Below are 70,991 nucleotides of genomic sequence, written 5' to 3'. Positions count from 1 at the left end.
GGGGGGTCAGAAGTGAGCTGGAAGGGAAGGAGATGAGGGTGGGGAAGGGACTAACATTTCTTAGACATCTCATTTTGTGCCAGGTACCAAGCTAAGAACTTCGACAGACCGTCTCGAGTACTGATCATCCGTATGGGGTGGTGACGACTATTCTCAGTTTAGAGGAGCAGGCCTGAGGCACAGACAGGCGGGGCGACCTGCCCAAAGTCACATAGGTGATGGGGTAGAGTGCAACTTCAAAATCTAGGTCTGCCTGACTCCCAGCCCGTTTTAGATCACACTGGCTCTTGGCAGAGATCTGGAAAACCCAGCACCGCTGATAAAGGGCCTCAATTCCTCTCCAGCTCTGCCTGGCACCATGCCCGAAGCCAGGCTCCTGCTGCAGGCATCTATCCCTTCTCCCAGAAGTTCAGGCTCCCATGAACAGAGGCAGCCCCCAGCCCCCAACCCCATTGTGCAGTCAGTGACAATGAGAGGCAGGCGTCCCCTTCTTACCCACCGTTTTCCTCCCCACCCCACGGGGTGCTGCCAGTTCGGCACAATAGTGCATTCTGTGTCCAAGAGCCTCCGCTGGCGGCCCCCCGGCTTGCGCAGCCCCTCCAGACAATGGCAGGGCCCAAAAGGCCTGATAGCCGGTGACAAATGTATGTGAATGACCAGCTCACAGGAAGTGGCCTTCAATAGTCCGATAGCTTCCTGTATCCTGACATTGTGAAGGCCCACTTCCTGTGCTGTCTCCGAAAATACAGCTCGGCAAGGCTGGGGGCGGGGGTAGCGGTAGAGCTTCTCTGTCTGCCCCCCCCCCGGGGGCCCGGGCAGGATTCAATTCTTCCCCCCCCAAGAAGGTCACCCATCTCACCTCATTTCTGATTCAAGGGTGAATTCTCTGCTGCCCTCTAACCAGTTCCTCCACCTCCTGGCCAAACCCCACCCAAGCCCAGGCAGAACAAAATGACCTATTTTTAAAGATTGCATGGCCTTCCTCAGTAACAGCCCCCCACCCCCCAATTCCAGGATCTCAGGCCTCTGCTGGTAAAGACTTTCCCGGGTCTCCTCACATTCCTCTGGTGCACACTGAACACAGTTCTACTCCAAACGATAACCTTCAATAGTCTTACAAATGCTCCTTCAGTCACCCCTTCAACCTTCTCTTCCCAGGGTGGATGGTCACGATTCCTTCGGCTTCCTCTGTGTCACAAAAAGCCCAGGGCAGCAAGAGAGCGGGGAGGCCTCCTCTCCCTCCAGGCTCCAGCTAGACTCGAGAAAAGCTTTTCCCTGGGCGTACCTCCCCACACACCTTGGCTCCCCACAGAGGTTGATCAGGGAGAGCAAGACAGAGGCAACTAGGAGTGAATGCACCTGGGCATCTTCTGCAGTCAGGCACTAGGCAAAGAGCTTTTCCCTCCATTACCTGCTGACACTGGTAGTAGAGCCTCATATTCAGGACAAGGAGAAGTTAAGCCATTGGCCCCGGGTCCCCCAGCTACTGAGAGCTGGAGCCATACTACCCCCAGCCTCGCTTGGCAGAGGGAGAGAGGTTGCGGTCTAAGGCAATGGGGAAGGTACCATTTACCCCCTCCTCTCACACACCCTCTGAGGACTTGCACCCCATATCCCCGACATTGGAAGTCCTCCCCCAGCTTCCTGGCACTGGTGAAGCAACGCTAGGGAGGGCAGGGGGCTGCACCACCCCGCCAGCAGCCTGCTTCTGAGTATTGTTTTCCACTGTCGATAAAGGAGGCACTGAATCAGCCTCAGGCCATTGTGGTTGCCTGCGGGGGGGCGGGGGGGGTGGAGGTAGGCAGGACAGGTCAAAGGGTGACAACCCATTCATTCCCCCCTGGCCACTGGAGACCTGAGAGCTACAGCTCAGCTGCTGAGGAGTCCCAGGCCCACAGTGTCCAGGAATGGGGAGAACTAAGAGGTCTCTGGGGATGGAAAGGAGGGGAGAAAGCCCTCACCAATTTTCCCACCCTCCACCCTCCCCTGTCCCAGGAGAAGAAAGGCCAAGGGCACAGTGAAATCAGGAGGGACAGCCAGCTTCCCTGGGGTAGAAAAGAACTCGGAAGCCAGAGACCTGGGCTTAAGTACCATTGCCTTCACCTGTGACTTCGAGGGTGGCTTAGCCTCTGAGTCTCAGATTCTACCTCCTTTCCCTGGAGATGACCCCTGCCCTGCAGGCAGCTTGGGAGGATTAAGTGAGATATGGTGAACCACCCAGCCCAACCACTATTCTCCTTCGCCTGCAGGAGCTCAGCGAGCAAGCCTGTTTCCTTCTTCTTGGCTGGGATTTGTCTGCCTCAGGTGCCTGAGATGAAAAAAGGTCTGCAGGAGAAACAGGGTGGCTGTCCGCTAGCTCTTTTCCAAGAAGCCGGGAACATCGCAATCCCGGGACTCATGGATTTAGCTGGGCAGGAGGTGGCTGGCAGCCTGTCCTGAAGCATCCATCACCCCTGCCCGCACTGCTGGCTCTGCCCAGGGCTGCAGAACCTGGAGGGACACACCGAGGGCTGGGGGAGGGCAGCGCACCATCAGAGGCCCCTAAAATATTCATTAGTCCACCTAATGGGGCTGCATGAAAAGTGACGCGGAGGTGGGCTCCAGGCCAAGGCAAGGTGCTGGCTTGTTATCTGTGGCCAATTCTGAATCCCAGCAAACATCTGAGTCACTTTCCCACCCTGCTCAGCTTTTATCAAAAAAACACACGAGCTCAAAGGAAAAAGTCTTTATGGGAATATCAGTGTGAACCTACCCAATCAGGCAGGTGGGTTTTTTCTGGAAAAAAATTATTTCTGGAAAAATAATAGAAGGGATACTCGGAGTCTCTGTGCCTTTCCACCACTCCCTACCTGAAAGGGTACTATTGTGAGTTGCAGAGCTCAGCTAAAACAAGGGCAGCTGAATGATCCCCGCAAAGCCAGCCCCCACTGCGAGAGCCTGGGGCCACGGCCCAGCCTGGAGCGGCTGCCTTGAGGCGGAAGGGCGTCCAGGCTCTGATAAGGCAGGGGAAGGACAGGACCCGTGCCTGGGGCCCGCTGACTGTTCCTTCACCCCAGAGACCACAGGGATAATCAGCTCACAGAGTCTTCCGGCCCCAGGCATTTAGTTCCTACCCTAAGGCTTCTTGGGGAGGGGAGTCGGGGGAAGCCAGCACCAGCTTCACCCAGGACCAGGGCAGCACCAGAGCCCAGCGGGGCCCCGCCTCAGGGGGCTGGGTACCCCCTGCCCAAGGCTCTCCCCGGTGGCAGAAGCAGCCTCTTCTGCACCGCTGCCCTACTCTCCTGTTACAGGCTCAATTGTGTCCCCTCAAAATTCCTATGTTAAAGCCATGACCCCCAGTACATCACACTGGGACTGTATTCGGAGATAAGGCCTTTAACGAGGTGATTAAATTAGATGAGGCCATTAGAGTGGGCCCTAATCCAACCTTTCTAAGAATAGGAGATTTGGACACAAAAGACCTCAGGGAGCTGTCACAGGCACAGAGGGACCACCGTGTGAAGAGTAGCAGTGGGCAGCTACCCCCAAGTCAAGGAGAGAGACCGCAGAGGGAGCCAACCCTGCTGGCCCCTGATCTCAGACTTGCGGCCCTAGGCCACCTGGCCTGTGGCTCTGTGTTGCAGCAACCCTCCCCTGGGCTGGGGGATCAGGAGGAGGGTTCTGGGGGGGCTTCCTCCTCATACACCACCAGCTGGGCTGCTGCAACAATAACCCCGGCAGGCCCCCTTCAGGTTGGCCCTAGCCCTCGGATGCCCAGCTTCTACAGCCCCCTCCAGAAACCTCCATCTGCCCGCAGGCCAATCAGTGAGCTGACCAAGGCAAGGCTGTGTGGGTGTCGGGGCCTCAGCTGGAGCCGGGGGAATGCCTCGAGATGCCAAGGGACTGGGGGAGTGGGGGAGGCAGGGAGCAGAGACGCATCCAATGGCAAAGCCGAAGGGCCTCAGGGCTGAGGATCAGGACGCCCCCGCCACAGCATCACTGTAGTCCTGTTTCCTCTCTACACTCCCTCTTACAGCCCGGAGAGAGAACAGGGTCTTGAGGCAAGAGTACCTGCATGGAATGGAAAAACTACCAATCAAAATAAATACCTTTTCGGGGCACCTGGGTGGCTCAGTCGTTAAGCGTCTGCCTTCGACTCAGGTCATGATCCCAGGGTCCTGGGATCGAGCCCCGCATTGGGCTCCCTGCTCGGCGGGAAGCCTGCTTCTCCCTCTCCCACTCCCCCTGCTTGTGTTCCTGCTCTGGCTCTCTCTGTCAAATAAATAAATAAAATCTTTAAAAAAAATAATAACTACCTTTTCCCAAGCGCTAACTATCAGTGAGTCTCTGTTCCAAACACCTTGCATGTTGTCCCTTAGTCTTCACAATAACCCTCCGAGGCAAGTCCCATATTAGCCCATCTGACACATGGGATTGAACCCAAGAAGCCAAGCAGCTTGGCAGAGGCCTCAGAGCTACACGGGGCAGTGCTGGGCTTTGAACCCAAACAGCCTAACTCCAGAGCTGAGTTTCTTGGAGGGGAAAGGGAGGGCTGGGATCTGAGCCCCTCGAGGCCCCAACACATGTCAGGGAGGTGACAGCCAGCCAAGGACAAGACTTTAGGGACCACAGTAGATAAAAAATCAATTGACCAAACTATAAACACAAAGAACTCCATCTGTGGGAAAGACTGTGACCTCCTACCCTCCCGCACGTGGGGAAAGCAGTCTGGAGAGCATCCGAGAGGCGGCGCTACCCCTAAAGGTTTATCTTTGGTCTGCATACAGGGAAAATGAAAGCGGGAAGGGGCAGGCGAAGCAGGCAGCAGCCTCCATCTGAGGCAAGTCCCGGGATCCGCCCACAGAGGGCCCGAGCTGGGCCCGAGCTGGGCCCTCTGACCAGTAGGCACTCAAAGGGTGCTTCCCTCATCAAGTCAATCAGTCTGCAGGCCAGCTGACCTCAGTCTGGTGTGATGACAATACATAAACTGGGAGGGGGAGGGGGCACGGGGTGGCTACAAGCCCAGCTCTGCCAAGAATTCCTGGTGTTATCTGGGGTGAGCCATTTCCCGCTTGGAGCCTCCGAGCCCCTTTGTTAGCATGAGGAGAACCAGCGCTTCTCTCCCTTCTGACTGAACTCCTTGGGGATGAGGGACAAAGAAAGGGGCTTCATGTGAATACGGGAAGGTTTACATCAGCTTTGAGGAGAAATGAGGAAACTAAAGTGCGCCTCACTGATCAGCCCTCCCGCCCTCCCAGGCCTAAGGGATAAATGCAGACAAAGCAGAGACACTCCAGAAACAGGGGCTCCCTCAGACTCCCAGGCCTCCCCAGGATTTCCATGTCCCCCGTGTTGGCCCATGGTTCTGCGGAGGCTGAGGGAGAGCCCCATCTGGGAAGGACATTAAGTGAGTCTCTGGGCTCCAACCCAGGGCCTTGCTGGTTCCTTGGAGAGTCCCCATCCACCCCGCTGAGCTGCTGCAGAGCTTTGATCACTACTACACGAAGGGTTTCCTGAATGCTTTCCTGAGGACATTGTTCCCCACTACAGAGTCATCAGGGTCAAATTCATCATGGGCTCTGCCTGGCCAGGTCCCACCCAGTGGGGAAACCTGCCCTCTGCCCAAGCCCCTCTTCCCCTGGGAAATTTAAGCGGGGGGGGGGGGAGTTCCTTCGGGTTTAGCTTATTACCTGCCTTGGGGAAGGCAAAGCCACAGCCAAACACTGCAGCCATGAGCTCAAGGCTGTGGGCAGCCCTGCTCCCTGTAGGGGCTCATCTCCACGCCCAGCCCCAGTACCTGCTCCATCCCCGAATCACACTCAGGGGCCTCTTCATTCACTCAGCATTTATTGGAAAGGACTCTGTGCCAGGCCCTCTGCAAGGGGCAGAGAGGTGCCTAAGCCATGGCCCCTGCCCTCGAGGAACTCACAGTCTGGGCGGGGGACAGACACACCCCCATTACAGTGCCTTGTAATAAATGCCACAGTAGCATGACCCCAGGGCTGGAGCAGCAGGAAGGCAATGGCAGCCCCTGCTTCGGAAAGCAGGTAGGGACCTACACGTGTCAACTCTTAGAGCGTAATAGGAGTTCGCCAAGGAGCCAAGGAGGCACGATGCATGGTGCCCCCGGAGGCATCAGGGTTTAAACAAGCACGATGTGTTCAGGAAGAGGCAGCGCCTGGCTTCCATCCCCGGGGATGACAGGAGGGAGACTGGGGCCAGAGGATGAAAGTAGCCATGGAGGTCTTCAAGCAGTGACCTCAACAAAGATGTACCGTAGAAGGGCGATGCGGCGGGAATAGGAAGAGGTTCCCAGGAGAGACCGAACGTTGAGGCAAGATGATGGAGCCCTGAAGTGGGGACGGGAGATGTGGGCCGGACAGAGGAGGGTGGCCACAGGCTGGTGAGCGAACCCCTGAGGGGGTGGGGAAGTCACAGACAGCCTGAGAAGCAGGACAGGGGGGATGGGCTCCAGGCCAAACACCATGCTGGGGGTTTTACAAACATCCCCTCAATCATCCCAACTCCGCGAGGGAGGTAGAACTAACCCCACTCCACAGAGAACGCTTGGAGAGGCAAAGGGACTTTTCCCAGTCACAAACTAGATGGCGGAGTTCTCAGCAAACCCATCATACGCTATGGGAGGGGCATCCAGATAATCTTCTTTATTCTGAAAAGCCGACATCCCAAAGACTGCTTTTTAGCAAATACTTTGAGAGACTGTGGACAGAAAAGGAATAAAAGAGCATTTATTTCAATTTCATTACCCAGACTGGCTGCCACCCCAATGCGCTAACAGTGAGGCTTCACTGGGCTAGAATCTAGCACCCGACATTTCCCAAGCACTCTCGGAGCTGGTTCTCCCTCTTTTTACGCCATCAGCAGGGAGCACACCCACATCCCTGGTTTGCAGGCAGAGAAGCCAAGGCCTAGAGAAGTGGAAGGTCATGTCCCAGGTCACCCAGTTTCCTTGCCCCCAAATCAACAGCTCTTTCCTCTACCTGTCCGGTTCCGTGACTCCTGGGCATTCTGCAACCCCTCGCTCCCCGCTTTCCATCTCTGACCCCGCAGACAGCACCAATGGAACTCCTACTTAGCGAGGTCTGGCCACCTGGGTTCTTATGCAACATGGTCCTTTCTGTAAAGTATTCCTAAGCAGCCCTCCACTGCCAGGCCTATGAGGGTCCCTGTCATCACTCTCCCGGCCAAGGCTCCTCCTGCCTCCGGATCTCCACTTCATCAGGATCACAAGCATACACGCCACTGTTGCTGGAAATGGAGGTTCTTCCTATAGCCAAATGAAAGCAGCTAACATCACTGAGCACCTACTGGTTGCCGGGGACTCTGCTAAAAACTTCACATAGGTTACCTTAGCCTTACTACATAAGCCAGCAAAAATGGGTATTCTTATCCCCATTTGACAGATGAGGATAGTGAGGCTCAGAAAAGCTAAGTTGACTTGCCCAAGGTCAGCTAGTCCTTGAGGCAGGAATCAGAACTCAAGTCTGTCAGACTGCAGAGCGCACTTTATTTTACCCTGCCGGCAAGGCCTGGCTCGCCACTCTACCAGTGCAGAGGCACCCCCATCAAAGTGGAAAAGGAAAAGGGAGGCAAGACAAGAGCTCTTCCATTTCTGCTGCCCAGCTCCCAGGCAGCTCCAGGGAGGCCCAGCCCAGAGCGTTTCACTCGGCCACCAGCCCCACCAGCCTGGAACCCTGGGAGGCCGACAAGAGTCAAAGGGCTCCCTGGCAGGCTTATTCTGGCGGCCTCCCAGCTGACTTGTGCTAACACAGCAACAGGCACAGGAAAGGCTCTAGAGAGAGTGGAAAAGCACCAGACACTGGGCGGCTGAGGGGGGAGAGAAGTGATTCCTACCCAGCTCAGACAGGATAACCCCGCTCTAAAGCCATCACCATCTCTAGGCCGGGAAAACACCCAAGGTGGGGGGGGGGGGCGGGGGGGCAGACACCAAGCAAAGAGCACCAAGCGCCTCCACTTACTAATGTGTTTCAGTGAAGCGTGACTGCTGGGCCAGCGCCTAAAAAGGGACACATGCCTCCAAGGTGAATCAGCAAGCATGGAAGAAAACCAGTGCCCTGGGGCATCCCAGCAAGCTCAGCCTGCCTTTGCCCACATCCACAGAAACCCTGCTACCCGAGCAGAGGCAAGAAAGCACACACCATGTCCACGCCCCCCCGAGGCAGCAGGTCCCAACCGGCCGTGGGAAAGAAAGACCCAGCTGCAGATATTAATAGACTTGCCAGAGGCAGAGAGTCAGTGAGGGCAAAGCCCTAGGAGATGAAATTATTTAAAAGGAGGCATAAAGTGAGACGGCTGGAAGAGAGCAACTTGGGTTTCCAAAGATGGGGCTCCTGTGGCTAGGCCCTGGGAGGAGGCACAGCCGCAGTGACAGCTTACCCTGAAAGATCTGCAAATCCAAACATGTCTCAGGCTGGGGGAAAACTCTGTTGCTGTTGTTTCTGTAGGTTTTCTGTCCCCCAGTGTTCTACTTAGACAGATATTAAACGACACACATGCACAACACCCAAAAGTGTTTCAAGAGAAACCACTCCTGGGCCCTAATATTTGCCACAAGTTGTTAGATTGCTAGAAAAAAAAAAAATGTATACCTATCAGACTTCACTGGAAGGACAGGGCAGTCTGGGATGTCACAAATCAGCGGCCAGTGGGTCAAATTAACCCCATGGGTATGTGAGCATGCTTAGAATAAAATAAAATAAAATAAAATGCCAACATTTAAAAATCAAGTTTCAAAAAAAATGCCCAAAAATCTAAATTTCCAGAGAGCACCTGGGTGGCTCAGTTGGTTGAGCATCTGTCTTTGGCTCGGGTCATGATCTCAGGGTCCTGGGTCAAGCCCTGCATCTTCCTGCTCTCACTCTCCGCCTTCCCCCCTGCTTGTGCTCACTTGCTCCCTCTTTGACAAATAAACAAACACAAAAAAATCTTTAAAAAAAAAAAATCTAAATTTCTAGCACCTTTTAGGGAAAAAACTGAAAAATGTGGCATCACTGGGCAAGCAGCACAAACTGGGGAAGGCCGCACGGCCACCGCCCCCATTAGGCAGGCCCCTCCTTCTAGTTCCTGGCCTGCTCACTGGAGTCACCCGACTGACCCCTGTGCACTCATGGCTTTGTCACTCCTCGTTAAGCCCAGGGAAGCGATGCCAGGCTTGGTCATGCTCAGGACGGCCACGGGGCGGCAGCACTGAGCTGTCCCTGAGGCCCGCCCACCTGCCAGTGACTGACCCAGCTGAGCTTGGAACATCCTTTCAGAACCAGAAATCTCATCCTTACCTCAGCAGCGGGCACTCATCCCCTCCACTCCCCATCAGATTTATTCCCTAAAAAGCAACAGCGGCTCATTTCAGCGCACCCCCTAGCCTCAGGGAAAGAGGAGGAGCCACTAGCCACTTCCGCTCTGCTCCTCTCTGGCCACCACCTTCCACATCTTCCCAGCTCCTCCCATTCCACAGGAGCATCTCTACCTGTTCAGGCATCCCACCTTCACCCACCTGTTAACACCATCAGGCCTCAGATCCTGAGATAAGAAAGCAGGACAGACAACCTCCCCCACTTTTAAAGACAGTGCATCCTTCATCATGCGCTCCTCACTTCCTTTTGCTCACTTAGGTTAAATGTCAGTGGACTTCATGAGACAATAGGTTCTCACGCCTCTTCCTGCCCCCCTGCTCTCACTGCCCTTCCGACAGCACCAGGAACATCTTAAGCGGCAGCATTTAGTATAAACTCCTGAAGCCATTTAGGAAAGACATTTAGACCCTTAAAACTGCTCATCCCATTTCATCCAAAATGCCATTTGCTGGTCCTGCCATTTACTCCACCCCAAATGCAGAAGTTATAAAGGACAGTCACTACAATATTTACACTAGTGAACAATCAAAAACAACCCAAGTGTCCAGCAACTGGGAAATTATTAAAAACAAACTATGCTTTATTCCCACTTGATGGGCAATTATGCAGCTATTAAAAACAACTAGGATTATGAAGACCATGTGATAAGACAGAAAATGATTATGATATGAAACACTAAAAAAAGGAATATAAAATTAAAGGGACAGTAATGATAAGATTATTAAAAAACGGGGCATCTGGGTGGTTCAGTTGGTTAAGCACCTGCCTTCGGCTCAGCTCATGGTCCCAGGGTCCTGGGATTGAGCCCTGCATCAAGTTCCCTGCTCAGCAGGGAGTCTGCTTCTCCCTCTCCCTCTCCCCTTCCCCCTTCTTATGCACTCTCCCGCTTGCGCTCTCAAATAATTAAATAAAAATCTAAAAAAAAAAAAAACTTAAAGAACTATGCCAAGAATTAGTGAAAGGTAGGGGCGCCTGGGTGGCTCAGTCGTTAAGCGTCTGCCTTCGGCTCAGGTCATGATCCCAGGGTCCTGGGATCGAGCCCCGCATGGGGCTCCCTGCTCAGCGGGAAGCCTGCTTCTCCCTCTCCCACTCCCCCTGCTTGTGTTCCCTCTCTCGCTGTGTCTCTCTCTGTCAAATAATTAAATAAGATCTTTAAAAAAAAAAAAAGAATTAGTGAAAGGTAATAAATGCTACCTTTTTAGTTGTACTGGAGCCCAGGGAGTGGGGGGCGACCATTTATCAATCTCTACCAAATGTTCTTTAATGTACATATATTACATTTATAGGGGAAAATGTATGCCTGTGTATAATTGAAAAATTTGATAGCAACTATTAAGCTCCCCGGTCTACACTGAATTCACACTTTGAAAGGTCCTATAAGCCTTTTCTCATCATGATAAAAAGGCTCCTCGGAACCTGCACCCCCAGGACTCAGTGCCTGGGCCCATGAGCCCTTGGTTAAAGGTCAATGTTATCCGACCCTGAAATGCCTGCATTTGCATAACTCCTAAGGAGACTCCAACACCATCTGGAAGATAGGATGAGATCAATATGATTCTCAGATGCCACTTTAATCGTTTTGTACCATACAGTGATGCGGGGTGGTGAAAAATGTGACTGTTTTCAAGCAAATTCACCTGTCCCAAGGTAAACAACCTGGGCTTCCAAGAACAGAAAAAGGCCTTCCTCCCCAGGGAGTCTCATTCCTGAGCTGACAGGACAGGATTTCCGGGAGAATGAGTACAAGAAGAGGGCAAACTAGTGAAGGGAGCCAGGTAGCTTTTTGAATTCTTCCCAGTGTACACTGGGACTAGGCATGTAGGCATCCCTAAGGCAGCACCCCAACCCCAGCCACTCCCACTTGAGGCCAAAGTGCCTCCCCAAAGAAACAGACAGCCATCATTCATTTCATGACACTCCTCCCCGCGGCGCGCCCAGAAGCGCAGAAGCCTGAGCAGTTTCGGCCACCATACAACACATGCAGCCTTCAGGCCAGAACCCTCAAGGGCCTTCCTCTTCCCTGGCCCCTCGGCGGCTCGAGTGTCCGCCTGGCAACGTGAGGGCAGCCGGTGTGTGAGGGGCTGGGTGGTACAGGAAGGGACAGAATGAGCGACACAGCAAATCCAATGTGGGTTCTGGAGCAGGGTAGACATGGTGCAGGGCCAGTCATGGCCCACACAAGGACCCATGGGGCTCTGTGTCCTTCGTTAATTCTTCTCTGGGCGGTTTCTGTTCAGGACAGCTTTAGGGGCAAATTCCAGCTTGTCCTTAAGGCTCACCACCTGGGTGTGGTCCTTGCCTAGCAGTTCATCCAGCTTTCGGTCCTCCCGGCGCTCAGAGATGCTCTTCTCCTCCTCCACAGGCTGGGGATCCTTCCCCCGGATGAACCATTCCAGGTGGTAACCCACAGCCCCGACCACGAAGGCCACAGGAAATGTGACATAGGGAGCATAGGTACGCACCACGGTCCAAAGCACAGGCCACATGACATCTGCAGAAGAGCACAAGGCAGCATTAGGGAGAAACCAGCATCCCCCTCCCCACCGAATGAGGACAACCCACCAAGGCTCTCCATTTACCAGGCAGCCTGGCAGAATTTACCAAGCACCCACCCCACGCAGAGTACCACAAGATGGTACCCTGCTTAGGCAACAGTTAGGGCCCTGAAACAATCTAGAAAATTTTGAAAGACATGACTGTTAGGGAAAAGGGGAAGGATCTCTATTTTATGTACTATACTCACTGACCATTATGCGACCATGTTTGGCAGTGTTCCCCGAAAGGGCAACCTCTGAGCCTACCTAACAAAGATTCAAGCCTGTGATTGGCCCCAGGCCCTCCCTCCACAGTTTACCAACATTTCAGGGATGGAAAAGAGCCCTTCCCTGCTCTATGCAATTTCTCCATGAACACAGCCAGCCACACTTTTCCCACTGTGTATAGTCCCACTGTGACTCTCCTGGTCCAAGATAATGAGAAATAGTTCCTTTACCTCACAAGAAGAATAAGGAGTCTATCTAAATGGCCAAAACCCTAATCCATTACTCAACCATTCTGGATTTTAGATAATGATTTTTTTCCTATTCTGAACTTGATCTTTCTAACAATGAGACATACCTATACTTTACAAAACTGCCGGCCAAACCTCTTTCAAAATACATTGTCTTCAACCAAACCCATACCCTCCTATTTGCATAATAAACTCCTAAAAATATCACCAACGCATTATTCATACTCTGAACGTGATAGGTCTTGAATTTTTCTGTAAAAACAAACAAAAAAACAAAAACAAAACAACACTGTACAAGCCCATGGCAGGGGGGAGAAAAGTGGAATGGCCCTGGAGCGTCCTGAAATGAAGTAAGATAACACCAAAAAAATACAGAAACACACAAATTGGTTCACTCTAATGGCTATTTAGTCTCATGACTATTATCATTAACAATTATCAAAGATTATTCCCGGGGCACCTGGGTGGCCCTTGTTTTCAGCTCAGGTCATGATCTCAAGGTTATGGGATCAAGCCCCAAGTCGGGCTCCACACTCAGTGTGGAGTCTGCTTGTCCCTCTCCCTCTATTCTTCCCCCCATTTGTTCTCTCTCTCTAATAAATAAAGTCTTTAAAAAAAAAATTACTCACATTATCATAATAATACCTACCATTTATTGAGCACTTATGTACCATTCCTTGGGCCAAGCACTTTATAAACAGTATCTCCTTTTATCCTCATGTCCACTCTATGAGGTAGATGGTATTATCAGAGGGTTAAGTAACTTGCCCCAAAGTCCCAACTAAAAGATCATTCATTTCATTTGCACCTCTGTAGGTGTTTCTCCATCTTGGCTATCTCTAGTCTAAAGTGTACAACTGAAATCTCACCAAGGATAAAATGATTCTTTCTTTGGTTCCAATTCTCTCTGGAGGAATCCCAGCACTCTGTGGACCCAAGACTATAAGGGGCCATTATCAGGGAAAAAACTGCAGCAGCTAGAAGGTTCCCCTCTGGGTCCTTTGTCTTTGCACCAGCCCCTATGCCAGACAAGTCACCCGCTGGTCATCACCTGATCTTCACAACGCCTCTATGAGGTAGGAATTATTAGCCCAGATTTGTGTCTAAGGCCACAAAGGCTCAGGGACATTATGTGAACTTGTCCAAGATCACTAGAAGTGACAGAACCACTGCTTCTGAATCCAGGCTTCTCCAAACGTCAACACTTGTGCTCTTTCTAGTGGCAAGAACACACTGCAGATAGGTGTGCTGTTTCTGTCCAAATCCTGGACTTGGGGAGCGCTTCCTGCCATTTTTTTCCACCAACTTGGCATGGCACTATCTGGAAGAGCATCCCTTTTGGCAAACTCTAAGATTACTCAGAGATTTGAGAAATGACAGGACTTAGACGTTGTTAAATCAAACAATCCTGAAGAACCTCAAGCCTAATACTTCTTTTTCTTTCCTACCTTTTATGCAAGCTCTCTATAAGTGAACACTTACCCTAAACAGCAATTCTCCATTCAGATCCCCAATTTGTTGTAAAAAATACCAAACACGAGTCCACAATTCATATCATCTCCCATATGCAGCAAAGGTCTCTCTCTCCGTTGTCCTGACCACATTCTAATCATTCCCAAATACGTCAGTTCATTTATTCAACACTTAGAACCACTTTCTCTGTGACAGACGTTGTGCTGGCGGCCCTACCCCACTTGTCTGCATTTCTCCAAAACACTTAAGCCCCAAGAGGGCAAGGACCACATCTGTGCGGCCCCCACTGTGTGCTACCCATCCCCCACCCTTCCTGCCCTGCCTGCCATAAAGTGCTCCCAAAAAGTTTGTTAAATGAATGAATGACAGCTCAAACAACGCACCAGTGTAAAACCACAGCAGTCGCCCACCCCCACGCCCTCATAAGGCGGCAGGAATACAGCGGGCTACTTTGCTGATCGGAAGAAGCTAAATGCTCCCTAACAATTCACCCCCAGAGTATCAAAACGAAGGCGGCAAAAGCGTCCCGCAAATACTGGAACGTCTTCCTTCCAGCCCCGCACAGAGGAAGCCTGAGCGTCCCGGTAAAGGTCAAGTGGGTTGCCAGGAAACCTGCCCTTGTGCGGACGCCCCCGGAAGCCCAACGAAACCCGAAGCCGCAGTCCGAGATTTTAAGAACTGTTAACAAGAGCAGAGGAGACCTGACAGGGTGGAAAGACTGGCCCTGACCGTCACTCGAGCCCGGCCCGGGGATGGGGGCGCAACTGAAGTCCGAGTCCCAAGTATCTAGCCTTCCTTCTCCCTCCTCTGGGCTCCCGGTGCCACCAAGCTCGTGGCCTCGGCAGCGTCCGTTCTCACCCACGTGCCTGAGGCCGAGAAGCCCTGGCCGCAGAGGTTCTGCTGGGCGCCCAGACACGGCCTCCGAGCCCTGGGAAGAGAGCTGTCAGGCCCAGCCAGGGCCGGAGCGGACACTCGCAATCACCCTTCCCTAACTCAGAGGTCACTGCCAGGAGCCGTCACCCGGACAACGGGAGGCCCCGGCGACCGCTCCGGGGAAGGGAGCTGCCCGCTGGGACCGCGTGCTCACCTGCGCCGCAGCCCGCACTCCACGGTCCTGCCTCCGCCCTCTGCCTGCCCGCCCGCCTGCCCGCGAGCGAGCCCTCTCCCTTGCTCGCTCGCCTGGAGCACCGACGTCGCCTCTCCCAGCTGCCCGCGGGGCCTGGCCCCGGGACCCCGCCCACCGGCGCCTGCTCTCTCGGAGCGCGCCGATTGGCTGAGCTCCAAAGGACCGGAGGAAGCTGAGAGTCCGCAGCGGAACCCGCTGCGCCGAGATGAGGACTGCGCCCCCTCGTGGCCTGGAGAGTTTCCCAGTGACGTCAGCACGTGCTTTCCGCGTGGAGAAAGTGGAAGGTCATCCATTCGTTTATTCAACTGATGTTTATTAGGCGTCTCTAAGACTTAGGTCTGGACACACAAAAACAAAAGACATGTTCCTTAACTTCAAGAAGATCTCCTTAGCAGGATATAGTCTAGAACTCTGAGACCTCTTCAAATCTGGGCTAGTTTTTAGCCATGTGACCTTGGGAACACTATTAATCTGCTGGAGCCTCTTTTCCCTCTTACGCATAAAGGTAATAACATCTATTTCAAAGGATGTTGTGAGGGTTTGATAAGATAATGCATGTTAAGTGCTGTGCCAGGTACATAACAACAGGGAAATAAATGGTACTATTCTCAGTATACAAAGAACTGAAATATAATGAAATCTAAGTCTTGCCTGACCCCTTGATACAAGTATTCACTCCCCTTGTGTCCCCACTATGCCCTGTACAGACATCTATTTTATCAGGTATAGTTGACCTCTGAACAACAGGGGTCTGAAACTGTGTGGGTCCACTTACACATGGATTTCTTTTTTCAATAAATGCAGAATGGTACTAGAAATATATTTTCTCTTTGTTATGATTTTCTTAATAATATTTTCTTTTCGCCTGCTTATTTTATTGTAGGAATACAGTACATAATACATATAACATACATAATATGTGTTAATCAGCTGTTTATGTTATCAGGAAGGCTTCTGGTCAACAGTAGGCTATTAGTAGTTAAGTTTGGGGGATGTCAAAGTTATACATGGATTTTCCACTGTTCGGGGGTGGGTGCCCCTAGTGCTGTCATTGTTCAGGGGTCAACTGTATAGAAAAATAACACCAAAGCTCAAGCTCTGGAATGCCCCCACTGGCCCTACCTTCTCACCTCTGTTCCACGAGTCTCAGCCACGCATATTTACTTTAGTAACACAGGCTAAACCCCTCATATTCCCCCATGCAGACCAAACTGTTTCAGACCTCTGTGCCTTCATTTATTATGCTTTTTCATCTACCTGAGTGCCCTTCCCACCTTTCTTTACCAAAGTAGCTCTGGCTCATTTTTCGAGCTTAAGGGACACCTCCAGAGGAAGCCTCCTAGACTGCATCATCACGTTAGATGCCCTTCCTCTATGATCTCAAAGAGGTCAGTGCTAAGCTCTCGCAGCGGAGATAGAGAGAAAAGAACAGTATAGAGAAATATGTGAGAAACCATTATTAGCAGCACTTGTTCCCTAGATGAATGTGTAGAGAAGAGAAGGGAACAGAATTGCCTAGAACAATTAGCATTAGAACATCGACATGTGCTAGACACTGGGGATACAAAAATGACTAGAACCCCCCCTGCCTTCAGGAGTTCTCGGACCAACCGCTGGGGAAGCAGAGGGCTCTACAAACTGTCCAGGGAGTGTGAGAAACGTGACAGCAGAAGCATGCATAGGTAGCGCAGAGGAGGAACCCAGGAAGAATCAGGGAGGGCTCACCAGAGGAACCTGCCCTTGAGCTGAGTCTCAAGTGATGGCTAGTAGTTCAGTCAGGCAGAACTGAGTGGGGCTTGAGAGCACAGACCTAGGAATCAAAAGTGGGTTCAAATCCTGGCCCTGCTGCCTGCTAATCTCAGAAAAGCTGTTTACATTCTTTGTTTAAGCAGATGCAATGAGAGTACCCATCCCCTAGGGTGGTTCTGAGTCCTATTCACCTAATGTGTATAAAACGCTTGGCACGGTACTTGGCGCCTCCTGAGTGCTCAGTAAATGGCCACTGGTATGTTTAGTATTCCCCAAATTGATTCCTCCTTCTGTAATGATCTATGTCCACTTATGGTTTTACTTATTCACTAAGCCAAAAACCTAACTGACATCTTCAAAATCTCATCTTTGCACTATTCCCCAAACCCAGCTTAGAGCACCTGAGTCTCCTGAATGTCTCTCAAGTTCTTCATCATCCTCATCTCTTACCTGGACTACCTAAGCAACTCCCTCAATGGTCTCACTGCCTTCTATTGCTCCCTCCAGTCCATTTCCATTCTTAGCCAAAGGGCCTTTCAAAAGTTTAAATAAAACCATGAAGTCTCCGGGGCACCTGGGTGGCTCAGTCAGTTAAGCATCTGCCTTCGGCTCAGGTCATGATCCCAGGGTCCTGGGATTGAGCCCTGCATTGGCCTCCTTGCTCAGTGGGGAGCCTGCGCCTCTCCTTCTCCCATTCCCCCTGCTTGTGCACACTTGCTCTCTCTTGCTCTCTCACTCTCTCTCAAATAAATAAAATCTTAAAAAAAAATGTGAAATCTCCAGCTTAAACCCCCTCTCTTCTGGAACACGGGTCCCTTCTGGCCACATCTCCTCTATGCCCTCTATACCTCTGTCCGAGCCTGTCACCACCCGCCAGTCTCTGCTCTTCCCATGATCCCACACACACAGACATACCCTACCATGCATTTGCCCAAGCTGGTCCCTCTGCCTGAAATGAATGTCCTCCCTCTCTTCCTCTGCTGCAAAACTCTAACTCATCCTGCAAGACCCAGTTCAAAAGGCCCCTCTTGCAGAAAGACTCAACTGACTGCAAGAGGCCTCCTCCTTTGGTATCCTCAGCCCCTCTGGGAGAAGCCTCCCTCTGTATGTGCCATTCTCTTTATGTGCCTGACTATGGCCACCTGGGAGCAATTGAAAAGCACAGGGACTGGATCTAATCCTTCACTTGTCCATGGAGCCCAGTACAACTGCCCAGCCCTCAACATCCAAAGACTCCCCACCACATCAGCTCCACATGGGGAGATTTAGATGTCAGTCTGTAGCAAGATGCCCACTACATTCATTCAGGGCTGCCCTGCTCCTCTGTGCCCACCCCTTATACCTCCTGGTCCTGGGAAATGTGGCCCAGTTTCTAGGAAAAGACATAGAGCCATAAAAACCTGTAGAGTATGGAAGGTTAAACTCAGACTCAGCCACTTCTCGGCTTTGTGATTTGGGGTAAGTTGTTTAGACCTCAGAGTGTTAGTTTTCTCACCTGTAAATGGTGGTAACAATATCGGCTTCAAGGATTGCTCTGAGTATCATCTAGTACAAGCCTTGCCCACGTCCCCCTTTTAGAGATGAAAAAAAACTCAGTCTCAGAGAAGTGACGTGACCCAGCTAAAGGCTCCGCAAGTCTAGGGGAAATAGACAAATGGGCATTTCCAGTGGAAACTTTTGGACGATCATCCAACCTAAGTGTTCTCAAACCTGGCTGTCCAACAAAATCACCTGGCACACTTGTTAAAAACTCATTTGGGGGCAGAGAGTCTATTCACAGTCTTGGACAGGGCCCAGGAATCTGTGTGGGATCAGCTCCAAGCTGACTCACTTTCGGGAATTTGGATCACATGGGGCTCCTCTCCACTTTCCAGTGGTCTCATATAAGTGTGTGTGTACGACCTCTTGCTTTTCAAGCAGTCTCGCACGCTGGCCTGTAAAATAGCTGTTCATGCCCCTCTCCTGTTCAAAACCCTTCCGTGGCTCTCCACGGCTCTGGGGACGCAGGCCCACCCACCTCAAGTTGACCCAAAAGCCCAGCATGGTCATGCCTCTGCACTCCCGATGCTCCCTCTCCTCCTGGCCTTTGCATAGCTGTTGTCAGAGCTTGGAACATTCTTCCCAGCACTGGCCCTCCTCCAGTGGCTCTTTCCAGCACTCACCCTTATTCTGTAACTGCTTGTTTACTTGTCTGTTTTTCCCATAAGACCGTTAGCACCATAAGAGTGGAAATTACACTCGTTCAGGGCTATCTCCCAGGTGCTGGCCAGTGCCAACACTGGTTCTTGATAAATGGCTGCTGAATAAATGAATGAGAATTGTCCAGTCCAGTGTGGCCCAGAAGGGCAGTCGAAGCCTTGGATGGCTCTTCTTCCTGCCTCAGGGTGACACATCAACCCCAAGCAATGGATGGGGTTGCCAGACCGGGTGGGGGCTGCCATCAAACCCTCTCTGGACTCTGAAAGCTGTAGAGTTAAAAGCTCCCGGTTTGGCATGACACAGACCTGGGTCCACCACTCCTAGCCCTGCCTGTGACTTTGGACAGGTCACTGAACCTCTCCTGAGCTTCAGCTTTCTCACCTGTCCTAAGGATGAGCTACATTCATGTAAAGCACTCCCCCTCCACCCCACCGCCTGACCCAGAGCAAACATCCCATAAACATTAGCCATCACTACCAGCGGCGTTGCTACTTAGCTTCCCAGGAAAGTTCCATTCTCCTCCTGGGCCGCCACCAAAGTGCCCACCCAGAGAAGGCATCAGAAAAGGTGACAACACTAAATTGAACAGCGTTTCTGCTGCTGATCAGGAAGGAGCGGAACAGAGATAACACGGGACCCTTAGAGGAAGGGAAACCAGTATCCATCCGCGTCTAAGAACAACAGCACTCCCTGTTTATTGAGCACAGGCCGGTGGGCCAGGCACTGGGCTCTGGCCTGCCCGGTTGCAGGAAAGCCTGGGAGCACTGGGGGGGGCAGAAAGACAAAAACGGACTGAACTAGGAGTGGTGAGGAAAACACCCTGCCCTCCTCACCGCCCCTGGGCCGCTCCAGGAGGGCTCAGGTCCTTCTGTGGCCACCAGGGGGCCGAATCCTCTTTGCCCCAGCTGGCCCAGGTTACCACACTCTCCCCAAACGGAGCGTGGCTCCTGGCCTCCCCTCCCCCCACTCCCCTACCCACCCCCCATTTCCCTGCCCCCCCCCCCCACACACACACACTCCCGGCTCCCATGCACGGGGCAGAGGTGGCTCCTGGAGAGAGCAGCGGGCTCGAGTGCAGTTCTGCCGTTTTATTTTTCCTGGGATACTCAAGGGGATGTGGGAACAGCCACAGGTGTGGTGAGGGGAAGCCCCATCTCCCCTCCCCATCAGCTGGGAAAGGGGAGAGGCCCAGGCGCCCTGGTCCTGGGTTGGTCCAGCCACTGCGGTCCCTGGGCCCGGTGGGCTGAGGGCTGAGTGTGGAGCCCCTGGGAGGGTGGGGCAGGCTCCTAGGTGGGGTTCGGGATTCTTCATAAAAAGCCACGAAGCTTGATCCCCACGAAGCCCAGCCCCGCGGGGTGGGGGGGGAGAGGGGGACGCAGAGCCCAGATGGGGGACCCGGCCCGGCCTGGCCCGTGGTGGGGGAAGTAATGGCAGAGATGGTGCCCCTGCGGAGGTGGTGAGGACGAAGCGTCGGACCAGGAGAGAAGGGGGTCCAGGTGGGGGCGCAGGGCGGAGAGGCACGGCCCCCAGCCCAGCCCGGGCTCCTTCGCGTGGGGTCAGGAAGGTAAAAAACCCACGAGAGTGTGACGGGCAGGAGGGGCCGGGGCGTGCGGTGCCGGCGGGGCGGGCGCACGGGGCGGCCCGCGTTCACAGTGACCTCGACGCTGGGTGTACAGTACGGGTAGAAAACCGCGGGCCCGGGCCCGGGCTGGGCGGGCCGGGCCGGTCACAGCCTGGTCTGGGCCTCGGGGATGTAGATCTCGATGCTGTCGGCGCTCTCGGTGGCCGAGCTGTGGCGGAAGGAGGCGGCGCGCTTAGCCGCCAGGAGCCGCTTGCGCGCTTCCTGCCGCTGCCGGTCCACCGAGTCCAGGGAGCGCTCCTTCACCGGCACGCCCCGGCCCCGCGAGGGCTTCTTTGGTATCGGCGGAGGGACCTTCTTCTCCTCCTGCCGGGAGAGGGGGCGGCGACTCAGTCTGGGGGCAGGGTCCCCCCCCCCGCCAGTCCCCCACTCGCGCCCCGCCGCCCCAGGGGACGAACACCGCGCGGCTCCCACGCGGGAGGGCGGCCAGAAGCCCCAGGTGTGCCGGGGACAAGGTCTTGTTAAAAATTACGAATCCGGGCGCCCCCTGGTGGCGCCGTTCGTGACAACTCGCATCCGAGTGATCGCTCCTCTGGGGTCGTGGGTGGGAAGTGGGCGATTTCCCCCCAGTCGGGAGGAATGCGCGGCCCCGACTCACGCGGGGCAATGGGGGTTCGCTACCAGGCCTCTGGGGCTCATCACAGACAACGTCTAGTGAGGCCCTCCAAGATCCCCTCCGTGCCTAGCTCCAAGCTAAGGGCAGCCCCTCTTCTGAAAGCTCTAGTTCCGCTCCCGCAGACTACAGCTGGTCCGAGGGGGCTGCAGCCACCTCAGGGTTCTGGCAGCTCAGGCAGTGATGGGCACAGGGCCAAGCAGATGGCAGTGACCAAGAGTGTGGTCGTATTGGAAGAAGATGATCACCCTCACCTGTCCAGGACTGCCTTTGCTGCCCATGAATGCCCTCAGCTCCCCTCCTCTCCCCACACAGGCCCTCTGTGGGGAAGGGCATTTTCCAGGGTCTGGCCTCTTGGCTTGAAGGGACTCTCCCCCTACCTTAGGCTCCAGGAGTTTCCAGCTGTTGGCCTTGAGTTGCTGTAGCTCCAGGAACTTGAGGGTCACATCCTCAATAGAGAGCTGCAGGAGGTCCCAAAAACCCGCCAGGTCCTGGAAGGTGGGCACGGGGAACGCAGTGGGGTCCTTCAGTGGAGGGAGACAGAGGAGAGGCGGCCAGTCAGGAAGATCTGCTCCCCAGCCAAGACCAGAGAAAGCCCCATCCACCCTCCCCGTCAGGAAGCTCAGCCCGGGACAGTGGGGTTGGGGGGTGGGAGGCAGGGAGACAAGAAAGAGCCCAGGCCTCTCCGTCCTGAGCACAAACACCTGGTCTCACCTCCAGGGATATACACCCTTGGTGGGCTCCAGCCCATGGGCACTCACCATGCTTTGCTGACACAGCCGGAAGAACTGCTGAACCTTCTGGGACAGGAGAAGTTGTGTGCTGCCCACGGCACTGCGGATCTTCTCCAGGACTGGGGAGCAGGAGGAGATTCAGGGGAGGGACGGATGCCTCTCCTTTCCCAGCCTCCAGGAAGTCTGCCCTGCACGACTCAACCTTGCCTTATCCTGCACTCTCTGTCAGTCTGTCCCCTCCAGGCCCTCCTCATCCCAATCTTCAAGTTCCTAACAAGCGGCTCCTATCCCACGGCACCAAGAAGACTGTATCCTCGGACACCAGTGTTCTTCGACAATCTCCATTTCTTAAGCACTTATCCTCCTGTGTCCTTCTTTCCTCCGATGTCATGGAACAGAGGGAAACCAGCCCCAGCCTGGCCCTTCAGGCTTACCCAGGCACTAGCTCAATGACCACCCATCGGCAGAACTTTGCCACTCATCAGTATATGACTCCTTGGCTCATCAAGGGTTACTGAAAATTTCATGTGCATGACTCTCGCCTTCCTAGTCACTATCCCATCAACTGAGGGATTCTGAGGTATGGCCACGTCTCCCCTCAGATGGACTTGCAGGGAAGGGCCATGGCCTCCCTCAGTCCAGGCCCATGTCTTCGGGTGGAATCTCCTTCACCCAGGCCTCAGACAGTGATCTGACCTTGGCACTGGCTCGCCCTCTGCCTTGAAGTGTGGTCCTACCCCCTGGATCAGACCTGGACTCCCACACCAGCCAGATGGGAACAGAGTCCCCCTGGCCCCCAAGTACTGGGTGACTTGGACTGGCCCCATCTCCTAAGAGGCCCGGCCCTTCCACCTGGTCACTTGCCCAGTCCCACCCGGGCCTCTGAAGCTGCTCCCCACTTCCTTCCAAGAGCTCCCAGCATACCCTGCGGCCAAGGGGGCCCCACAGATATCCAGGCCAAAGCAGCAAACCAGGAGGAGGCATACTCAAGCCCAAGCGGAGGGCGCTCGCGTTCCACTGCTTCCCGCCCAGCCCCAGCTGGGACCCCTCCGCGCACGCAGGGTCCTGCACTCACTCTCCTCCGGCAGCTCATAGTCCTCCGCCTCGCGCTCCATCTGCTGGCACCAGTGCTCCAGCTTCTCCACCTCTGCCCTCAGCATCTTGATGAACCACTCGCCGTCCCGTGGGCAAGGGGACGTGCGGCCTGAGTCGGGGAGGCTACGTGAGCCGCGCTCCATCCAGGAGTCACGGCGGCTGGACCCGGGGCCGGGGGTGGGGGCAGGGGCAGGGCCTGGCGACCCGTCGGTGGCCGGCGGCTCATACGGCAGTGGGTAGCCCTCGCGGTAGGCCCACTGGCCCTGCGTGTGGACCGTGCGGAAGACTGAGTAGGTGGGGGCCCGGGGCCCGGGCTGGGGCTCAGAAGCGTGCCTCTGGAAGGAGCGTCCGAACTGCAGGGCCTTGTCTTCTGTGGCCACAGTGGCCAGGCCGGCCAGGCCCTCCAGCTCCAGGTCGGCCTGCACACCCGCCGTCACACTGTTGGAGCGCTTGAACCTTGCCCGCCTGGCGAGAGAGGTGGCCGTCATCGCTGCCCCTTCCCAGTCTCATCCCCACCCTCACAACCCCCCCCCCACCCCAGGCCAAAAGGAAAAGGAATGAGAAAAGAAACCTACAATGGGTTGGACATTAACCCACGACCTTTAAATATACCTCTCCCTGCAGGTGGGTACAGAATTCCTGTTGCATTGCGTCTGGACAGGGGCGATATTCAAAATATCTAACAATCTGTACCCCAGGGGGGCAGAAAAGATGCTGGCCCGTATGGATCAGAATGGACATACCCAGAGTTCCAGAGCATGGCCTGCAGAAGCTGGACTGTGGGGCAGAGCAGAAGGGCAAGAGAGGGGCCAGGGTGGTGGCTCTTTCCCAGTGACTACTGAAGTATTTCAGCATTTTAACAAATAGTGTGTCTTTGCTGCTTTACACCAACTGCATGGGTTTGTCTTCAGCCCTTCAGAAATGAGTAAACTAAAGCCCAGAGAGGTGGGTGGTCACCGGGCTACAAAGTAGCTAGCCAGGATTTAGATCCAGGGCTGCTGGCTCCTCAGCCCAAGCACTTTCCACCACACCAGCGGCGGCTAGAACGTCAGAAAGAACTGCCTTGGAGTGGCCAGAGGGTGGGAGGAGCCTGCAGCTGAAAGGACTTCTCCTCTAGGGACCCCCACAGCCCAGCCCAGAGTCTGGCCAGACATGGTCAGCCAGTGCCAGTGAAGTTGAATTAAGTTGTTGGCAGGAATGACACAGGGCCTGGAAATTTCTGGTCTTTGAGTTAATATGCAAATCCTCTGCAAAACAGAAAGTCAACTGGCCTTGTTCTTCGTCACCGCTCCCCCCCCCCCGCCCCGCAGTTCAGAGTTCTTTGCTCTGCAGAAGTCTGTGGCCCCCGAAGTGCATGGAGCTGGGGTCAGACAATCCTTGAAGAAGTGGGAGTCAGGAGATGTGGGGGTGGTGGGGAGAGGTGAAAAAAAGTTTGACGTCTGGAAATTTCAGGACCATAAAAGAAAGACCCATGTGTCCTAAGCCACTTCCACCCCATTATGGTCTGAAGAGAGAGGGACTTGGGGGGCCAGCTCTTGGTGGACCCCTCCAGCTTCCCCAGAGTCTCCTCCAACCCCCACAACTTCAGCCTTCCTCTTGCTGCCCAGGCCTTCTCTCCCTGCCTGCCTTGCCTGCCTGCTTCCCTCCAGCTGGCGGGCTGCCTGCTGGGAGCCTGTTGCCATAGAAACCAGGCCCAGAAGGATGCTGCAGGACCCAGGAAAGAGAGATGCACTCATGTGCAGTCTCCAACAAGCCCTGTGTCCCCACCCCCACCCAGAGAGAGAGAGAGAAAGCGAAAACATATCCGCATTGCCTCCCACATGGCCTTCACCCCGGCATCCGCCCTGTCCTGCCCTGGTCAGGATTGTACCACCCTCTGCCTTGGTATCAGATCAGCCTCCTTTCAAGACACCTCCAGCTCCACTCAGCACAAAAGAAAAGCACTAGATGAGAAGTCAGATCTGAGTTCTAATGCTGGATTTGTTGCCATGTGCCTTTGGGAAGTCACTCACCCTCCATCTAGTGTGTGTGTGTGTGTGTGTGTGTGTGTGTGTGTGTGTAAAATATATTAATATGATACATATGGTTATATATAAATACACATGCACACATATATATGATATAAAATGACAGGAACGGACCAATAATCACCAAGGTACTTCCTCTCTCAAAAATTATACCTTGCATATTTTCAGATCAGGGGCCCAATATTCCCTCACCAATCCACTCAGATCTGGAGCAGTCTTCCTAGAGCTGACCTCTGCCCACTCATTCCCCTGCCCAAAACTCTTCCACAGCTCCCCACCGCCAACCAGAAAAAGTTCACGTTTTCTCTGCTGGCATTCACCCAATGCTAGCCTCGACTCTGGAAGCAGTCATCCTCTCCAACCTCATCCCCCCTGCACTCTTCTTGTTCCCCAAGTAGACGATTCTGGCCCTGACTCTAAGCCTTTGCATGTGCTAGTCCCCTTCCTAAAATGGCCTTCCTCCTCCTCCCTCCCTGTCCATTCCCGCCTCCAGTCATCTCTTCCTCTGTGAGCCTCCTGACTGCCCCCAAGACCATCCCCAGCACTGTACCTCCCTCAGTAGCCTTCTTGCATGTGGAAGCAGCCCACTGTTCCGTTAAATTGTTCTCTGTTTCAGGTGAGAGTATTGTGTGTCTAACTGAACTGTTTGGATGCATGTTGGCTCCACCGCAAATATTTTCACGCCTCTGAGCTCCAGTTCACCTTTGGCTCCTTCAGAGCTCCAGCAGTTGCAAACCACACAGGTAAAGGTGGGGCTTGCCCCAGGAAAGACATCATCGAAGGCTGCCTTCCCTGTCTGCTTCCCCGGTCCCCCCCCCAAAACATGGACCTGTCCTTCAGCACCACTGCGCATGCTGCCTTTCACCTAGCCTCTGAGGGGTCCTGAGAAGATCACATCCAGTCTGGGTGGAAACAGGCCACGTGGTCTGGAACAGAAGCATGGGTAAGTGCCTCAGGCTTCATGGTTCTCAAGTCACAAATTCAATGAGGTCTCTTCACCATGCCTGCCTCAAGGAAGACCAAAAAAGTTGAGGAGCTCATGGGTTGACTAGAAGCACAGTCTTCACCAACGTTCCCAGCTGGGGGCCAGAGACTGGCACAGTTCCAGCAGGAGTCGGTCAACCTTATGCAAGTGGTATTTAAAACCAACAGTGTTGGGGCGCCTGGGTGGCTCAGTCGTTAAGCGGCTGCCTTCGGCTCAGGTCATGATCCCAGGATCCTGGGATCGAGCCCGGCATCAGGCTCCCTGCTCTGTGGGAAGCCTGCTTCTCCCTCTCCCACTCCCCCTGCTTGTGTTCCCTCTCTCGCTGTGTCTCTCTCTGTCAAATAAATAAATAAAATCTTAAAAAAAAAAAAACAACCCAGTAGTGTGAGGCAAACCATATGAGACTCTTAACTAGAGAGAACAAACTGAGGGTTGCTGGAAGGGAGGTAGATGGGGACATGGGCTCAATGGGTGATGGGCATTACAGAGGGCACTTGATGTAATGAGCACTAGGTGTTGTATGTAAAAGATGAATCACTAAATTCTACTCCTGAGGGCACCTGGGTGGCTTAGTCAGTTAAGTGTCTGACTCTTGGTTTCGGCTCAGGTCATGATCTCAGGGCTGTGGGATCGAGCCCCACATCAGGCTCCGTGCTCAGTGCAGAGTCGGCTTCAGATTCTTTCTCCCTCCCCCTCTGCCCCTCCCCGCTCACGTGCTCTCTCTCTCTCTCAAATAAAAATCTAAAAAAAAATTCTCCTGAAACCCAAACTACACTGTATGTTAACTAACTTGAATTTAAATAAAAATTTGGAAGAATTAAAATAAGATAAAATAATAAAACCAGCAGTGAGCAACACCTGGCTGGCTCAGTCAGTGGAGTGTGCGGCTCTTGATCTTGGGGTCCTGGGTTCGAGCCCCATGTTGGGTATAGAGAGGACTTAAAAATAAAATCTTTTTGAAAAATCAAAATAGATAATAAAACCAGCAGTGTGGGATGTGATCACCCAAGAAAAGAGCAATGAAACAAAGATGCAAAGCCCTGGGGAACATGGACATTTCAGGGGCGGGTGGAGACAATATAGCCCCAGAGGCATCTAAGCCAGAGAGGAAGAGGAAGGAAACCAGAGCAAAGTCACCTAAAGGCAGAGCGGAGACAGAAGGGTCTCAAGAAGGAATGAGTAATCAACATGGAAAATGCAGCCAGTCGAGAATTAAAGGTGTCCACTCATTTGGCAAAATAGAAGCCACTGGGGACCAGGGCAAGAGTCAGTTTAGTGGAGTATGGGGGCTGACACAGACGGCAGGAGGTTGGCAGGAGGTCTAGAAAACTAGGCAAGACAATTCTTTCAAAGAGCTTGGTTGAGAAAGGAGGAAAAGAAAAGACAGTGTACCTTTAAGGGAGGGATATTTTGGTTATTTGTCCATTATATCTCAATAAAGCTGGGTTAGGAAGAGGAAGAGAGGGATGTTTTATTTAGGATGGTTCTCCCATGCCATATCTCGAGAGGAGAGAAACTGCAGGCTATGCAGAATAATGATCGAAGAGGTCCACGTCCTAGTTCCTAGAAGCTCTGAATAGGTTACCATCCATGGCAAAAGGGACTTTGCTGATAGGATTATGTTAAAGATGCTGAGAAAACGAGAAGAGTCTGGATTATCCAGGTGTGTCCAATTTAATCACCAAGGTCCTTGTAAGCAACAGAGGGAGAGAGGTAAGCCAGAATCAGAGATGGGACGACAGGATCAAGGCCGGAATGATGTAATGTGGGGACTCGACCTGCCACTGGGGCTCTGAAGACAGCAGGGGCCTACGAGCCAAGGACTGTGGATAACCTCTATAAACAGGAAAAAGGGACAAAACAGATTCTTCCCAGAGCTCCAGAAGGCATCAGTCCTGCCAACGCCTTGATTTTAACCCAGTGAAACACAGTTCAGACTTCCGACCCCTAGAAATGTAAGACAATAATAGTGCATTATATGATGCTGCTAAATTTGTGATCATTTATTACAGCAGCAATAGGAAACTAACACAACCTGTAAAGAGAAATCGATTAAAGATTGAGAGGAAAGAGGCGGTAGTCCAAGGACCAAACATAAGGAGTATAAATAAAGAATAACATCCTTTGAGCACTTAGTATGCGCTAGACTATTTTGCACAGAAACATGCTCAATCCTCAGAATCGGTCCTACGTTAAAGAGTGTTAGTATCATCCCTATTTACAGATGAGAAAACTGAGGTTTAAAGAAGAAGGTGGACTCTTACGATCAGACAGTTATCACTTTAACCCAGTCTGGCTGTGGAGGCCAGTGCTTACACCACTCCAGTCCACTCCACTGCCTCCCCAGGACGGAGGGAGAGGGGTGGCTGTAATTGCGGAGATATGCCTCAACCTCGGGCAGGACTGGTGGCAGAGGCGAGGGAAGGGAGGCAAGGAAGTTGGGGGTTGGTCCAGAAGTGGAGACAGTTCCCACCACATGACCACAATCATTACAGGGAAGTGAATAGGGAGGTGGTCTTCTGGAAATTTGGGGGCTGGGGGGGGGTCAGGGAAGAAGTGAGAATGAGCAGCTTTAGGGGAAGCAGCCCAGCAAAGGGTTAGCACATGCACCCTGGAGCCAGACTGCCTGGAGTCAAAACTCAGCTCTATGGCTTGTGCCTCAGTTTCCTTGTCTACCAGTGAAAATGATCACAGAATTCTCATGAGATAACATATGTAAAGAATTTAGACCAGCACCTGGCCTACCAATTGTAAATGTTAGCTATTATATGGAGAGGCAGGGAGGTTTGTAGCTCTCACTGAAAAGAAAGGAAGCTGGACAAATACAATAATGGGAATGTAGCACTGAGAACCCAGTGAGGGCATTGTAGTTATTAATCATTGTGATTGCTGCTGATCACTTCCATCTGTTCTCAAACAGCATTCAGAATAAAACCTCTTTTGTACTCCAAAGCACATTGTATTATAGTTAGTAATTTGCATTTGTCTCCCTTATAAATAGAGCCATTCCTCACATAAATGCAGGCTGAGTGGTTGGTGGGTTGGTTGGTGGGTGGGTCTGTTGGTGGGTTGGTTGGTGGATTGGTTGGTTGGAAGGAAGGATGGCACTATTCATCCCCCAATTTCCATTCTCCCTTTCTTCCTCAGTAATAGAATCCCACAATTTGAAGCTGGACACATGGCCACTTCGAGTAACAACTCTTTTACCAGTTTCTCTGGTAGAGCCATATGGGTTCTAGCTCACAGGATAAAAACAAAAGCGTATGTGCAACTTCCAGGAAATGTTCTTAAAAGGAAAACGTGCCATTTTTTGTTCCTTCCTCCTCCCTGCTGACCAGAATGCAGACACAATGGCTGGACTCTAGCAGCCATGTGGGAATACGAGATGGAAGCCAAGCGCTAAGGATGGAGAAGCAATAAGATAGAAGGAGCCTGGGTTCTGACACTGCATAGCACCTACCAGCTCTCAACTGAATCTCTGGACTTCTAAGCAAGAGAGAAATAAACTGTCATCTTGGGGGTTTTTCTGGAACTCACAGCCAAACCTAATCCTAACGATAACAGATGAATTTTCAGGGTAGTGAAGTCCAGAGCTTATGTCCCTATTTAGTTCTGGATTTGGCAGTATTTGCTGTGGTCTTCACAACAGCTGTAAACACAGGATAGAGACCGGCCTCAGTTGTGAATCATGACTCATTCATAACAATGCCTGTCAAAATATTTTCTCCCCAAGCTTTTAAACAAGGTTGAGGAGGCCTCCCCCCTCGAGCTCTTTGGGGTGACAATGATCACATTCCTGATGATTCTGGAAGTTGTTACTTGGTTATTTCAGGGTGACATTTCTACTGTGATTCTCTAAGGGATAACACAAAGGGCTCTAGGAAGAAACTGGTTTATCCCAAGAGACACAATGTCCAAGGAAGGCTCCACATCCAGGAGTTGTCAAGAGGCTTTATGAGGAGTATTTGGCAGCAGGCTGGCAGGGGTGGGAGGGGGCACTGGGCAGGGAGGGGCAAAGGGCAGTAGCATTTCAGCAAGACACAGGCATGGTACTAGCTCCCTCTCTGAGAAAGCATCTAAGGGCTTAAACATATAATCATTTGGGGGCCCTGAGTCTACCACCCCAGCCTGGGGGCTGTGACAGTGATGCCGAGGTAGGGCCAGGGTGGGAGATTTAGGAAGAGCCATAGGTCAGTCAGGAACCGTCCTTCAGTAGAAGACTGAGGAATGCAAGCAGTGTCCACACCCAGGGCTTGTGGTCAATCCGCAGTGCATTGCTTTCGCATGACTGCTCTGGGAGTACAAATTCATGAAGGAGCACCTGGGAGGCTCAGTCGGTTAAGCGTCTGCCTGAGGCTCAGGTCATGATCCCAGAGTCCTGGGATCAAGTCCTGCATCGGGACTTACATCATCACTCAGCAGGGAGCTTGCTTCTCCCTCTCCCTGCTGCCCCACCCCGCTTGTGCTCTCTCTCTCTCTCTCTCTGACAAATAAACAAACAAAAAAAATTCATGAGGATGGAAGCTTCTTTCCCAGGCCTCAGGGGGCTCTATTCTTTCAGTATATGCCATGCTCAAGGTCCCAAAGCCAGAAATTACCATGATGCTAAGGAAGGGGTGGTAGGGAGGGGGCGACCTTCCTACATAGAGTTCTCCAGCTGGCCCTGTTTGGGCTCAATTGGTTATAAGTAGGGTTGTTAGATAAAATACAGGACTCCCTCTTGAATTTGAATTTCAGATAAATAACAATTTTTTTAGCATATCTCATGCAATATTTGCAAACTACTTATACTAAAAATTTTTCATGGTTTATCTGATAACCAAATTTAACTGAGCATTCTGTTGTACTTTGTTCATTTATTTTGTTTGTTTTGGCTAAATCTCGAATTTAAGGTAAGGTCTTAGTAGGAAGGACCTAGAGGTAAAAGATACAAGGGGATCCCCATAGTTAGAGAGCATTTGAGGCAAAAATCACCTGGTTTCTATGTTCTTAAAGGGCCCCAGGAACACTCTTCTAATATTTAGCAAGGACATCTGATGCATTCTTTTATCCTGGCCCAGAGTATGCTGGGTCTGCATAGATAGGTGTTATAGGATGCCCTGTGACAGTGCTGGTAACTGATCCTTAAGTATGCTCCTTCCCACCACAGGGCCTTTGCACATGCTGTTCCTTCTGCCTAGAACACTCTTATCTCCGACTTCCACCTAGTTAATTCTTGTTCATCTTGTAAAATTGTGTTAATTGTTCATTGAGATCTCTGCCTAAATGTCACTTCCTCAGGGAAGTCACACCAAACCACTCTGACAAGGTCAGAGCCCCCTGTGGCACACTCTCGCTGTGCACAAACCTCTCCTTTGTGGCACCACCACAGCTATACTTGCCTGTCATTTATGCGCTTCTCAGATTAACATGGCAGTATGCCTCACAGGGCAAGGGCTGTCTGGTTCCACCTACCTGTGTATCCCCGGTGCCCAGCAAAGTACTTGACAAATAAGAGGGATCCAATCAATATCTGTGGGCAAATGAATCTTGGGTGGGGGTACAGTGGAGATGGAAGTAAAGAAGCACCAACAACCATCCCTGTGTATTTCCAAGCCAAGTCTCTGATGGTGGGCAACTGGAAAAAAACCCACTGACAACAGGTATAAGGAGCAATAAATCTGAATTCTTCACCCAACAGGTTGGCAGGGAACACACTGAAAGGCAGAAAAGGAGAGACCTTTCCTCCCTGGCAATTTCTAAAACGAATGTGCAGAGAGAGACAACAGATCCTGGGACCAGTGAGACAGGAGTAAGGACAAGAGAGTCCAAGAAAATGGAGCGGCAGCAGGTGGGGAGCTCCTGGACGTTTGCCTAGAGAGGCGGCTGGTAGTCATGGCTCGTTTTTATGTAGCATTTGGGGCATGGTGTGTGGTAAGTCAGACTTAAAGTGCCAGAGACATAAGGGACAGAAAGGACAGTGCAGGTGTATAACGAAGGATGCCTGCAGCAGACAGGCGAGGGAGCCTGGCCAGAGACACGCGCCAGATTTCTTCTCTCCCCACCTGTCACCCCCTTGGGTTCCCAGTGTGATCACCTGTCCCAGGCAAGTCAGTTCTTCAGACATTTATCCAACACCATCTCCCCCTCCCCAGCTCACCCCACCAAGACCTCACAAATACCTACACAAGAGCAAGGAAGACCTCACTCTGTGCCTATCCCCGCCCTTCTGTGACTTCACTCCAAAATGCTTCTCAGATTGGTCCACTTCTCTCTGTATCTGCTGCTATCAGCCTGGTCCAGACAACTGATCAATATAGTAGACTGAACTAACGTAAGAAGCTCCCACTCACACACACCCCCAAACACACAGAAATGCCGGTAAAATAAAGTCAAAAGGTGTTTCTGCTATCGTGCCACGCTTGAAAATAGGAAGAGAGATATCTTCAGGTACTAGAGACAAAAAGGAAAATCAAAACCTACGAAGTGAGAGGGAATCTAAGCCAAGTGAGCCACAGGAATATTGGGCCAGACATATGCTAGAGACTAGATGGTAGTACCCAGGGAGGATGAGAGGAGAAACCCCAAACCCATGCATCCTGGGGAGCTGGAAGGAGATCCTGTGCATAAAGCCAGCAGCCAAGAAGGGTCAATTTCACTCACAAACGTGGACTAGAAAACTCAGATCATGCTCCAGGAATGTGGCCAGGAAACAGGATGCGGAGAATAAGAACATTAAGGCTGCTCTGTGTGTGGGTGTGAGTTCCAATGAGTACCACCACTGAAATACAGCAACCTCAAGCTGAGACAGGCACTCTAAAACCGGTCCCAGGCTCAAGCAGTACTTTAGCACAAAAAACGCGGAGCCCATGAGGAAGGAGTGGGCAGCGACAAGTAATTGTGAACACATAAATTGTTAAAACATGTTTGTAAATCTAAACTATTAAACCATAAAAGATACCAAAACAACTGATTTAGTGAAGTTTTTTTAAAGAGGTATAATCAAATTACTAGACAAATACAACATGGGAGATGGAAGGAGGGAGTTAAGAAGGAAATTAAAGTGTTCCAAGGTTCTTGGTGTTTGCCTATGCAGGACAGAAATACTCACTAATTTTAGACTTTATTAGAAAAATATTAAATTAAGCATATTTGCTAAAAATCTGAGGACAATCACAACTAAAATGTAAACTTCCAAACCAGGAGAAGGACAAAGAGAAATAAAGTAAATGTGATCAGTTCAATAGAATGCAGAAAAGTAGGGGCAGAGGAAAACAAAGGAAAAGCCTGACAGGGCATTTGGCTGGCTCAGTCGGTGGAGCACCTGATTCTCGATCTCCGGGTTGTGAGTTGAAGCCCCGTGTTGGGCATAGAGATTACTTGAAGAAGAAAAAAAAAAAGGAAGAAAGAGCATATCAAATGGAAAATATTTAAAGAGATAATAAAAATAAGTCCAAATAAATCAGTAATGAAGATATATATAAATAGATTAAATATGTCTACTAAACTTTAGCTCCATATGGCTTACAAGCAACAGGTCTACAACACGAGGGTACAGGGAGGATGAAAACCAAAGAATGGAAAAAGATATTTTGGCAAGTTAACCAAAAGAAAGCAGCCATAATAGTAAAATCAAGCAAAATAGACTTGGAGGCAAAAACCCATAGTAAGGACGAAAGGGAGCCTATTTACGATAAAAGAACCAACCCACAAAGAAGATATAACAATCATAAACCTGAACACTTACGAAGAGTACTCTCAAACTAAAGAAAAATTAATAAAATTACCAAAGGAAATGACATATCCACAATCATGGTGAGACTTTTTTTTTTTTTAAGAGAGAATAAGAGCATTGTGGGGGAGGGGCAGAAAGGGAGAGAGAGAATCTTTTTTTTAATTTTTTATTGTTATGTTAATCACCATATATTACATCATTAGTTTTTGATGCAGTGTTCCATGATTCATTGTTTGTGCATAACACCCAGTGCTCCATGCAGAATGTGCCCTCTTTAATACCCATCACCAGGCTAACCCATCCCCCTACCCTCCTCCCCTCTAGAACCCTCAGTTTGTTTTTCAGAGTCCATCATCTCTCATGGTTCGTGGGAGAGAGAATCTTAAGCAGGCCCCACCATGCCCAGCACAGAGCCCATTATGGGGCTCCACGACCATGAGATCATGACCTGAGCCAAAATCAAGAGTCAGATGCTCAACCAACTGAGCCACCCAGGCACCCCATGGTGAGATACTTTTAATACAACTCTCTCAGAACTGGTAGATCAAACATCAAAAAGAAAAAACAAACATTTGAAAAATATAATGTATAAGTCTGACCATCTATATAAGAAATGTATATATAAAACAGAGGAAGTCTCAACAAATTCTAAGGAATAAAAATATCATACAGAATGCATGCAGCAAATTTAGAAATCAGTAGTGAAAAGGTGGTTCCCCAACCCTCCACCCCACCAAAATTTGGAAACTAAAAAAAAAAAAAATCTTCAAAATAATTCATTGGTAAAAAAAGGAAATTATGATAAAAGCTACAAGCTATTTAGAACTGAACAATGGAAATACTGCATCTCAAAACTTATCAGCTATAGCAGTATAGTTAAAAGGGAATTTATAGCCTTAAAAACACATGTTAGAAAAATAAGAAATAGTGTTTAAGAGGCTGTAAAAAAAAGGACAGAGATGGTAGAAGAAAGAAAATAAAGATAAAAAAGAGAGAAACAATAAAGGTGCTAACCAAATCCAAAGGTGAGTTTTTTTAAAGACTGATAAAATATAACTTTAAAAAAATATATTAAGGGGAGCCTCAGTGGCTCAGTCAGTTAAGCACTGGACTCTTGATTTCGGCTGGGGTCATGATCTCCAGATCATGAGATCAAGCCCCTGTATGGGGCTCCCCACTCAGTGGAGAGTCGGCTTGAGATTCTCTCCCTCTCCATCTCTGCCCCTCACCCCACTAACACTCTCGATATCTCTCTCTAAAATAAGTAAATAAATATTTAAATATATATATATATGTACATGTAAATATACACATATTTGTGTATGAATGTATTAAATGGGCACCTGGTTGGCTCAGTAAGTTAACCGTCTGACTCTTGATTTCAGCTCAGGTCACGAGCTCAGGGTTGTGAGATGGAGCCCCACAACTGGTGGCCAGGCTAGGCAAGGAGCCTGCTTAAGATTCTCTCTCTGCCTCTCCCTCTGCCTCACCCCACCCGCTTGCACATGTGCTCTCTCCCTCTCTCTCTCTCTAAAAAAATAAAATAAAATAATTTTTCATAAATAAATAAGAATATATTAAAATGATAAAATATTCAAGCCTCAGACAAGACTGATCAAGAAATAGAGGTAAGACATACATATATGGTATTAGGAATGAAAAGAGGGGACATAAGCTACAGATACAATAAAAACTTATAAAATTATAACACTATAACACTTAAAGAATATTTGTGCCAAAAATTTTTGGAAACTGTCAATTTTTGTAAAATGGTCCATTTTTTAGAAAACTATAAATCATCAAAATTGTCTCAAAAAGAAAAGGAAAACCAGAACAGGTCAATAACCATGAAAGAAACTGAAGCTGTAATTTCAAAACTTTCTCCTATCCCCAAAAGGCATCAGGCCTAGATAGTTTTATAGGCAACCTTTATCCAACCTTTAAGGAATAGATAATTCCTCCTTTACACAAATGGTTCCAAGGAACAGAAACACAAAGAAATGCTACCAAACTCATTTCAGGAGTCCAGCATCACCTAAATACCTGAACTGAATAACCACAATAAAGCAAAATTGTTAGCTAATATCACTTATGAACAGATTATAAAAATCTTAAAGTAATGGCTATTCAAAAAATCCAGTAATATATACGAAAATAACACAGCAAGACTGTGACAAAAACTGCTAGAGTTCCATATGCCCCTTCTTCTTTTTGTCTTTAGCCATAAGCACCCTGATCTGCAGCTATGTGCCCTGTTCATTGAGCCCTGCTTCCCAACTAAGACTACATGCCACAGCCTCCCTTGCAGCTAGATGCCACCACATGATGTGGTTTCAGCCAATGTGCTGTAGGTGAGGCTGTCGGGTGTAGCTTTCAGGAAATCTTTTTTTAAGAGGCAGAACTGCATCCCTCCTTTCTTTCTCCTTGGTACTTCTCAGAACGCAGACAGGATGGCAGGAGCTTGAGCTTCAGCTCCTGGGACAGAGGTGATACACAGAGTGAAAGAGCAGCAGGATAGAAAAAGCCTGGATCCCAACACTGCACTTCGCCAACCACACTTCTTCTTCTTCTTTTTTTTTTAAAGATTTTATTTTTTTTATTTATTTATTTGACAGAGACACAGCGAGAGAGGGAACACAAGCAGGGGGAGTGGGAGAGGGAGAAACAGGCTTCCCACGGAGCAGGGAGCCCGATGCGGGGCTCGATCCCAGGACCCTGGGATCATGACCCGAGCCGAAGGCAGATGCTCAACGACTGAGCCACCCAGGCGCCCCACCACACTTCTTCTTTCTCTAAGTGAGAGACAAATGCACTGAAGAGACTACCAAGGTCCTGTTACAGCCAAACTTCACCCAAACCGATAATAGCATCAAGCAGGGTTCGTGCCAGGAATGAAATAATGGATCAACATGGAAAATCTATTAATATAATTCACATTACAGATGAAAGGAGAAACTCTATGATCATCTAAGTGGATTCTGAAAAAGCATTCAATAAAATTCCACTCTCATTTTCTGTTTAAAAAGAAATAGAAGTAAAACCTCTTGGCCAACTAGGAATAGAAGGGAATTTCCTTACCCTGATAAATAGTAACCATCAAAATCCGTACCAAACATCATTTTACTTATGAGTAGGATTTGAGAAGATATCCACTAATGTCAGGAATAGGACAAGACTGCTCCACTCAAGAGTGAACTAGAAGTCCTATTCAATGCATTATTCCAAGAAAAGGAAATTAAAAGAATCTGGATTTAAAAGAAATATCATCCTAGGGGCACCTGTGTGGCTCAGGCAATTAAGCATTTAACTCTTGATTTTGGCTCAGGTCATGATCTCGGGTTGTGAGATCGAAACCCTTGTCACACCCAGCTCAGAGCCTGCTTCAGATCCTGTCTCTCCCTCTCCCTCTGCCCCTCCCCCTGCTCGTGCACATGCTCTCTCTCTCTCTCTCTCTCTCTCTCTCTCTCGGAAAGAAAAAAAGAGAGAGAGAGACAGAAAGAAAGAAGGAAAGAAAGAAAGAAAGAAAGAAAGAAAGAAAGAAAGAAAGAAAGAAAGAAAGAAAGAAAGAAAGAAAGGGAAAGAAAAGAAAGAAAGGAAGAAAGAAAGAAAAAGAAAGAAAGAAAGAAAGAAAGAAAGAAAGAAAGAAAGAAAGAAAGAAAGAAAGAAAGAAAGAAAGAAAGTTCCTCATTTGAAAAAATAAAAGACTAAATCAGAGAGGGAGAGAAACCGTAAGAGACTCTTAATCATAGGAAACAAACTGAGGATTGCTGGAGGGGAGAGGGGTGGGGGGATGGGGTGACTGGGTGATGGACATTAAGGAAGACACGTGATGTAATGGGCACTGGGTATTATATAAGACTGATGAATCACTGACCTCTATCTCTGAAACCAATAATACATTATATGTTAATTAATTGAATTTAAATTTAAAAAAAAAGAAAGAAATATCCTCATTTACAGAAAACATGACTGACTAAAACCCATCATGATTTTCAGATAAACTATGAGTCCCAGTAAGAGACAGCAACAAAGTTGCTAAATACAAAATCACTATATAAAGCTTTACATTCTTCCCATACACTAGTAGTGCCCAATTATAAAATACAATAGAAAAAAAGATCCTCCATAATGCAAAAGACTATCACCTTTCTTCTGGATCAGGAAACATTCCTGCTTACTAGCCTCCCCACACTCACTATTACTTCTTTCAAATTCATTCTCCACTTAGCAGCTAGTGATCTTTTCTAAACATAAATTAGATCCTGTCATGCTCCTTTCACCTTTTAATGGCTACTCATCATTTATAATTGAATTCCAGTTCTTTATCATGCCCATGCTCTGCATGACCTGGCGCCTGCCTATTCTCCGATCCACTCCCTCACCACTGCCCCATCCCACTCCACACCACCCCAGAACCTTCTTTCAGTTCCTGATGCGTGTCAAGCTCTGTCCTGCTCTAGCGCCTTCACATATGCTAGTCCCTCTTTCTGCAAAGCTTCCCCCCCAAGTCATCACCTGAGTGTTCCTAGTCAATCCTCGAGTCTCATTTTAAATGTCACCTGCTTACCCTAAATAAGATGGAGTCTCTCGTAGCTTTTGTCTTTCATAGTCCCACCATAACAAGTAATAATATCCCATTACATATTATACCATAGTGTATAATCATATTTTTAGTTGTGGATCATTTATTCATTGCCTCGATTCCCTTCTAGACCATAACTTCTATGAGGGCAAGACTCACTTCTTTGATGCTTCCCTGAGCCTTTAACAGGAATAGTCATATAACAGATGCTCAGTAAGTATTTTTCTGAATGAATGAATGAATGAATGAATGAATGACAGAGTTTGCTGATTTCGCCTGAATCTCAGTAGAATGCCCACTGCACTCTTCCCAGGATTCAGGCTTGTTAGGAAGAAGAGGGGGACCCCGGGGGCCTAACTGGATGAGGGACCAAGAAACCTTGTAAGAGAGTGAGTGGGGGTAATGGGCTTGGTTTATGGTACCTGGGGCAGTAATAAGAGTTGGGGGAAAAGTTCTCAACACAGAGCTACATCCCTCCATGACTCCTACCCCACCTCTCAAGAACCCAGGTCGTGGACTTGCAAATTGGGTTTGCCATAAAGTGCTACTTTTCTGGGATCTTTGTGGAATATTAAGAATTTAAAGGAGGGGCATCTGGGTGTCTCAGTCAGTTGAGCATCTGACTCAGATTTTGGCTCAGGTCATGATCTCATGGGTCATGGGATTGAGCCCCGCATAGGGCTCCTGGCTCAGTGAGGAGTCTGATTGAAGTTTCTCTCCCTCTGCCCCTCCCCCACTCTCTCTCTCTCTTTCTTAAATAAATAAATAAGATCTTTAAAGACTTATTTTATTTAGTTGAGGGGGGAAGGGGCAGAGGGAGAGGGAGAAAGCCAAGCAGACTCCCTGATGAGCACGGGGCCCCACACAGGGCTCGATCTCACGGCCCTGAGATCACGACCTGAACCAAAACCAAGAGTCGGACACTTAACCAACTGAACCACCCAGGCGCCCCAATAAATAAATCTTTAAAAAAAAAAGGAGTTTGGCGGACAGCAGCTTTCAGGACTGGCAACTATCAGGCAACTATCTATCACCCTTGATGGAGGCATTTACAGCCTCAGGAGCATATGGAACTGCCAAGGAGCTGGAGTATGTAATGGAGAAAAATGGTGACGGCCACGGGAACCCCAAGAAGACTTGATCAGGTACACACAAGATACCCTCAGGGACCCCCAGAAATAACTAGGGGAACTTTAGGGGAAGGCAAAAGGCCCAACAGTGGCAACTGGGAACAGAGCTACGAGGGCCTGCTACTAGGACTCTAGTTTTCTTCTTCCGGGGCTACAGAGATTACCAGGAAACCCTTACAGCCACCCTACTTAGGGCCACTGGCCTGATGGCACTACAGCCCAGGGGACAGATGGGCCACCGTGAAACTGCCACATGGTCATTAGAGAAAGCGGTCTTCCCACAGGAAGCCAAAGACTGAGGGACTCCTCCCAGTAGCCCCTCCAGAGCTGGAAATGCTAATTTTTCAGCTGGAAAGTAAGGAAACCGTGTTTCTGAGGCCACGTAATGCCAAAATAGTGGCTGCTGGTAATTCTACCATCTCGAGTACACCACAGACTCAGGCATATGATAGGTCCCCCTGACTGGTTAAACGCTTGTGTGAGCCAAGTGAGGAGGAGTGTTACATTTGCCAGGGGTCCCTGAGAGGCAATCTTCATGTTTATTTGTTTCTTTTTGAGCTCACATACTTGTACACCACAGGAAGCAAGGAGGGACTGGAAAAATCCTGTTATCCCCCATAAACGACAATTGTTGGAGGCCTGCTCAGCACCTACCTGTTACCTCTCCCTACTGTCCCCTTCTTCCAACCACTCCGGTCGCCTCGGAGCACGCGGGACAGGCACGGGTACAAGGAGAACTCACTCTAGGTCTGATGACTGGTGACATCTCTGAGGATAACCTTGCGGCTGCTCGCTATTAGAAGGGCTTGGTCTCCCGTCCAGAAAGAGACGGTTTGCAGGCAGACCGGACCAAGGAGGGCATTATGCAGTCCTCTCTCTTCTTCTCCCCAAAGGAAGCCTGAGATGGTCCCACCCAGACCTACCTCTTGTCCTCTTCCACCTGGACGCCGATGGAGTGGAACTCTCTTCGACTCCTGTTCTCAGTGTCCGAGTCTGAGATGGTCTCCACCTGGCGGCAGGATTGTGGGAGTCAGTGGGCCAGGGCCAGACCAGGGACACAAGCCCTCCCCGGGGGCAGAGGGGTGAGCAGAAGCTAAGCCCCAAGGCAGTGGGCAGGTTCCGCACAGTCAGCCCGAACAAGAAAAGAGGCCCAGGAAGTCAGAGGCGTACCACTGGCCACCACTCTCCACTCCCCAGTAGAGGTGATGTTTCCAGGACAAGCGACAAGGGAGTGGGGCTGGCACTGGTGTAACAGCCCTGTCGATGACCAGGCACAGGGGCTTTTGTGCAGCTCAGAGCAACCTCACCGACCCCCTCAGCCCGTCCCCAACCCGCCAGGGCCCGAGCTTGCTTCGGTTCGGCACCTCCTCTTTCCATACCTGCACCCCTATGGACGGCCGCCACTTCCTCTGCCGCGCCAGGCTCCGCAGCTCCTCCCTGCCAGGAATGGTCTTGATGATGAGTGTAGGGGGCTTGGGGCTGGCCCGGGGTGGCACCGGCGCCAACTCCAGGGTGCGCGCGCCCATGGCGGGGCCATCCAGCCCGTCCGCGGAGCTGCAGCGCCGGGCGGGGCCCTCGGCCGCCGTGAAGCTCTCGTGGGCGGAGTCGGTGCTGCTCTGGGCGGTGATGGAGATGCGGGGCGGGGCCTGGCTCCCCGGCGGGATGGGGGACGGGGCCTTTCTGAAGTTGAAGGCTGTGGCCAGGAACGCAGAAACGCAGCGGGTGAGAAACGCGTCCCAGCGGGTGTCCGTGGCCCACCACCCCCACGCCCACACGGCGCCGGAGGACCCAGCAGGCACGCGTACTCCACGTGCCAAGGCTTGTTCTCCCCATCATCCGGCCCAAAGAGGCAAGCCAGATGCCCAAGGTCACACAGCACCGCCGTAGCGAGGGCCAGCGCCAGAACCCTGGGAGCTCTTCAACCTAGGGCCCGGCCAGGGGCAGAGAGGGCACACTCACAGGAGCCGGGCCTCCCTGAGACAGAGGCAGGGGCAGCAAGGAGGGGCAGGCAGTCGTCGTCTTGAGAGCAGCCGGCCTGGATGGCCCGGAGGTAGCTGTGGCTCCGCATGCGGAAACAGCCGGGCAGATCCAGGGCATCCACCGCCTGGGACTCGAGCTCCCCAAACACAGACCCGCACACGGCCTCCAGCTGCTGGTTCAGCTCCTCACTGAGCTGGGGGCAGGGGTCGGGAGAACAGTTACTGGGGTGCTGGGCTGGAAGCGGGCATCTCTGAGGCGCTTTGCCTTAGGAATATATCTACAAGTGCAGAGACGGTCTCTGTGTGACGCCTCTGCCTTTGAAACCCTCACTCTGTGCAAAGAAAGATGGAGGCACCTCCGCCCTGTGCTGCTGTCCAGGCCTGCCTTGGGGCCCGTCTTGGGGTCTAGTTTTTCCTCTAAATACTCCTCCCTCTACCCCATCAATGCCTCTCCCAGACTCCTAGGACCACCCCCATCTTCCTCTCCCCCTAGTCCAGCCCCTCACATTTCTCTCACCTAACACTGAGGGAGAGGACCAGCGACATCCACCCTCCCGACCAGTCTGCAGGTGGGGAACTGCAGGGAAGGCCACTTTTTATTTTATTATTTATGATCCATTGCATTACAAAATTGATTGACAGCAACCTATAGAGACACCTACCATGGGGCTGGGCAGAAATTAATGGGTAAGTAAGATACGGAGCAAAAATTATTAATCTTCAAGTGTTCCAAGCCTTCTCCCACCTTCTCCCCACTAACTAGGGTTCCGATTTGGCCTGCTGGCTCCTTCCTTGCCCTCATCCTCTAAAGCAAGTCCAGCCATTGCTGACTGAGGTTCTTGTTTCTGTTTTGGTATTTTGTGGTACAGAATCCATGGTGTGTAAAAAAATTAAAGCAACTAAGAAAAAGGCAAAACAAAAACTCTGTTCATGGAACCGTGTCCCACAGCACTGCAGTAAGACTAAATATACTACAGAGATTGCAGCTTCTATTCATATTATATGAGAAAAGTAGCACAAAGGAAAAATAAAGGCAGGTGGTCCCAGGGATAAGCTCTACCCCCAGAGCACAGGATGGGTGCACATTTGACCCTGAGCTTCCAAAGCATCAAGGAATATAGCCTGCAGGTTGCCTGCATAGTCTATGGTGAGAGACACACCTAGACTCAAGAGTTGGCTCAGCTACCTCCTAGTACTGTGGCCTGGGAAAGCTACTTAAAGCTTTGGGGCCTCAGTTGAAGCACCTGCCCAGTGGGAATGAAAATGGTACTATCTTCATGGGGTGGCTATTTAGGGGACTCAAAGAAAAACATGGGAGGCCCTTGGTGCAGGTACTGGTACACACTAAGCCCTCAGTAAGCGGCACATGAAGGTCTCAGGACCTACCTGGAAATAGGCCACCACTCATGAGAACCACAACTAGTCCTGTTACTGAGCCCAAGAGAAATCTCCCCAAGTGATTATGTAGAGGTCATTGGATGAAGTCTCGGACAAGGTCCTCAGTAGCATCCACATCGTAAATGTGATAGCAGATATCCCATGGCTGCATCTTGTGACATCTCCCAGGAAGGATTCAGAGCATCATATGTGCAATCAACAGATAAAGTAGTGGCTTGATCCACGTGTAAAATGCTGCTCAACCTTTCCATAACTCCACCTCCAAAGCATAACATGATATCACTAAAATCTACCTCAAATTGAGCAGAAATTTCCATCCAGTTCTACTGAGGGGCAAACTAAGGCTCAGAGGGGGCAGATGAATTGACCAATGATGTCCAGCTTGTAAGTGATTCACCGAAGTCAAATGCCAGGTTTCCTGGCTCTTTTGCCAGGCTGAATCAGAATCTCCTGGGGAACTTTTAAACCTACATTAACTCAAGCTCTACCCCAAGGATCTGAACCCAGGGCTCTCTAACTAGATGCCTCTCTTTGCTTTGGCTGCCTTGAAGCTCAGGGACAAAATCTGCTGGAAATTCAGATTCAGTGGTTCCAGCGTGGGCCCAGTAATCACAAAGGAGTGTCTGGACTTCCTTCCGCAGCTCCTTCTAAAGGAACTTCATTACAAGTGTACAGAAATCACAGGTCATGGAAAAATGAATTCGAGATCCTGTAGAAGTGAAGTTGTGCCATGTTTGGCATAAGCCACAATCCTGTGGCAGCCGTGGCTTTCATCATGACCCTCTGCAAGTCCACCTCTCAGTTTCCTATCTCTGGACCCCTGAGGTGTGAAGGACCAGCGGTGCCTGGGTATTTCCTGAAGCTTAGAAGCTGATTTAACTCCTGTTATTTCTAGGCCAGGTTCAAGATACTCCCCAACTAGAACCAATCCAGCTCAGAGGATCCTTCCTGGGGTACAGGACAGTTGATCCTGTAGAACCCCAGTAGAGAGAATTCTGGCCTCAATTCTGGATCCTACAGATGGAAGGAATTTCATTCTGCAGCTTATCTCTGTATCTCCAAGCCTCTTCTGTGTATAAAGTATTAGGCATAATATCTGGCATATAGCAGATGCTCAATAAACATAATAGACTATTATTAGTAGTAAGAGGTTCTTAAATCCCACTGACAATACCTTTCAGAGACTTCTCCTTCCCAGGGTCTCTGAAGCTCTTGAAATCCCAACCATATGCTATTCCTATGACCAACTCCATCCAAGGCAGACAGAGGGAGGGTGAGAAATTCCCTGGGGCCACATGCTTTCCATCTCTACTGGTGAAGACGAGCTTCTGAAGTTCCCACAAAGGACCAGGACCCAAGGGAAACACAGACTTGTATAGACTCCTGGAGGAATATTGTGCCTATGTTGATCTTTACCGTATTATGATTATAAAACTGTAACATTGTGCTGTGAATTCTCCTATTATCCTTGCCCTGCCTTCCAACCTGCTGCCCCCAGACCCACTTTCAGTAGAGTTAAAGTCAAAGGATCCTCTTAGAAAATGGGAACCTTAGCCTCTGCCCAAACCAGACTCAGGATCAGTAAATATTTCCAAGGATGTGGGATATTTAGAAGAAAATACTTTGCTTGGGTCTAACTGAAAATTGTCTGTGCTAGAGTCAGTGGTTTCCTCTGGGGGCTGGACAACATCCTGTATACTTTACCTGTGTCGTTTAATTTAGCTAACCTTGGAAAACACTCCCAACTCAAAACACTCTAAAACACTGGATAAAATATAAGAAATGTTTTATATGCATAGCTGAGCTCACAAGAAAGCGAGATATGTCCCCAGAGGACAAAAGCAAAGAGGAGACTGGAAAATCAGAATATTAACTGTGTGAGTCAGTGCTGCAAACAGCCCAGTGGTGGTAGGAGGTGGGGGCACAGGTTGCTGGTCTGATGGACCAAAGGGCTTAGGTATTAACACCCACTTGGGTGTAGGAGTAAGGCGTTGGGTCCACATGAAACACAGCGTTAGAAATGAGAACCTCCATAAATGTAGGAAAGGGAAAACCTTTCATGAATGGTAGGCTAAAAAAAAAAAAAAAAAAAACCAATTATCAGCACAGGCTGATGAGAAGAAGCTAGTTTGTAGTCTAGGCATTGGAGGGGGAAAGTAGGCTAATCTCCTAAGATTAGACCCACAAGCTGGTCTTCACATAGACACAGGATTCTGTAGGCCTATGGGCCTGCATGGCTCAGACACCTCCCTGCAAATTAAAAATTAACATAAAATGGTCCCAAACCAAGAAGAGTCTAACAGAAGCAACTGCAAAATATTTTCTGAGGGACCCACTCTTAACCCAGGCTGTTCAGGATTCTCACAGATAAAGTTCCACTGAAAATGAGTTCATACCAGACCATGTGGCTCTGACACAACCCCTAATGATCTCCACACCTCCTGGAATTAACACCCTTGTCTGGGCCCCTCCTCTTGAAGAGGGACTAGACTTACTATAATGAACAGAACATGGAATGTCACTTCTGAGATTAAATTACAAAAAGACCATGGCTTCCATCTTGAACACGCTCCTTCTCTCCGAGTCTCTGCTCTGTCTGGGAGAAGCAAGCTATTACGTTATGAGTAGCCCGATGATGAGTCCCACATGTCAAAAAACTGATGACTCTGGCCAGTAGCCAGGGAGGATCTGAGGCCTGCCAAGAGCCATGGGAGTGAGTGAGGAAGCAGCTAGTCCTCCAGTCAAGCCCTAAGATGACAACAGCCCTGGCCAATACCTTGACTGAAGCCACATGAGTCACCTGATCCAGAAGACACCACCCACCTAAGCTGCACTCAGATTCCTGACCCACAGAAACGGTGAGACAAGTATTCGATGCTTTAAGACACTACGTTTGAGGGTAATGGGTTGTGTAGCAATAGATAAGTAATGCAAACTGTGGTATAAACAAAAGCTAAGCTTTTATCAAGTTAAGCCACTGAGAATGCAAGCTTTATCTGTTACAGCAGGTAGTGTTACCTTAGCTAAAACAGATTAGCTTTTAAACTATGTTTAAAACTCCTGGGGCGCCTGGGTGGCTCAGTCAGTTAAGCATCTGCCTTCGGCTCAGGTCATGATCCTGGGGTCCTGGAATCAGAGTTCCGCGTTGGGGAATTCTGCTCCACGGAGAGCCTCCTTCTCCCTCTGCCTCTGCTCTCTCTCCCCCTCTGTCTCTCACAAATAAATAAATAAAATCTTTAAAAAAAACAAAGTAAACTATGTTTAAATTTCTAAAACTTAAAAGATAAAACTGAAAACATCAGGAGAGAATATAAGCTTTGAAGACTAGAAAAATTTAAAAGGAACCAAACCAGATGTCTAGAACTGAAAAAAAGTCAAATTAAAAACACAATTAATGAGTTAAATAGTAGATGACACACAACTGAAGAGAAAATTGGTAGATCAGATGATACATCTGAGGAGCTCACCCAGAAGGCAGCATAGAGAGGCAAAGAAATGGAAAATATGAACCAGAGGATAAGATGCATGGAGGAAAGAATAAGGTCCCACATACAACTAATAGGAGCTCCAGGTGAGAGACTAGATAGCATATAGAAGCAGCAATATTTGAAGAGTTAATTAGACTAATGGAGAATTTTCAGACTCCTTGCTTCACGCATGACAGAGTGACAGGCAAGACAGCTCTAAAGCTAGACAAAACTGTCAAAGACAACCACCTCATCACTCTGAAAATCAATCCAAGGTATACAACAAAGAAGCGTATACATGAAAATTCTTGAACAGCATGAGTCCGGGGCGTCCTTGCCTGGGGCTGCTCCCATTACTCAAGTTCCCAGCTCTCTCACTTGCAATAGTTCAACCAGGGTGAGGCAGGCTGTGAAAACCAGCTGCTTCGTTGCCACTGCCAAAAGGGGCTCACTTAATTTGGAACATTGTCGTATAATGTCAAGAACGGGGCGGGGTGGGGGGAAGCTGGGGGGAGAACAGTAATAGAGGAATAGCCAGCAGCATGGCTAAGCTGAGATTTCAGCACTGTTTGGGACAAGCAATGGACTGGCAGACTAGGCAGGGATTTAATAAAGGAGTTCCAGGGCATGGGATGGCCAGAGAAGGTTTGATGACCTCGCCACATATCCTGCGTTAAGTAGAGGTGAGTGAGACAAAGAGGCCTCGAGCTGCCCATGCCTCTCTGGCCAATGGAGCCTGTGCACATGTGTAGCGGTGACGTAAGAGAGCCTGGCAAAAAAGTAAAATCCAGGGTAGGCTGAAAAACAGCCTGAAGTTTGTACTCCCTAGTCCACACATAGAACCATAAGCAGAGAGAAGCTTTTCTGGCTCAAAGTTCTTGGGCACAATCTCTGGCTGAACACTAAGCTATGCAGACACAGGGACAAACGCCCTAGGAAACCAGGCTTAAAAATAAAAACAAGAAAGAAAAAACAAACTAGTGAATATATCAGAGGCCACATTTAGCAGGGAAGACAGATTTCACAGAATTAATCCAGGGATCAACAAACACATAAACAAAGCAATAATAATCTTCAAGAGGTAAAGTAAGAACCCACAACTATATGGTCAACTAATCTTCGACAAAGCAGGAAATAATATCCAATGGAAAAAAGTCTCTTCAACAAATAGTGTTGGGAAAACTGGACAGCAACGTGCAGAAGAACGAAACTGGGCCACTTTTTTACACCATACACAAAAATAAATTCAAAATAGATGAAAGACCTAAACGCGAGACAGGAAACCATCAAAATCCTAGAGGAGAACACAGGCAGCAACCTCTTTGACGTCAGCCGCAGCAACTTTTTTTTTTTAAGATTTATTTATTTATTTATTTATATTTATTTATTTATTTATTTATTATTTATTTATTTATATTATTTAAATATTTATTTATTTATTTGAGAGAGCACGCACAAGCAGGGGGAGCAGCAGGAGAGAGAGAGGGAGAACCAGGCTCCCTGCTGAGCCGGACATGGGGCTCAATCCCAGGACCCCAGGATCATGACCTGAGCCGAAGGCAGACGCTTAACTGACTGAGCCACCCAGGCACGTGGCCATAGCAACTTCTTACTAAACACGTTGCCATAGGCAAGGGAAACAAAACCAAAAATGAACTACTGGGACTTCATCAAGATAAAAAGGTTCCGTACAGCAAAGAAAACAATCAACAAAACTAAAAGGCAGCCTACAGAACGGGAGAAGATATTTGCAAATGACATATATGATAAAGGGTTAGTATCCAAAATCTATAAAGAACTTATCAAACTCAACACCCAAAAAACAAATAATCCAGTTAAGAAATGGGCAGAAGACATGAATAGACACTCTTCCAAAAGAGACATCCAGATGGCTAACAGACACATGAAAAGATGCTCAACATCACTCATCATCAGGGAAATACTAATCAAAACCATGGTGAGATACTACCTCACACCTGTCAGAATGGCTAAAATTAACAACACAAGAAACAAAGGTGTTGGCAAGGATATGGAGAAAGGGGGACTCTCTTACACTGTTGATGGGAATGGGAACTGGTGCAGCCACTCTGGAGAATAGTATGGAGGTTCCTCAAAAAGTTAAAAATAGAACTACCCTACAATCCAGCAATTGCACTACTAGGGATTTACCCAAAGGATAAAAAAAAAAAAATACAGATTCAAAGGGGTACATGTACCCTGATGTTTATAGCAGCATTAACAACAATAGCCAAACTATGGAGAGAGCCCAAATGTCCACTGACTGACAAAAATGGATAAAGAAGATGCAGTGTATATATATATATATATATATATATATACACAATGGAATATTACTCAGCCATCAAAAAGAATGAAATCTTGCCATTTGCAACAATGTGGATGGAGCTAGGGTATATTATGCTAAGTGAAATAACTTCAGTCAGAGAAAGACAAATACCATATGATTTCACTCATACGTGGAAAATAAAACAGATGAACATATTGGGGGGGAAGGGGAAAGAGTGAGAGAGAGAAAGAAAGAGAGAGAGAGAAACAAACCGTAAGAGAGACTCTTAACAGTAGAGAACAAACTGAGGGTTAATGTAGGGAGGTGGGTGGAGGATGGGCTAGGTGGGGGATGGGTATTAAGGAGGGTACTTGTCGTATTCATCACAACACTTGTTGTGATGTACTTGTTGTGATGAATACAAGGTGTTGTATGTAAGTGATGAATCACTGAATTCTACTCCTGAAACCAATATTGCACTGTATGTTAACTAACTAGAATGTAAATTTTAAAAGTTTTTAAAAAGGTAAAGTAAGAATCCAGAGTCACTACAATATATTACTTAAAATGTTCAGTGTACAACAAAAAAATTATGAGACATGCAAATAAACAAGAAAATGTGAATGTCCCCAAATGTTTGATTTATCAGACAAAAACTGCAAAGCAGCTATTACAAACATATTAAAAGAACTAAGAGAAATGTTTAAAGGTTGAAAAGAAAGCACAGCAATGACTTCATGAATAAAAAAAAAAATCACAACAAAAAGCATTTTTTTTTAAGAGTCAAATGGAAATTCTGGAGCTGAAAAGTACAATAACTGAAGTGAAAAATTCACTAGAAGGGCTCAGCATTAGAAATGATCAGTAAACTTGATTAGTATAAATTATGCAATCTGAAGAATGGAGAGAAAAAAAGAACAAAAATAAACAGAACCTCAGAGACCTATGGGATAATCACAAGCAAAGCAGTATACATGTAATGGGAATCCCAAAGGAAGAAGAGAGAAAGGGAAAGAAAACGATACTTGAAGAAATAACAGCTCAAAACTTTCCAAATGTGATGAAAACCATTAATCTACAGATTAAAGAAGCTCTATTACTTCAAAGTAGGTTAAATACAAAGAGATCCATAGCCAGATACATTACAGTCAAAATGCTGAAAGCCATAGACAAAGAGAAAATCTTAATAGCAGCAAGGGAAAAACAATTCACCACACACAAGAAAACAATAATATGATTAACAACTGGCTTTTCATCAGAACAATAAGCATCAAAGGTAGTGGAATGGTATATTCAAAATGCTGAAAGAAAAAACTGTCGACCAGGAATTCTATATTCAGCAAAACTATTCTTCAAAAATGAAGTAAAATTAAAAAACAATGAAGTAAAATTAAAGACGTTTCCAAATACATATAGACTGAAGAATTCGTTACAGACCTATCTTACAAGAAACATTAATGGAAGTTCTTCAGGCTAAAAGGAAGTGACACTTAATGATAACTCAAATCCACAGAAAGAGATGAAGGGGACCATAAATGACAAATATAAAAGAATCTATAGATATACTTTTCTCATTTTTTCTCTCAACTTCTTTAAAAGGCACAAAATTTTATAAAACTATTATTATAACATCATCATTACTTTATGATAATTGTTAGATTTAGAACATATACACAGGAAAGTACATGACAACAATAGCACAAATAGGGGAGAGATAAAAAGAGATACACTGGAGCAGTGCTTCTATATTTTGCCAGAATTAATTAGATTTTAATCAGTTGTGATATACATTATAATTCCTAGAGCAACTCTAATAACTCAAATAATATAGTAAAAAGGAATTAATAACAAAAAAATTAAAATGGTACACTAAAACATTTATGTGATACAAAAGAAGACAGTAAGGAAAGAACAGAGGAAAAACAATGACATGATACAATCCAACCATATCAATAATCACGTTAAATGTGAATGAACAAGAAAGCCCATTTGAAAGGCAGAAATTGTTAGACTGTATTTTTCGAAAAAGCACAAGTAGGTTGAAAGTAAAAGGATGAAAAAAGATGTACCAGCAAACAGTAACCATGAGAGAATTTTCCAGATTTGATGAACAGCATTAATCTTCAGATTCAGGGAGCATACACACATCGTGAAACTGCAGAACACCAAAATCAAAGACAAGATCTCAACAGCAATCAGAAAGAAATGAAAACTATCCACAAAAACAATTAGATTGATTGCAGACTTCCCAACGGCAACAACAGAACATAAATGTGACAAAAGAGTATCTTCAAAACGCCGAGAGAAAATAAACGTTGACCTAAGATTCTAAAATAAGCTGATTTATGTTAAATAATGAGGGTAGACTCCATTTTTTGTTAAAGGCAGTTTGCTACTAACAGACACTGACTGAAAAATTACTAAAGAATATTCGAAAGGAAGGAATGAAATGTAAGAAGGTATGGGGAGGAGAGGTACAAATGTGAGTCTATAATCAAGTCTTTTTTTTTAAGATTTTATTTTTTATTTGAGAGAGAGAATGAAAGAGAGAGAGAGCACAAGAGGGGGGAGGGTCAGAGGGAGAAGCAGACTCCCCGCTGAGCAGGGAGCCCGATGTGGGACTCGATCCCGGGACTCCAGGATCAAGACCTGAGCCGAAGGCAGTCGCTCAACCAACTGAGCCGCCCAGGCGCCCCTATAATCAAGTCTTAATAGCATAAAAATGTAGCAACAGTAATAAAGACTAATTTGGAGAGGTAAAACGATGGAACTAAAATACCAGGCAACATGTACAGATAAGAAGGGAAGGTGGTCAGAACAAAAGTGTCCTAAGGATAGAAGAAATTGTCAAATGAAAGTCAGATATGCACATGAAAATTACAAAAGTAACCACAAGAATGAAAATAGAATATAGAACTGCCAAACCAGTGTGGGATTGGGTAGTAAGAAAAATTAAGAAAACCAATCCAAAAGAAGGTAGCAGAGGAGTAGAAAAGCATCACCCAAAAGGCAGGAGAAATAAGGGCAGAAAATAAAACAGCAAAATACATCCAGGCAGATCAGTAATCACAATAAATATAAATGTACTAAACCCTCAAGCAACTATCAGAATAGATGTAAGATAAATTCCTTAAACTATTTACAAAAGACATACCTAAAACAGAAGGAGACAAAAAGCTGGAGCACACCTGTGGTGTCAGAGGGTAGCCAGGGGACCGATGTGGCTGCCGTAGATGGGGGGAGGGAACAGCATTAGGAGAGGGACTCACAGGTAGCAAGGGCCAGATCATGCAGGGCCTTATAAGTCGTAGTAAAGTCCTCTGAGTAAGGCGAGGGTTTTGAGTGGACGCAATTCTAGTTTGAAATGATCGTTCTGGGCAATGCTGAGAGAGAATGGATTTGGAGCAAGGGCACGTGCAGGAGACCACTTAGGGGGCAAGAGAATAACCCAGACAAAAGCCATGGTGATGCAGACTGGAGTAATGACAGTGGAGGTGGTGAAAAGCGCTGGGACCCTGGATGTGCTTGGAAGGTGGGACCACCAGGATCTGCTGAAGGACTGGATGGAGGCATGCGAGGCAGAGAAGAAAGTCGGGACTGATTTCAGGCTTTTGGATCCGAGCTCCTAGAAGGATAAATTTGCCATGATCTGAAATGGAGAAGACAGGGGATGGAGCAGGACATTTTGCGGGGGAAGGAGTGGGGGTTAAGGACACTAGCAGTTCCACTGTGGATGTCTTAAGTTTGAAATGTCTACTAAACATCCCAAGTGAGATTTCAATACACAGTTAGACACACATGCCCGGCAATTATCGGAGGATTTGGGGCTGGAGATACACATTTGGAAGTCATCAGGCCCTCAATAATATTCAAAGCCATGAGCCTGAATGAGCTCACCTAAGGAATGAGTGTCATGAGAAGTCCAGGAACTAAGCTCTGGAAAAATCCAGTGTTCAGATCCTGGAGAGTTGGAGAGGCACCGGTGGCAAGACTAAGCATAAACAGCTAGAGAGAGAACCTAGGAGAACCTAAAAGGTATGGTATCTTCAAAGCCAACTGAGTACGGTGTTTCAAGAAGGAGAGAGTCATCATCTGTGTGAGATGTTGCTGATGGGTCAAATAAAATGAGGACGGAGCATTAACTACTGGTTAGCAACATAGGCTAGTCTGATGTGAAAAGACAGCTGTGCTAGTCAGATTCCCTGATGCAGGAAATGTAACAAAGATCGAAGCAGCAAACAATAGGAGCCAATCTGGACAGTCTTCTGCATTGCTTTTTTGCATTGCTTTCCACCACCGCCCCCCCCCCCCACAGCAAACAGTAAAAATAGCTAACCTTTCCTGAGCGCTGGCTATGTGCCAAGAACACTATTATGATGCCTATTTTTAAATAGAGAAAGTGGGGCTCAAAAAAGTCAAATAACTTGCCCCAGGTCACTCAGCTGGTAAGTAGCTGAGCTGGAATTCCAATCCATGTCATGCCATGTCCAATCATGCATACCTCTGCTTAGTTAAGGGGAAGTCTACACTTAGGGATGGAACTCAACATTTATAAAGTACCGATTTGGGGGCCAGGTGCCTCGTGTTTGCACACATTTTCTCACTGAACTCTCACAAAAACCCTGAGATAAATATCACTACTACTGTCGTTTTAAAGGTGAGAGAACAGAGGCTCTGCTGGGTCTCACTAATGGTCCCATGGGGGGGTGGGGGGCAGTGGGGAAAGAACTCAAGTGTGGGCATCTCTCGGACCACAGCTCTGCCTATCCCCGGTCTGAACCACCACACCTGCCCTTTGCACGGGGTTAGCTGAGACTAATCAGGCCAGGACATGGCTGGGGAACCTCAGAGACCTGATGTCGCCCCTACAAACTCATCACTTTGAGGACCCTTGGTGGTTTTGAAGGATGTGACTGAGATCCCCAGTCTGAGTCAGCTCCAGGAATCCCAAGGTGGGTTTCCCAGCTCCCCCAGAACCAGACCTGTGCTCTCTCCAGGGGCTGGACCTCTGATTTTAAGGCATGGACTGAGTATGGGACTGAACCCCATTTCCAACCCTTTCCTTCAGGCATGCTGGACTGTCCCTACCTGTCCGGTGGTGAGGGAACGGCTGTAGCCAGGGATGGAGCTCCGGGGATGGATCCGGGGTGGGACACAGCAGCTGGGAAAGGACAAAATTCCATATTCAAAATGGGGGTCTGCTAGAAAGGGAAATAACAGCATGGATAGAACCTGCCCCTGAGCAGGTTCTATCCCTCAGAAACCCCCAGACAGGGATCCTCCCAGGAGACTCCTGGGTGAAGGGACTCTCCCAAAGAGGCACTCAGATTGGAGCGATCACCAAGGACCCCTCTTTATGTGGGGCAGGGCAAGAATCCCCAATTGAACCCTAAGCAGGGAACCCCCCAGTATCAGCTTCCCACCCCAAGCCCTGGTCCTCCCTGTCCTTACTTGATCCGGGCCTGGTCCACGCTGGAGGAACGGCGGGAGGTGAAGCGCCGGGCCACCGCTTTGGGAGATGTCTTGGGGCTGCCATCTGAGTCTCCGCTCTCCTCATCCCCCATGGCCTTGATGTAGCTGCCGCTCCGCATCCTGCGGCAGGGGATCTCCCCGTCCTTGCCCCCAGTGGGGTAACCCCCCCAGTCATCTTGCGGCACCTGCGGGGACAGGGGCTTCTGTGTCTCGGACGCGTCCCTACTACATTTAGAAGCCAGGACCCTCTGTCCCCACTGCCAATGGGAGGCGCTCTGTTAGCTGGAGCAGGCCTCGCTCAGGGACATGCAGAAGCAGAGCCAGAAGTAAGGTTTCAGGCTGTCCCCTCCCTTACAGGAGATGCCTCATCATCTTTCATGGACCTCTTACTACTTAATTGAGGTGATATGCCAGGAGTCAAGAGGATGAAGATCAGAGGCCAAAGTGACCTGTGTTGACCCACCCCAGCAGTGAAGTATCACCTGCCCCCACCTTTCCCCCCTCCTTCTCCTTCCTCCTCATAACCTGCTGACATCTCAAATCCTCCAACTCTTCCCTCCTTCCCTCTCTGAGGAGCCACTGAGGGCTCTAAGCAGGCAAGTGCCATCAGATTTGTTTCAGAAAGAGCGCTCTGACAGTCCAAAGGGGGGATGCACTGTGTAGGGCTGGGAGCAGGGCAGGGGATGGAGTGGCAGGAGGGAGACCAATTAGGAGGCTGATGCTGTTAGCCAGGCAAGAGATGATGAGCCTAAATTAAGACCATGACAATGAGGGGGACGAGGAGATGGAAATGAGGTGTTAAGGAGCGTCAGTGAGTCTGATTAGACGTAGGGGGCGAGGGGGCGAGGGGGCGGGGAGGAGCCGCAGATGACTGGGAGGCTGCTGGCTGAGGACCTGGGGGATGGTGCTGTCGCTCATGGAGCCACAGAATCCCAGAGAAACAAGTTTGGGGGAGAGGTGATAGGTTAGGGTTAAGCATCTTAAGTTTGGCAGTGAAATGCCGAGCAGGTGGTTGGGTGTTCGGTTCTGGAGTTCAGCGGAGAAATCTGGGCTGGAGGCAGACATGTGGGAGTCATGGGCGGCAGCTGAATCCACAGGGGTGAATGAAACAGCCCAGGGGAAAGAAAAGAGAGCTGGGGAAGGATCCAGTGACATTTTAAAAGGGGACTGCAAAGAAAGGAAGAAAAGCCTATGAAGTCACCTGAGAAGGAGTGGGCAGAGGGGTAGGAGGGAAGTCAGGAGAATGCCATGTCATGGAAACAGGAGACATTTCCAGAATAAAAAGAGTTGATAATGTCAAATGCCACAGTGCATTCAGAGGTTAGTAATTCGGGCTCAGGAGTTAGATCCATGTTCAAATTCTCGCCCCATCATTTGCTAGGCGAACCTGAGCAAAAAATGATTACTCTCTCAGTTTCCTCGTCTGTGGATTGGAAATGACAATTATGCTGATGTCATAGGGTTGGTGGGAAGGACAAATAAGCCAACATAGTGTGCCCAGCACATAGTAAGTCCTCAATAAATGTCAGCCATTATTATTATAAGCATTGAAGGGGCCTTCTAAAGAGAGCTCTCAAAAGACCACTGGTGACCACTGCCAGAACATTTTAGAGGACAGGGGACATGGAAGTCAGACTGTAGTAAAGGGGAGAATTAAAGGAAGTAAAGATGTAGAGTCTATGCTCTAAGAACTTGGGTATGAAGGGAAGACAGGAGATGGAAGGGGGTATGGAATGAAGGAAGGATTTTTTAGGATGAGAAACCTGGGCACATGTCCAGGATCAGAGAAAGCGCCGGTAAAGATAAAGATAGTCTTTAAATGTGGGGAGGGGGGGACAGTCAGTAGTCAGTTCCGGGATAGAGGGGATCCTGGCGAGATGGGCTCAAGCCCTACTGGAGGGATCAGCCTGGGATGAGTGGTTCTGGCTTCTTCTCTGAGCCAAGAAGGAAGGGGATGGGGGTGGCTGGGGATCTAGATGAGTGTGTAGGTGGGCTGATAGGAAGGCGAGGGAGCCTGTGATGGTTGGCCTACACTAGGAGGAATGAGGTATAAGTGGAGGCATGGGGAAGAGGGCTAGGGCAGGTAGGGAAGATTTCAAACACATGTTGTAAGGAACAGGTTGAATGGGGTGAGGATGGAGATTTTGAGAGGGGTCAAGAGTCAGGGAGAACATAGAGTTCAGGGAGGGACACAGACTCTGGGGGTGAAGCTAGGTGAGGGTACAGAAACCAGGATGAGAACAGTGACCCAGGGATGGAATGGGGTCCCAAGATGGACAGAACCCACAGATAGGGGCAGGGCTCAGCAAGGAAGCTGGAGCTCAATGAGAAGATGGGAACACAGGGAGGAGACAAGACTCCATAAAGGAACAAGGGCTCTGGTAGAAGGAGGGGTTCAGGAGAGGGTTGAGGGAGAGCTGGGGTCCAGTGGGAGAAATAGGGTCTCAAAACAAAAGGGTTAAGGATCCAACAAAGACACCTAGTCTGATGGGGCCAACTTCCCCTGCTTTGGGGCATGGCCCCGGCAGTCTGTTAGTTCTCCCACACACATTTATTGTGATTCCTTAGGCAATCCTAAGATGCCTTGGACCCCCAAGCCCTGAGGGATCATTCCCTTCCCCGTACTCTCCAGAGAGGAGCTACAGGCGAGCAGAGAGAGGCAGGCCAGCAGATCGGACAGCCAGGGTGCTCTCGGTCACAATGCAGGGCTCCCACTCCACAGCCACTGCGGCTCCTCACTCCTCTGCAGGACGCTGTGAGGTGCATGTTAAAAAGGAAGCCCCCAGAGAGGTCAGGGCAGCCCTGGAGAAGCAGCAGGGAGCAGTGTGGCAGTGAGGCTCCAGGGACGGCCAGGGCTCAGACAGGGGAGAAGGAAGGTTGGTGTCCCCTCCTTGGCCTTTTCTGCTGGACCCTTCAATTCCAGCTTAGAGAACCTCTCTACCCAGGGAGGGGGCAATCCGGAAGTCCTGAATCCTAGAAGTCTCCCACCTTCCCTACTGTCTGTTTCCACGTCGCCCTTCCTGCTTCCACATGACCCTATTTTTTTCCCTTGAGCTCTCTCGTAAGTTCTCCACCCAGGAGAGCCCTAACGTGTGAAGAACTTACCGGCAAGGCCAAGGACACCCAAAAGACACATGCAAGGTCAATTCTCTGTACCTCTGAACATGGTCTCTTCCTGGAAGACCCTGAATCCACGTCTGCGCTCGACCATCTCCAGCTCCACTGGGATTCAGTTCAGGAGTCCTCCTCTCCGACAAGCTCCTCTGAGCGGCCCCCAGCCGCCACCATCCCCGGTGGGTGAGGTGCCTCCTCTGTGCTCCCATGGCGCCCAGGGCTCTCTCCTATCACAGCCTCATCTCTTTATTCTACCTGCTTCCTTGTCTATCCCACCCCGACCTCTGAGCTCTTCACAAGCAATGTCTGTGGGGTCATCGTTGCATCCACAGTCCCCAAGAAATGCTCCCCGAGTGAACGACTGTGGATTAAATATGTAGCATGTGGGTTTGGGGGACCACTCTAAGTCTGCTGGACTTCCAGAACTTGTATTGACTTTTCCTCCCAAACCTATGGCAGGCCTCAAGAAAGCAAGGCAGGGGGGGGCGCCTGGCTGGCTCAGTCAGAAGAGTGTGCAACTCTTGATCTCGGGGTCATGAGTTTGAGCCCCATGTTGGGTGTAGAGATGACTTAAATAAATAAAACTTAAAAAAAAAAAAAAAGCAAGCTAAGGGGTATAGGAGAGGGGCCGGAGGCAGAGAAGAGGAAGGTTGATGGCGAGAAGCACCCTGACCCCAGCTCAGTAAGGAGACAGAGCAGGGACAGTGTAGGATGGGTAAGGACGCCATAAGCAGAAGGGGTCAGAGCTCCTCACCCCATCTGCAGAAACCGTACAAGTGGGGAGACAGGCTGGGCACAGCACGCCAGCTATCACCTGCACCACCCACTCCCAAGAAGCCCCACCCTGGTGTTGTATCCGGGGCTCAGACCAGTGTGTCCCCAGCCCAGGAAAACCCACAGGACAGGCTCCCAGGGTTTTTCCACGGCCTCATGGCGTCCTACTGCAAGCACCCCAGCATGACAAACCCCAGCAGAGGCACATTCTGGAAATAACTGACCTTCATACTCAAACAGTATCTGGACCACCCAGATCGGAGCAGAAAAGAGGTCTGGAGAAGGCCTAGGGGCAGGAGAACTGCTTTCCAACTGCTGACCTCCAATCTCAAAGGAAGCTACAGCCAGGGAGTGCCACGCTGTCCTGCCCACTGCCTACCCTCAACCTCATTCTGCCTCCGAGCTCATGAGACAGAGGCCGGCACAGCTTGTCCAAGCAGCAGGTCGAAGGGAAGTCTTCCTGGCAGTGACACGCAATGTCAGAATAGAAGGGCCCCTTCATTGTACCAATGGGGAAAGCGAGAAACCAAAAGGGGCTCAAAGTGACACAGTGAGGCAGGGCAGACCCTCCCTGCCTCCAGGCCTCCACCACAGGGACAACTGACTCCCATCCAACCCTTCTGATAGCTCCCTGGGTGACAGCACCGATGAAGGTTGAGGACCCTGTGCCCCACCCCACCAAAGCCTCACCTGCAGATAGTGATAAGTCCTGGCTTTGGCCTTGGCCTCCGGACCCAGGAGCCCCTTGCCTGGCCCGGCCCCTGGGTATCCATCCCGGCCCTGGCTGACCATCATGGTATGCCAGGCACTTCGCTTGACCGATTGTCCATCCAGTGACATGGACATGCCAGTGCAGGCAAGACAGCGGCCTTCCGACCCGCCTGAGCGCCCCTTGAAGCTCAAGTCCCGGTAGGACCCGTCTGGAGCCTCCAGGCAGAAGGGACCCCCAGGCTCCCCAGGGGGCCGCCCCCCCGCCAGGAAGCCACTATCGCTGTCCAAGTTGTCATCGGAGCTCCACCAGCCAGCGGCCTTGGACTGGTGCCGCCCGTCCCCCTTGCGGTCCTTGCTCTTGCTCCTCTTGCCATGCCTGGACTGGTGGTGGTGGTGGTGGTGGTGGTGATGGTGGTGGTGGGAGGTGTGGGGGCCTCCAGAGCCCAGGCCAGGGTAGCTGTCTCCTCCAGAGCCACCTCTGCCCTCAGCCTTGGGCCCATTATAGTCCCGCTTCCCTGGGGCCTCCAAAGAGTGGGACTTGGCGAAGAGCTTCTGCACAGAGTGGACCAGGTGCCGGATGCGGCTGGGGCTCTCGCTGCGGGCCTCTGGGGCAGTGCCGGACGCTGGCCCTGGCCCGGGCCCGGCCCCTGCTGGACCTCGCTGGTATGGGAGTGTGTGGAAGCCATCTTGTTGAACGGGCAACTGCTTTTCAAACTGGTCCAGGAGTGTAGAAGGCAGGCGGGGGGCACCCTTGCCCTGAGGGTGGCCCACACAGTCTTCACAGGTGTCGAAGGGGCCCTGGCCGGGGTACATCCTGGGGAAGGTGCTGCTGCCCCCCCCAACCCCGGCCCCCCCTGGCCCTCCCTCGGGGCCTACTGATGGCCCCTCACTCAGGCTCAGGGGCCCTTCAGGAGAAAGGTGTCCCAGGCCAGCTCTCGGGGCACAGAAGCGGGGCTCGGTGGAGAAGGCCTCCCCGGAGCCCAGCAGGTACGGGGCCCTGGCAGCCGGGCCCACGTCCATATGCTGCTGGTCGGCAAAGCGGGCTGGGCGGGGATGGCTACCGCGGTCGCCATGGTAACCCCTCATGGCCTCGGCAAGGGTTCCTCATGGTGTTGGGGGCCAGGCCCCGGGAACCTCCTGGGGGAGTGAGGAGAAAAAGGATTCAGAATGAACAACAGGCCGCTTCACCCAAAACTCTATTCTTAGATTTTCTGGTATCCCTTTAGGTAATGCGTATCAATTTATTGTGAGTAATAGTACGATCTTTCCCCAAATGAGCTTAAAATGCCTTAAAACAGTCATACTAGACAAAGACACTCACAGAGGGGGCGCCTGGGGGGCTCAGTCGGTTAAGCAGCTGCCTTCGGCTCCGGTCGTGATCCCAGGGTCCTGGGATCGAGCCCTGCATTGGGCTCCCTGCCCGGCGGGGAGCCTGCTTCTCCCTCTGCCTCTGCCTGCTGCTCCCCCTGCTTGTGCTCTCTATCTCTCTGTCAAATAAATAAATAAAATCTAAAAAAAAATAAATCTTAAAAAAAAAGATACAAGGGCACAAAATAATGCCATCATTCGTCAAATGCTGCAAATTTGATACTTATTCACAAGATAAAATGCCCTCAGCCAAAAGGGTTTCTAAAAATCCTTAGCTTGGGGCGCCTGGGGGGCTCAGTCGGTTAAGCGTCTGCCTTCGGCTCAGGTCATGATCCCAGGGTCCTGGGATCGAGCCCCACATCAGGCTCCCCGCTCGGCGGGAAGCCTGCTTCTCCCTCTCCCACTCCCCCTGCTTGTGTTCCCTCTCTCACTGTCTCTCTCTCTGTCAAATAAATAAATAAAATATTTAAAAAATAAAAAATAAATAAAATAAATAAATAAAAATCCTTAGCTTACCAAAAATAAAAGGATAGCCAAGCAGACACACACACACACACACACGTGTATGTATATATATATATATATATATATATATATTCAAAGAAAGCAGTCATTAGGTGAACTAGCTTTTTAACAAGCTGGCTTTAGGCAAACTGATCCAGAGCCATACGTCTGCCCCAATGCTGTGAAGAGCCAGACCTCAGGGTCACAGCCTCCAGCAGCAGTAACCAAACAGAACACCGGACCCTCATCTACGTATCCACCCCCTCCCCTTCCTTCCACACCCTGTTCCTTCCATCTGGCTGCAGGCTTATTCTCCTCCCTCCCACAAGCCCCCACCCACCCACTCCAGGGCTGAGACAGGAAGGAATAACCTAAGATGACTGCCTCTTCCTCTTCTGGGTTCCAAGTGTTCCCCAGTAAAATTTCCCTTTTTGCCTTTTACCCCCATTGGCCACCCCCATTCCACGGTAGGGGAGTCACCAAGGGAGAAGAAACCATAAAAAAGAGGAATGCTGGCTGTCCAAGGCAGCATCTAAACCCTACACTGCGGGGCGCCTGGGTGGCTCAGTTGTTAAGCGTCTGCCTTCGGCTCAGGTCAGGATCCCAGGGTCCTGGGGTCAAGCCCCACATTGGGCTCCCTGCTCATCGGGAAGCCTGCTTCTCCCTCTCCCTCTCCTGCTCCCCCTGCTTGTGTTCCCTCTTTCGCTATATCTCTTTGTCTGCCAAATAAATAAATAAAATCTTTAAAAAAAATTAAAAATGAAAAAAATAAATAAACCCTACACTGGGATTGGAACTCAGGAGTTCCTCCCAGGAACAGTGGGCTGGCAGAGCAGGGAGGTGATGGAGAGAAAGCACTGGAACCAGTGCCCCTGGCCCCCATCCCAGGCTTGCCAAGGCTACAAGACAGAGAGGTCAGCTCTCAGCAAGAACTGCCTCCGATCAGGACTCCAGAGCTGCCAGGACAGGAGCTACAGCAGGAGGGGGTGTCAGCAGGAGGGACAGCTCTGAGGAGCTGGCAGACGGTGCCCTCCCTCATCCCAGACCAGGCTCCTGGGCCATCTGCTGACTAGGAAGGGATGACAGCCTCAAAGACTCCAGACAGCAGCACCTCCGAGACCCAGCCTTCCTTCCTCCCCAACCACAACCTCTCCATACCCACTGTTTCAGGCTGCTTCCAGAATAACCCAAGTTATTCTGATTTCAGAACCTCAATCTACTCCCCATCTCCCAGATTCCTACCACTCACCATCCGGGGTTTCCCATCCTCGGTGTCAGGATCCCCACCACCAGACAGAATCCTAACTTCAGAAGGCTCAGGATCACTGGCTCCTGATGGAAAAGAAAAGGGTAGTGAGCAAAGGGAGAAAGAGATTGTCCCAGAGTCCTCAGAGGACCAGTGTCTGGCCTTGACAGTTTCCCTTCCCAACCCCCCAAACCAGGACTGATTGGATCCCCCATGATGCAGAGCCTTTGGACCCCCAGGGAAATGAAGTTGGCTTCATTATGCAAATACATGCAAATGAGCTTACAGGTTGGACTACCTCCAACTGCAGGTGTCTGTGTGATCTGTCCGTGGTGCTGAGCCACTGCAATTTTGTTTTCATTGCCCTCAAATACAATTCCATTCCACAAAATTTGTTGAGCAGCTACCATAAGCAAGACCGAGTGAGAAGTGTATAGAGGTGATTTAAGTGTGGTCTCTGTCATCGAGAGGCTTATACTCTAACCCTGTCCTACACGACAGGGTTATTTTAGGTCCCAGTATTTTTGCACAAGCTGTAGCCTCCTCCTAGAATCTCCTTCAACATCTACTCACCTCAACTCTCTCCCCTGGCTAACACTTACTTAGATGAAGCCCCACCTACCCTCAAAGACCTTCTGTACTCTTATTTTGGGTTATGTCTCTCTATTGGGCTTTCATAACACCCTTGGTTCCTCCATGAAAGAAACCATAACACTGCACTGAAATTGTCTGTTTCAGTTTCTGTCTCCCCAACTAGAATGTGGTCTTCTGCAGGGTAGGAACCATATCCTAATTATCTCTGAATCTCCAACACCTAACTCAGGGCTTTGTCCAGAGCAGGCCCTCAATAAATGTTCCCCAAGTAGATGAATAAATGACTGGACTAGAAAGGGGTACCAAAACATTACACTAGTTCAGATGAAAACAAGACCAGACCCAAAAGAGGGAAAATGAGGAGGACTTCCCAGAGAAGAATGCATTCGTGTTGTGAAGCAAGATGGCCATGTATTCCAAAGACAAAGTGGTGGGGGAGAGAGAATTCCCGGAGGAGGAAACAGGAAGCACAAAGGCAGAAGAGGTGGGCAAATAAGGACTTCTTAGGGGGTGGGCTGTGAGAGTTCCAGCAGACATTTAGGGTTCAGCAAATACTGGGACGAGGTGGGGGAGAGAGAGAGTCATGAAGGAAGACGACTCTGAAGTTTGCAGCAGCCGTGACTGGAAGACTAATGATGCCATTATTAGACACAGGGATGTCAGGAAGAAGAGCTAGCTTTGCAGGCATGATTAATAGTAGTGGAAGAGACACAGTCAGACATCAGGAAGAACTTCCTGACCCTGAGGGATGTGAGACAATGAAGGGAATTGTGGAGTCTCCTGGAAATCTTCCATAGAGCAGAGGGTGAGACACGCCCAGTCCCTGGCCCACCCTGTGGCCTGGACTGAAGAAGCTGTTGGTTATCTTGCCTGCAGGGAGGCAGGGGTGACCTCACAGCTTGGCTTTAGACAACAGTTCTTCCCCACTTCCCTTCTCCGGAAGAGCAGAGGTGACTTCAGACCAAGAGGGCCTCACAAGCAGCGGTTGGAAAAGCTCTTGGAAGCATCTCCCTGCTTTGGAGAGAAATTTTGATAGCCTGGTCCTTTGTCCACATCATGGTCCTCCTCCTCTTGCCCTAGGCAGGACCCACGTTTAAGATCCACAGCACAGAAGTCCACTTTGGCCAAAGCCCAGACCATCTCATTTGCTTTGTCTGTGGTCACATCAACCTGGAGTCTCACTCGGAGCTTCCCAATGGTGGACATTCCCAGGCTCCCCCCCCCCGGCCCCCCGCCCCACTCCGCAGCCCCGTCCTGCACAGGGGCTGCTGCCAAGCCTCTGAGCCTCCATCAAGAGCTTATCAAACTTCAGTCTCTTTAGCATCAATCCATGTTCTTCCAGCTCTAGTCTCAAGGGAGACAGGCCCCTGTAATTGCTCCTCTCCAAACGAGCTACCCCCACCTCCCTTACCCACGTCCTATAGGGCAGCACTGTCCAGTGCAAAAAGCACAAGTTCTGAAACCAGAAGGTGTGTGACACTAGACAGGTGACCTAATGATGCCTGCTCATCTATCTCCCAGGATCTTAATATTAAATGATAAAATATATATGAAGCCATTTTATAAACTCTAAAAATTACACAATATAATCCCTCCTGTGAAGCCTTTATTTTGGATTTCCAAAATCCCCACTGTCCAAATACTAAACTGTAATCAAATACAAATTAACGAGGGAAGGAGATACCCAATTTATGGATTTCCTAAAGAAAAGATTTCATTGATGTAGATTGAATTGTATAGTCTTCCTCCTATATAGTATGGCTTACCACCACATTCTCCTGCTGCCACCCTATTACTAAGTGATCGGAAGCCAAAACGAGCTAGGAGGGGACTCATAATTCCATCCATCACCAAGTCCTATGGATTTTGCTTCCTAAAAATAGATCTGCCCACTTATTTCCATATCCACCAAATCATTGTTGACTGACTAGCTAAAACTCACTCTCAACCTTCTTTCCCCTTTCCCAGCGCCCCCCCCCCCGTAACTGGAGGCCACACGATTCACTTTTGGCTAATGATATATGCATAAAAATCTGACAGTTTCCGGGAAGTAGTTTGCCTTCATGATGAAAGGGGTGGAGCCTGCTAGTGCCATCCTTCCCCCGCTTTCTTCTAGGCTTGAATACAACCATGATGCCTGGAGCTAAGGTAACTACCTTGCCAACAGGAGAGAAAGACCTAGAGAATCACAGAAACGCTGGTCCTGGAATCATTGAGCCCTGGAACCAACAGAAGCAGTTGCCTTCCTCCGGCCCTAAATGTGGTAAGGAATAAACTCCTCTCTACTTAAACCATTGTGAGCCAGATTTCCTGTATTTGTAAGTAGAGAGCACTGCTAACTAATTCAATTAACTCAGAACACCATCTCCTACCTGAGCATCTGCAAAAGCTCCTAACTGGTCTCCCTGCTTCCTTCCCTACCCGGCTTCCAATCCCAATGGCCACTTGGAAACAGAAATCTGATCATGTCACTTCTCTGTTTAAAACTCATCAATGGCTTATTGATGTTCTTAAGATAAAACACCATAACCTGTCCACCAAGGCCTGCAGGGTCCAGCCCTTCCTACGTTTCCAACAATCCTCTCACGACGTGTTCCCCCTTGCTTCCTCTGCTCCAAACAGGCCAGTCTTTTTGCAGTCCCACGATCCCTCCCATCAGGGACCTGTTCCCCCTGTCCAGAAAGCTTTGCCCGCCCACCTCTGCCTTGTTAACTCCTACACACCCTTCAGATCTCAGCCCCGTTGTTGCTTCCTCAGGGCAGCTTTCTCTGGCCTCCCTGACTAGGTCAGATCTCCCTGCTGTTTGCTCTCAAGGCACTAGGTACCTGTATAGCTCTTATACCCGTTACCATTTTCAATTGGCGAGATTTGGAGATTGTCTGCCTCTCCCACCAGAATGTAAGCTCCATGGAAGTGCAGGAATTTCTGTCCATCTTACCGCATTACCCCAACCCCTAGAATGATGCTTGGCACAGGGCAGGTGTTTGTTGGGTGAATGTAAGCCCTTCACTTATGCCATCTTATATAACTCCCACAACTATTCCAAGGGATAGATACTATCCCCCACTTCCATTTTACAGAAAAAGAAACTGAGGCTGACAGAAGCCCAGGTCCCAGAGTTGGTGGCAAAGCCCGAGGTCGCACCCAGGGCTGCCTCACCTCAATGCTTTAGCTTTCCTCTGACCTATGTCGCTAGCCCAGAGAAGCCAACCTTACTAAACCGCCATTCTGAAGTAAACACAGTAATGCCAGTGAATTTGTTCAAAAAAGAAAAGGAAAACAAACAAACAAAACCTCCAGAGCTAACCAGAGTGTGGTTTCGCCTTTTCCCCTGTGCAGTAAGTGCTGAGTCTGTACCAAGTCCAAGGTCAGATAAGTACCGAATAAAGGAAGCTCCCTAAAGCCCTACGACAACTCTGGGGGCTGGTGCTATTTTCCCCATTTTCCTGCACCAAGGCATCTATCTACCATCCCAGGGCAGAGAGGGCCGCCCAGATGGTGAAACTCTGGGCCCAGAGAAGCAGCCTCTTTTGCAATTGCCTGCGCTAGCTGGGAAGTGGGGAGTGGAGGAGTCTGGGAGGGTGCCGTGTATGACAAATTCTCTGATGCAGCTCAAATCTATCTGGGAATGGAAGAACTGGCACGCATGCCGTCACCAAGAAATTACCCAATTTAGCACCAACTACACAATCCAGCAATTAGTTTCTTAAACCGGAACTTGCTGGGGGCTGCCAGGCTGGCGGGGTTGTTGTTACAAATCTCACTGGGAAACCAGCTGTGTAATTCGCCAGGAGGTTGTCACTGCCCCAAGCAATTACCTTCCAGAAAAAGAATGGAACAGGGAGGAAGGAAAAGGGCTGCAGAGGATCGAGTCAGAGTTTTTTCCTCTTCTCTCCCCCAGGGCCCTGCCCAGCCAACTCAGGTGCTTTTCCTTTCTTGAGACCCAGGCAACTCACAAACTCCCTGGATCGAAGCAGTTACCGGTGCAGACTCTGTGGTCAGGCTCTCTGGGTTCAAGTCCCTTTCCACTCACTCGCTAGCTCCGTGTACTTGGGCAGCCAATTCGCCTCTCTTAGCCTATTTTCCCATCTGTAAAATGGCGATGATATTAGAGCCATCAGAAAGGGATTAACAACAATGTGATGGTTAACAAGGTAAAGCATATAAAGCCCTTAGAACTGTACCTGGCACGTGGTGAATGCTTAATAAAAGGAGCTCTCATTATCTGTTTTCCTTTCTTTTTCTTTTTTCTTTCTTTTTCTTTTTTAACTTCCTCCATTGGTTTACAGTGTGACCCTTGTGTGGGTCACTTAATCTCCCCTGGACAACCATATAAGACCAAAGGTATTCTGCTGGGGAAAAGGCGGCAGGTCTTAGTCAAGATTGTCCACGCCTAGGCACCAGGGAACCAGGAGTGTTTGGCAACGGCCAATGTCTCAGAGGCTGACACAAAGCGATGCGGTAGGCAAAGCGAAGATAAAGATTCCAAAAATCAAATATTAACCAATTCATGCCTTCCCCATGGAGCTGTCTGGGAAAGCTACAAGCTGGACACAGCGGCCCAGATGGCAGCAAAGGGGTACAGTTGCTCTCTTGCTGGGGATCAGCCCCATCTAGTCCCCTCACACGGGAACCTATGAGATCATCCCCATACCACTTCCAACACAGCAGAACTTGTAGCAAGTGAGGTCTGGAACTCATTTTGCTGCTGCAGGCCTGGCCTCCTACAAGCCTGTGGGTGGGCCACGTGTGCTCTTGGAACCCCAAAGTTTCAGGCTTTGCCCACCCATCCCCTTTCCATGTGTCAACCAGAATGGCCAGGACTCTGCCTTGGTTTCCCTGTCCAGTCCTCCCCCACCCCCTGTCCTGACAGCAGCATTTGTGGTGGGGGCTGTACATCCACTGTAAAAGGGCTAGCTACTGGGGAGCCTTAACACAAAGCCAAGGACCGGTAGCCCACTGTCCTCTACACAGGGGTGGGCGTTCCTCCCCCGGCTGCCTGCCTCTTCCTGCATCCAGTTTTGCCTGAGCCCCCTTGAACCATTCCACACTGGCTCGGCCCAGCTGCCTTTGGCAGGATCTCTTGTAGCTGGGCTGGTGCCCTTGTCCCTGGCCTCTCTCAACCCCACCACCAGCCCTGTTGCTGAAGACTCAGTATGTCTTGTGCCCAGCCCCTGCCCTTAGGACCCCAGAGAAAAACCCCTACTTCCTCAGAAAATGGAGAAGGCAGGAGGAAAAGAATAGAAGGAGGGAGGCTCAGGGTCTTTTTCATTCACCTTTATTACTTTATTTAATCAACTCTTCCTTGGGGGCTTAGAGTAGGAATTTTACAGAAAACAAGCTTACTGCTCCAAAACACTCGAGACATTTAGGCAGAGCCAAGTCTAAATCCATCTCCTGACCCATTGGACAGTGCTCAGTCTGTGAATAACCCACACTACCTATAATCTCTTTGAAAATCCCACCTCAGGGGGCTTTGCACTTGATGTTCTCTCTGCTGGAACGCTCTGCCCCAGATATTCCCATGGCTTCCTCTGCCTCATCTTTCAGGTCTCAGCTCAGAGAGGCCTTCCCTGACCACTCGCTAACTAAAGTTGAACCCCATCCCCCAGGTACGCTCTACATCACCCTGTTTCATTGTCTTCATAGCACTTATTGCTCTTTGAAATTATCTTCTTTATTACATGTTTATAGTATGTCTTCTGATAGAACATAAGCCCCAGCAGGACATGGACTATGTCTGTCTCATGTGCTGCAGTATTCTGAGTGTCTCGAACAATGCCTGGCATTAATAGGTGCTCAAAAAATATCTATTTGGGGGCACCAGGGTGGCTTAGTCAGTTAAGTGGCCGACTCTTGATTTTGGCTCAGGTCCTGATCTCAGGGTCCAAGGATCAAGCCCCGTGTCAGGCTTCGCACTCAGCAGGGAGTCTGCTTGGGATTCTCTCTCTCCCTCTGCCCCTCCCCCCATTCATGCACACTCTCTCTCTAAAGTAAATAAATAAATCTTTAAAAAATATATATCTATTTGCATGAGTGAAAGTCTTCCCTTGCCACCCTCATCCACTCTTCTCCTGTGCCCAACAGCCCGCAGAAAGGACCTCTACTCCTTTCCCTCTAAAGGCTTTAGAGAGCCCCTGAAGGATTTGGTATTAGAAATCCAGCCTCCAAACCCAGCCTCCAAACCCAGCCTGCTCTTTGTACTTATCTAGCCCTTCTCAATTGGGCAGACACAGATGGTTCTTTTCCAGCTGCATCTGGGTCTCTCCAGATGTGCACCTTTGCACAGTTCAAGGAAGCCGTTTGGGGGAAATGGGAAGAAAGAGTGGGGGAAATGACTCTCCCCCCACCCTGCAGAGAAGAATGAGACTCTGGGGAGGGAATCTCAGGGTCTAGGGTCTACCAGCCAGCCCCGAGTAGGTCCCTTCAATCGGATGCTCTGGGCCCCAGCTCCTCTCCCAGCTGGGGCCATAGAGCCAAGAGACACCAGAAGCAAAGTTCAGGCTTCCTCCTCCTTCTCCAGGGGGCTGCCAAAGGCCCTGTGAGACACAATTCAGCCTGATCCCCATCCCCACCTCATGCTCCCTAATTGCAGCCATGGCCAACTGCTTTTGGCCTGCTCTTCCCTTTCTGCCAAGTGAACCAATTCTCAGGCTCTTCTGCCTTGTCATGTCCATGTTCTCCCTCTTGAAGGTCTCCAGAAGCCTTCTTGGGGGCAGTCATCCCTGCCCACTGCTGCAAGGCAGGACTCCCAGGACCAGACTCCTATAGGACCCTCGTCAGGAGCAGCTAGTGAGAGAGAATGTGGGTCTTGAGTTAAACTATTTGGGTTCATGCCCCAAGTCCACCACTTACTAGACATGGGGCTTAAGGGGGCCCTTCATCTCTCCTGAGTTCAGTTTCCTCAACTTCCACATGGGAACAAGAATGGTTCCTTTCTCATCATGATGTCCCAAAAATTAAGATAATGCAGGTAAAATGTCCATCGATGCTATTAACAATAGAGGGGGGAGGACCACAAAAATGTGTGAGGTCTGGAAGCAGGGTCTCTACGAGGGTTTCTCAAATGGCCTTGGGCAGAGGCTGTAGCCATGCCTGACTTGGGTTTGGACCAAAAATGGGTGCTCTGAAAACTCATTTGTTTCATGTTTCATCCGGGACTTTGTTTGCCTGAGCTCCTTCTGAGAACCCCCCGCACCTTGAGAATGCTGAAGATAGCAGAGCAGCCCTGGTGGCCAAAGGTGGTGGCGCCTGAGACAACTAGAGGCCCTTGATTTGCAGGCCCCACCAATCCCTGCAGCCAGGGATGGTGGAATCCCTTCCAGCTGGGATGTGGAAGGAGAAGCCCAGTGACCTTATTGCTGGGTACTGGAAAGACAGTCTTCTGCCTCCAGCTATTATATTGTAGCCTACCTGCATGACCCTGAAAAACTTGTTTATCTGTTTGAGTCTCCATTTGCTAATCTGTAAAATAGGGATAATACCTACCTCCTAAGGTTGTGGCAATGAGAAAATAAGCTGATCTGTCCAAAGCAATGGACACATATGTTTCCATATGTTGGCTTCTCTGGACTTTAGCACCCGAGTGCCTTCTGTTATTTGTATGTGTTTGATGAAATTTGGGCTGCTGCCTCTGCTCTGGCCTCCAGACTTCATCCTACCAGAACCATCAAAGAACAACAGGTAGGATCCCAAGGCCATGGCAAGGGTCCACTGGGCAGCAGCTTCTCAGCCTGGCCAGGCCCCTCGCCTTTCCTACCCTCTGGCCCAGCTGTCTAATGGAGTCCAGAGTTTAGGTCTGCCTCCCAGGTTAGCACACTGTCCTATAAGCAATCTGTGTGAGCTTAGATGGTGGCTGCCTGCATCAGGGCCTGGCTCCTCCTCTGGACCTCTCCTGCAGGGGAGTCACACACAGGGCTAGGCCCCACACGGCCCCATGAAGGCTGGTTGGTTGGCAGACTGCCAGGTTCACAGGGTAACACCTCCCACTCCTCAGCTCTGTCTGATCCAGCCTCCAGGTTGTCTTAGCCTCTGCTGTCCTCTCTAGATTTCTGGGCTTAGCAGGAGCCAGGACCACAGGGGGAGACAGCATGGGAAGAGGAGAGCCTTCTGTATGGAAGGCCTGTCCTCCCAGCTTTGCCCTCTGAGGTGTTCTTCCAAGAAAACTTACCTATGAGTGGCCCCCCCATCAATCCCAGGACAAAGCAGTCGCGACCTCCTCTTAGGTCCCATACTTCAACACAGTAGGGTAAATTTTGTTTGCAGACCCTGAGCTCCTTGAAAACCGATCCATCTGATCTGTCTCAGCATGGACAAGACCTGGCATACAGTAGGTGCTCAGTAAGTTCAGGATCCGTGATTGAGCCATCAAGAAGGAGTACCCCTCAGCTGGGGCACAGGGAGCAGAGGAGAAACAAGAAGGCAGGAGGGAAATGACTGCGTGCGGCTGGACCAGAACGCCCCAACAGGCAGAGCTGCTCCAGGGTGGTGGGCTCCCTGAAGAACTGGGCGTGTCTTGCCTAGTGAGGCATGCAAGCAGAGATTGGAGGGCTGCTTTGGAGGATGCTATAGAATGGACTCAAGCACCGAACACATTTCAGACAGACAAGCCGTGGTGCCTTTCAACT

General features: G+C 49.8%; 2 protein-coding genes across 2 annotated transcripts; both read right to left on the bottom strand.

Annotated features, from left to right (window-relative positions):
• Window positions 1-10,926: 10,926 nt before the first annotated feature.
• On the bottom strand, window positions 10,927-15,079 carry SMIM12 (small integral membrane protein 12). The gene is made up of 2 exons (XM_028113562.2): window positions 14,945-15,079; window positions 10,927-11,865 (listed from the first exon to the last, which is right to left on the bottom strand). The coding sequence occupies exon 2, from the start codon at window positions 11,858-11,860 to the stop codon at window positions 11,582-11,584; it is 279 nt and encodes a 92-aa protein (XP_027969363.1). The 5' UTR covers window positions 11,861-11,865; window positions 14,945-15,079; the 3' UTR covers window positions 10,927-11,581.
• A 5,578-nt stretch (window positions 15,080-20,657) lies between these two features.
• DLGAP3 (DLG associated protein 3) lies at window positions 20,658-59,738 on the bottom strand. Its single transcript, XM_028113972.2, has 10 exons — window positions 58,632-59,738; window positions 54,033-54,238; window positions 53,670-53,742; window positions 41,410-41,623; window positions 40,830-41,143; window positions 40,374-40,459; window positions 22,993-23,477; window positions 21,945-22,036; window positions 21,564-21,707; window positions 20,658-20,876 (listed from the first exon to the last, which is right to left on the bottom strand). Exons 1-10 carry the CDS (start codon window positions 59,736-59,738, stop codon window positions 20,658-20,660), a joined length of 2,940 nt encoding a protein of 979 aa, XP_027969773.2.
• Between the last annotated feature and the right edge of the window lie 11,253 nt (window positions 59,739-70,991).

The sequence above is a fragment of the Eumetopias jubatus genome, unplaced genomic scaffold (genome assembly GCF_037043125.1).
Source record: "Eumetopias jubatus isolate StellerSeaLion01/CBP00866 unplaced genomic scaffold, mEumJub1_p1.0 scaffold_4, whole genome shotgun sequence".
In the NCBI taxonomy this organism is placed as follows: Eukaryota; Metazoa; Chordata; class Mammalia; order Carnivora; family Otariidae; genus Eumetopias; species Eumetopias jubatus.
Note: the sequence above shows the minus strand (reverse complement) of the source record. Positions and strands in the feature narration are given on the sequence as shown.

Coding starts and splice junctions, on each gene's coding strand:
- SMIM12 (XM_028113562.2), bottom strand. CDS start 11,860: ATGTGGCCTGTGCTTTGGACCGTGGTGCGTACCTATGCTCCCTATGTC.
- DLGAP3 (XM_028113972.2), bottom strand. CDS start 59,738: ATGAGGGGTTACCATGGCGACCGCGGTAGCCATCCCCGCCCAGCCCGC. Junction 22,037..22,992: donor CTATGAGCTGCCGGAGGAGA/GTGAGTGCAGGA, acceptor CCTGCTCCCCAG/TCCTGGAGAAGATCCGCAGT. Junction 21,708..21,944: donor GGCTGTGTCAGCAAAGCATG/GTGAGTGCCCAT, acceptor CCTCCACTGAAG/GACCCCACTGCGTTCCCCGT.